This window comes from Colossoma macropomum, unplaced genomic scaffold, assembly GCF_904425465.1.
Source record: "Colossoma macropomum unplaced genomic scaffold, Colossoma_macropomum, whole genome shotgun sequence".
In the NCBI taxonomy this organism is placed as follows: domain Eukaryota; kingdom Metazoa; phylum Chordata; class Actinopteri; order Characiformes; family Serrasalmidae; genus Colossoma; species Colossoma macropomum.
In genome coordinates, this window is record NW_023494796.1 from 2,818,471 (window position 1) to 2,890,559 (window position 72,089).

Consider the following 72,089-nt stretch of genomic DNA (forward strand, 5'->3'; position numbering starts at 1 on the left):
CCACTGATCCAGAGTCCAGTGGCGCCGCTTTACACCCCTCCAGCCGACGCTTGGCATTGCGCATAGTGATCTTAGGCCTGTGTGCAGCTGCTCAGCTCCTGATGCTGAGTTCTTGTGCTGATGTTGCTTCCAGAAGACATTTAAAACTCTTCAGTGATTGATGCAACAAAGAATAGGCATTTTTTGCATGGTCTGTCGCTTCGTGGCTGAGCTGTTGTTGCTCTGGATGCTTCAATTTCACAATAATAGCACTGACTGTTGACTGGGGCAGATCTAGCAGAGCAGAAACATCATGAACTCACTTGTTGCAAAGACAGTGCCATGATCAAAGTCACTGAGCTCTTCATTACAAGCCATTCAACTGCCAATGTTTATCTATGGAGACTGAATGGCTATGTGCTCCCGCTTTACCTGTTACCAACCTGAACGCTACAATTAAGAGGGGTGTCCACATACTTTTGGCCAGATAGTGAATCAGATCACAATTCTTTGAACGATACTTGTTGAATTTAACATAGGAAATAGTTTTTGATTAGTTAGCATGTTTAGCCTAATCGCTAATATCAATTGGAGACTTAGTAAAAGTTCTTAACTAAAGACTTGATAAAGTGACTTCTGAACATCTTGTAGTTTACCTGTCCTAACAGTGTAACACTCTGTGCCTTATTATTTATATTCAAACCATCAGTCTTCAGTCGTGTGTGTTTATTTCTCTCTATCCTCTGATCCGCTTTAATTAAATTACCGCGTTTGTGTTGCATCAGTTCTTCTCGTTCTGAAAGCTCCTTATAACTCTGTCGTTCTCCCTGAAGGAAAAGCAGCTGCTCTCCTTCAGAACTTTTAATTGCTAATACCTTTGCATGCTAATTAGCCTGGTTATGCGTTCTTACCTCTGTTATTTTCCCCGTTCGGCCTGCGTAGGACACTTCCTCATCATCAAGCCCAGCAACCCAAAACTCCTTGTTGGTTCCGCTCCATTATGTTTTCTAACAAGCATGCCATGCTAGCACTTAACCTGCTGTTAGCTCTGGCCCTCGCCTCAACATGGGTCAACAGAAACGAGACACTCATTCAGAAGGGAACACTGGCCAAAGTGCTTCTCACTAACGGGGTTTATTTCATTTTTATCAAGACTTACATTTGAATTTTCACTGTTAGCTTTATGCTAAAGCTCTGCGAATGAAGGGGATATTTCACTGACTCCGGACTACAGTGCTTAGCAACACACTGATCATGTATTATTCATGTTTACAACTGAAATTTATGGCATTTTTATTTCAAAAGATGCATATTTTTATGTGTATGTTTAATAATTGATTGATTGCCCTATTAATCTGTAAGGTTTGTTTAATTTAGTGACCTTGACCTTGGAAAACAATAATACTATAATACAAACAACACTGTTATGTTCTAAATGTTCTTCATGACCATGAAGGAATATAGCAGTGTGTGTGTGTATGTGTGTGTGTGTGTGTGTTTGTGTGTGTGTGTGTGTTGGGGAAATTGAGCTCCTTACATAAAATGAACTGCAAAAGTCATTTATTTAATTTTCAGTCAAAAATGAAATTAAGTAAAAGTTGTTCACTTTCAGGTCAGAACAAAAAGACATAATTAACAGAAAATAACACAGAAGCCTTAATAACTAAATATTATGGCATTCTTTCAGTATTTAGTGCGTCCACTCTTTTATTACAGCTTCCATTCTCTCAGGTCAACTCGAAATTCTAATGATCTCTTTCCACACCTCCAAAGTTCAGTCTTAGAAGTTGGTTGTATTGTCTGCCTTCACCATCCAAGTCATCCATTGACAGTATATGTAAACAGGATTCAGTCATCCAGTGTTTCCAGTGGGGACCAGGTGAGGTCCATCATGTCACTTCCTGATCAGGTTCTCGTGGGTAGCGAGAACCTGTGAGACTCCACAGACACCTTAATGATGCAAATCTTCAGCACAGTACTGTCTGTAGAAGCTGCCCAACAAATTACTGTGAACGTGTTGAAGGGAACATAAATCATCACAGTCATTCAGAAAGACACATTCAATCCTTTCATTTTCGCCCCATAGCGCCTGCTTTGACCGAAGGTCGTATGACACTGTGGGTGCTGCCTAGAAGCCGTCTTCACATATGAAATCGCAGATGTTCTTCCATTGTGTTCGGTCATGGGTTGCACGTTCCTGGGCCTCTTCCAGTGAGATTCCTGACAGTGCCAGATTGATGATTTGGTCGAGCCTTCCATATGTTTTTGGTGTCCGTGGTTGTATCTTCCAGGTGCTCGGTTACAGTCTCGAAAGTGCTCAATAAGGCAGGCGGAAATCGTATCTCGGACACGACAGACGTGTCCAAACCGTCGGAGACGGCGTTTGCGGATTTTGATCAAGATGGTTGCCTGTTCACAGCATCATTGACGGATGGCTTCCTTAGGAATTCAGTCCATCAGCGACACACCAAGGATCCGACGAAGGCAGCGCGTATGGAATACCTCGAATTTTCACAGATCTGCTTCCAGAATGGTCCAAGATTCCGCACCATAAAGCAGGATCGGTATGACAATTATCGGTATATTCGCATCTTGGTGGTGAGTGATGGTGGAGGACACAGGGCACTTTCACCAAATAATATTTTAGGTAACCATTAGTTGTTTGTGTAAAATATACTGTAGAATTAGACAAGAGAACAGAACACTGCCTAAACTAAATTAACAAATAATAATAATAATAAGTTAGACTTATAAATCCTATCGTGGATAAACATTTATTTTGAAGCTATGAAGTGAAGGTCAGACCTGTGGATCCAGTGACAGACAGTCCAGTCTCTCTAGAAGAGGACAGGGTCATAAGATGATCCTATGTTTGGACTGAAGTCAGCCTGATGTGAATGGTAGTGAATGGAGAGTGTCTCTTGAATGGTCCTCTTGTGCCTAAGCAGCCTAATTCTGGGGACATGCTTAGGAAGGATGCCGAGGCCCTGACCAATTGGATTTACCGTTACCTTTTTGTGAGAGCTCCCCTCACTGACCTGGAAGTGATCACAGTGGCTGCCACCCTCACTCTCCCCTCCCCGTGACTTCACTCGACTGCACGCTCTACTTTTCACTACATCATGCAACTGAATTAAAACTCGATCACTTTTCCAGGTGCGATGTGGCCAAATAGAGTTTTACTTTAATCATCGTTGTGCTAAGTTCGCTTCTCAGCAGATCGTGGGGAAACTTTAATAAATCCGTGCCCTTCAATTGACTCCTAAAGCGATGAAACCGAAACCTTCCCTGAACGAGCAGAGCGAGCGAGACAGACAGAAAGACAGAGAGAGAGAAACCAATCTGTTTTTTTTTCGTTTGTTGGACTCATTGAGCTGACGTAAGTTTCTTATCTCTAAAAAGCCAGTCTGGAGACATTAGCGGACCTTGAGAGATGCTAGCAGTGCAGCAGGCGTGCGACTCCGGCGTGCCTATGCATAATCAATGAGAGCACCACTCCAGCGCGTGAGGCGTATGAGAGGCCTGCCAGGGATAACACACACACACACACACACACACACACACACACACACACACACACTTCACTCAGAAATGTACGGCAGTCCAATTTCCCAAAGCTTCCCACAGGATATAAGCATCTCACAGTGGAGTTCTTTGGAAACCAGGAATGTGACATTAATTGTGTAGTAAGAAAAGTGGCAGCAAATTTGCTCAAGATTACACCAAGAAATCTGTCAATCAATTCAATCATCCATTGAAGAAAGCTCTCATTACCTTCATGCATTGGCACACGTCTAAATTAGAGGGCAGCGTTCTAGATATCCCTTATAATTCAGTCGTTCAAATCAGGGCCACCAGAACCACGAGGGCAAGTGGGCATTTGACCCAACACACTTCAAAGAACTGGGGCAGATGAGTGGCAGAACATATCCCGAACAGTAAGGCCTTAAAAGTGTTACAGTAAAGCCTTAAAACGGTCGATGGTCCACACCAAACAAGAGAATGGTCAATAGTCAAAGGTCCATACCAAATGAGAGAATGGCCAATAGTCAAAGGTCCAGACCAAATGAGAGAATGGCCAATAGTCAAAGGTCCAGACCAAATGAGAGAATGGTCAATAGTCAAAGGTCCAGACCAAATGAGAGAATGGCCAATAGTCAAAGGTCCACACTATTTCTAGATGAGCAATAAAATAATTTTGGTACATTTTTGGCCAATCACCAGAGTCCTGATTGGTTAAATTCAAATTAAAACAATAATAAACAAGCAGAGGTCAGTTGTCATGCCAACAGCTGAGGTGACCGTGATTGGTCAGTGAGTTTTGTCGCCAGTGAAAGTTCGTAAAAATGAACAGCGGGTGAATAAAATCATGTCACACATTCAAAGAACCATGTTTGGTGTGCAAGATACCGTCAGTTACACATGTGCTTGAAATAATTTACTGTTGTCCAAATAAATCGCTTTTGGTGTGTAAAGGACTTTGTTACTCTTAAGGTCTATGGATGGTGGAGCCAGGCCGACTTTTCCAGCATGTCCAGATTGTGAGTCCCCTGACAGCAACGCGTCTGTATTAAGAATATGTTTGTAGAACTTCGTCTGATAAAACTCTCTTAAAGAAAAAGTGTGTGTTCCGCTGTAAACACGCTGGCGCAAAATGGCTGCTGCTTTACATGTTTTTTTCGTTTGTTTCGTATTGTTTGTGTGGGTGTTCTGATGTTTCCCTGCTGGCTGAGGAGTGTACCATCATTCCACTGAGAGGGCGGCTTCTGGGACGGGCTGTTTGGGTGATGCTACATCACAGCTATGATGCAGCCTGGACCAGCTGCTTGCGTGATGCTGTACTGTGGCTACGAGGCTGCCGGAACCGGGGACCTGATAGACCGACTACTTGGTTGACGCTGCACTGCAGCTGTGGGGCTGCCTGGACTGGTAGTGTTCGGCTGCATGAGCAGTGCTACGCTGCAGCTAGGAGGCCTCTGCCTAAGCGACAGTACATGACAGCTACGTGGCTGTCAGGGCTGGCCGCCTGGGTGTCGCTGCACTGCAGCTATGAGGCTGCCTGGACTGGTGGTGTCCGGCTGTAGGAAAATACTCCCCCTTTGTGTCTAAAGAATTTTCAGCCTTCAAGCCTTCTTGGTCTGGCTGCCTGTGTGATGCACCATGGGTGTGGAGTGAGACTTTCCCCGCGGCTAAAGACTTTTTCCAGGCTAGCTAAATGACTCTATACTGTGGTCACTGTAATTATCCCCTCGCCTGCTGTTGGGACTGTGGAGGTGTTTACCGCAAAATCTGACCAAAATCTTGTTAACATTCACTAAATATTACAAACAAATCCCGTTTCCATAGCCTACATCGACAACTATAGGTGGTCATTTAGCTACTGAATGAGTTTGGGACTATTTGGATTATCAACAAGCAAAAAAGAACAAAAAAAACCAAACAACTTCTAAGACTGAACTTTGGAAGTGTGGAAGGATGGAAAGATACTGTGTCTGTTCAGGTTTCATTAGAGAACTGTGGATTGTTTCAGATCTGAAGCAAGAGTGGAGCTTAATTTAAGTGCTGTTTATCTGATGGGGGCAGTTTTGGTGTCTACCAGGTCTTCCAGGTGGTTGTTAGGAGCCACATTTTCTCTGGACCTTTTAATCATTTTTGAACTGTTTTAGATTTTTTCCACTTTAACTTGCTCCTTCCTTTCCGAGCGGTTTATCTTCTATCTGATCTCCTCTGAAACATCTTCTGAAAGTGCCTCATGGTCGTCGTCACACCAGTTCTTCAGGCAGTTAAACAAATACAGGGTGGTCTCTGACTTTTGCACGTCTTCACTCACCGACAGTCAATTTTCCTGTTCCTGTTCAATCCTAACGGAGGGACTGACCTGGTTTTGAGAGCTTTGCCTCAGAATCGGTTTCAGAAAACACATCAAAGAACTTTCCGGAAACATTAGAATGCATCTTTCAAACACACCAACGCTCCCGCTGGCGGAGAGGACGAGCGCAGAAAAGCCCCTCGCAGCAGCTCGACAGCTCCACTGAACACCTCAAACAGCCAGGCAGCTCTGTCCTCCTCGGCTGAGAGGACGAGATGAGAGATACTCGGAGTGTCCTTCTGTCTCACACACACACACACACATACACAGTGTGTGTGTGAGTGTGTGTAATTGTGTGTGTGTGTGTGTGTGAGTGTGAGTGTGTGTGAGTGTGTGAGTGTGTGTGAGTGTGTATGTGCATGTGTGTAATTGTGTGTGTGTGTGTGTGTGAGTGTGAGTGTGTGTGAGTGTGTGTGTGGGGGGGGCGGTGTTCTGGTTGGGCTGTTTAAAGTATGTGAGTGAATATAACCTTAAAAAAGATGGTTCTTCAAGGGTAGAACCGTGAACCATCATGCTTTAAATTGTTCTTTGCATGGTGGAATGGTTCTTCAGACTGATGGAGAATGTGTTGGATATGGTTCTATAGCACCAAAAAAGGTTCTTTTATTGTTATGATATCAAGCATGTAACAATAGCAGAACCCTTTTTGGTGCCATTTAGAACCATTTTCAAAAAGGTTCTACATAGAACCATTTTCAAATAACCATTTAGGTGTTTAATGGTTCTATATGTAGCTCATAGTTCTATATAGAACAATTGACTTTCTTAAGAAGTCTTTCTTAAGAACCCTTGAGAACCATCATTTTTGAAGAGTGTGTCTAAAAGTTTGAACTGTCAAATTACATATTTTGTTGATTTTCTAAGTGAGAATAAGTCCAGCCCATATTGAAATCTGACATATGGCAATATATGAATTTCAAATATAAGACATATATTAGCATTTATGGACATTCCTATCAAATCAGTATAGACTACTGTCCCCACAGTAAAAACAAACAAACTAAAATAAGTACTAAGACCTTAGATATTTACAATGAATCTGCTCTGATCTATTTAAACTCAAGGCTTTAATAGAGACAGTAATAACTTAAATATATACAAAATCATAATTTGTTTTGTTTTTGATTTCTTTAAAGTGATGTTGAAAGTTGTAGATTTATGACCTCAATTTTTAGATAAAAACTTGTCTCATGTTTTCATGTCACTACTGAAACGCAATGACTTTTAGAATGTAGGCGGAGCCTCATTTTAGCCACGCCCCTGCATTTTATAGCAGGAAGTGAGGCTGAATCCCTGTCCCTCGTGGCCACATGGTGAGCAGTTAGATCCCATTGTTTTGAAGTAAATGAGTCCCAAAGTCTGAAGATCACATTAAGAACCGCTGCGTATTTTCTGCAATTAGGTAAACCTGTTTGTGTTTTAATTAAAAAATATTTTTCCATCTCTACCAAACATTAGTGCTGACACTGTGCACTGCTAGATGGCCAAGCATTCATCACTCCAGAGAACACGTTTCCACTGCTCCAGAGTCCAGCGGCGGCACTTTACACCCCTCCAGCCGACACTTGGCACTGCACAAAGTCGTGACTAAGACCAATCACAGTCAGGGGGAGGTCTCAGAATGAATGATGAAGTGACTAGGACCAATCACGTGCAGCGGGAGGTCTCAGTGATTAGGGCCAATCACTTTCAGGGGAGGTCTCAGTGATTTGGACCAATCACGTGCAGAGGGAGGTCTCAGTGATTTGGACCAATCACGTGCAGTGGGAGGTCTCAGTGATTAGGGCCAACCACAATCAGGGGGAGGTCTCAGAATAAATGACGCAGTGACTAGGACCAATCACGTGCAGCGGGAGGTCTCAGTGATTAGGGCCAATCACAATCAGGGGGAGGTCTCAGAATAAATGACGCAGTGACTAGGACCAATCACGTGCAGCGGGAGGTCTCAGTGATTAGGACCAATCACGTTCAGGGGGAGGTCTCAGCGATTAGGACCAATCACGCTCAGGGGGAGGTCTCAGTGATTAGGACCAATCACGCTCAGGGGGAGGTCTCCAGAGGTCTCTCTTGTATTTGAGTCTTCACTGAAGCACCAACACTCCGAAACGGTTCTGAGCAATAAAAGTCTACAAAAAGTGAGTCACCTGTAGTTTGTAATTGCTTGTCACTAAAACTCCTCCCACCTCCCAATAATCCCCGCCCCCTCACAAGGCTCGTCAGAAGTGCTTTGATGAAGCTGGATAATTGAATTTCATTGTTTTGGAAATTCCATGCCCTCGGGGAGTTGTGTTGAAATTGGGGCCGCGGCCCACCCACCTGCCAATTTAGCTGTGAGATTAATAGAGCCCACGCTGCGAAATGAAGGCAGCCACGCCAGGATCTGCAGCCTCGAGCGAGTCAGGTAGGAGTTCTCGCTCACACACTTACCGTCGGATTAACATGCTGTTCTAAATGCTCCACCACTGAGATCCCTGTCTCGGCTCGTGGTGTCCTACCAAACATTAACAGCTCAAACGTATTTCATACACCAGGTGGGTAAACCCTTAAACTTCAGTAGCCACCCAACCTCTTATTATTATTATTATTATTATTATTATTATTATTACAAAGTGCCTCAAATCCTTTCTGACTCCTATCGACCGTGGTGTTTCTCCAGATTGTCTGGCTTCTGATTGTCTCCATCCATCTTTTCCTCTTTCTTTTTACCTTCAACTCCTCCTTGCTTAGTAAGTTGATTGTTTTCAGAATATGTTCAAAATAAGAGCTTCAGTTTGGATATTAAGGCTCTGAGTGAGAGGAGAGGTGTGATTTGCTTGCATCTTTGCCATCCAAGATACTCTCAAAAGTCCTCATCAAGACCAAAGTTCAAAGGCATCTGTATTTTCCTTGCTGGCTTGTTTAAGGTCCAGCTTTACCAGCCACAAAGAACCCCGGAGAAGACCACAGCCTGGACAGTTCTGAAAAACCGCTGCATTTAAAGATCTTTAGAATTCCTTCATGCTGGTTCTGCCGAGTGCCGGTTTGAATCGTATTTCTGGATCCTCATCATCTCTATCAGTGGAAAGGTTAGCAGTCTTTCTTGTTGTCATAACTTTAGGGTCGTTTTCACGCTTGTCCTGAATTCTTCAGTCCACACCCAAGGCCGATTCTGGGCTCGTTTTGGGGAGGGGCTCATTATTGCTGAATTCCTTTCACACACAAGGATTCCATCCGATCCGTGGATCGATTACGCGGTTCCATATGTCACTTTTCCACCCATGGGTTTGCAAAATGGTCAGCACAGCTTTATCCGTTTGCTGATTTTTATCGTTTATCTCGGATATGAACGCTCAAGCTGTGAAGAACTGCGCAACTTGAAAAAGGAAGTGACGCGAGTTGAAGCATCCACGTTACCAGGCCCGGATCATCCAGATGGGTTTTGTGGGCACATGCCCAGGGGTCCAAGCCACTGGGGGCCCCGTGAGAACTTTAATAGCGTTACACACAATCCTGATCCTCTCCACATTTTTCTCATCACTGCTTAGCAGCCGTTAGACTGTCCGTCATTATCTCGGTCAAGCTTTAAGGTTTTTAGCATTGAGCTAAAGTTCCTTTGAATGAATTAGAACCACTGACCAACTGTGTTTTACACACAGAGGAATCAGACCTCCGCATTTAACCCATCTGTGCAGTGAAACACCACATACACACCAGTGAACACTCACACTAGGGGCCCGGAGTGGTGGACAGCCCTATCCACGGTGTCCAGGGAGCAGTTGGTGCCTTGCTCAAGGGCACTTCAGTCACGTCCTGTCAGCTCAGGGGATCGCCAGGGGTCACAAGGCTGGTTCCTTAACCTCCAGCCCACAACTGCCCCCTAAATCTTCACTGCCCCTTGTGAGGATCGAACTCATGACCCTCAGATTATAAGACTGACTCTACTATGCAAGGCCTCCAATGCACTTGCATGCACTAAATTTCCAGAACCAAGTATAAAAACGTCACCCGCATGAAAGCTGAAGGACAAAAGTTGCGTTATCCATGAAGTGATCTGCAAACTGTCATCAGAAGTAAGATATAAATGGAAAAACCATTCTCCACGCCCGCTGTGGCAGTACGCTTCAGCAGTACGCTTCAGCTAGGGTTGGATAGTTGCTAGTTTGGGTTTTCAGTTTGCTGCTTTTTTGTCTTTGTGTACGTTTCAGCTCTCAGATCTTTGTTGTCTTCGTGTTTAAACACGTTGATTTTGATGCTTTATAAGGAAGTGTTGCACTAGTAGTTGTGTTTGTGTTACCTGTTCTCATTAATGAGTGTGTAATCATGTAAACCATTGCTGCCAGCGTGGTGCTTCATAGACCACATGTAACCTACTGTGATATCATAAAAAATTCACTGACCACCCCAACAAGGTAGCCATTTAGGAGCCAACGAAATATTTGTGCCCAGGGGCCGATAACTTGATCGAGCCTGCATGTTACAAAATGAACCAAATACGCAACATCACCCTGCAGACCACAAGACCACCAAGAGTTTACTGGAAGTGAATCCTAGACCAGCGATTTCAGGAGGACCGGAGAACGCCACAGACCGTTTGAATTGGTGGCCTCCATCCATCCTGTGCAGTGATTGTTTTAGCTGATGTTAGACCAGCGAGCCACATCCTCCTCAGTTTTCCTGTTAAATTTAAATTGGAGTCGTCGTTTAGCGATAATGCAGCGGGATCCACAGGAATTTCTTGCCCCACCAGGGCAGATAATATGGTAGTTCACTTTATCCAGAGGTCATGAACATCCCCACATTCCCACACCATGCGCAAAGAAGTTCCCATTGGCCTTTGAACGCGTTTCCGTGGTGTCCAATATAACCTATGACAATATTTAAAATAGTTGATGATTGGGGTTCTTTGATGCATGAAATATATTTCCCCAAACTATTTTTCAGTTCCATTAACAGAGAGTTCCTTTTCCCAGATTTCCCAGACTGAACTGGGAGCTTCTTATTCAATGTTTCAGTGAGATGAGAATATATAGTTGATACAAGACCTTGTGGTGGCGCAATAATGACCCAGCTATAAATCAGATGTGGCTCGAGGCTCGTTCCCCATGGAACTCCATATGCTTTAAGGGCTGAGTGTAACTGTAAATACAGAAAGAAGGAGACTCTCTCTCTCTCTCTCTCTCTCTTCACACTAATCAAGCAGTGATTGCTTATAGACATTCTGTTAAGCAGAGCAGCTTAAAAACCGTCCACCTATGAAAGATCTTGTTGCTTTAATGAAACAATGACTGAAGCTGAAGCAGCCTATCAAAAAACAACTCCAGGACAAAAATATCAGGTCCAGGAACTCGAGTGCTGAGCTTTCTACAGAACTGCAGCAGAACTTCTTAATGTACTGAAGATCTACTGTTTGGGTGGAACTGAAGTTTGTTAAGCTCTCAATCTCTTTTTGGATCCCTTTGTCTAAAATACAACACTAAAGCTCCAGAGTGACACAGCTGTGAGTAACAGTAAAGCAGTCCGGGAGCTGAACTCACACAACCTAATACAACTGAGCCCAAAGAACAATAAGGAGCTAAATATAAATGACTAATATGGAACTCAGCATAAGCAGAGTGACAAACTGACGTTTCCCCCAGTCTTAGATCTGACTTAGGCCCAGTCCCATTTCTGATTTTCACCCTGTCCCCTTGTTTTTGAGTGTCACAAGGGGTAGTGGTTGAAATCTTCCCTCTGAAATGGGACCCTCAAATAAAAAGAGCATCACTTCATTAACAGCTACCAGCGCTGCTCTGTAGGCGACCCTGCCAGTCTGCAGTGACAGCAGAGGAGGGTAAAGTTCAGCTCCTCACTGCTGGGCTTTAGTTACATTTAGGGCATCATATGATCTTCAAAGAGGGGGGCAATTATTTATTATCACCCACCCCTAATTCTTCAGTGATATGAAGCTGAAGTCAGATATTCACCAGATTCTCATTCTAATACTCCCGTTCCACCTTAAATGGTGCAGCAGTTACATTCTGGTGCTTCAGGCGTCAGAACTGCTGGACTATTTAAGGTGGAACGGGAAAGTTAGCTAGCTAGCTACCGAGACATTAGCATACTATTAGCGATTTTTTATGCTTGTTATGAAGAAAACGACCAAAATACACTGAAATGACATTAAACTAAGATAATACAGTGGTTATTATATTTTTAACAGAGAAAATTCTCACATTTGTGTGTTTCTTTGGTCTCTTTTTCTCAATCTCGCTGTTTTTTTCATTTTTTCTCAAAACTCTCTGTTTGGAGTCTCTGAAAAACCTCAGTTTGGAGGGTCATGTAGCCCCAACACTTCACCCTCCCCCTCTATCTCAACAGGAACCAGGACACCCTACACCTAAACATGAGTGTCAAAAAATGGGTAAAATGGGCCTTTGTCTTTGTTTTTTCCTTTCCTGTTCTCACTGTCCCTGGTGTCTCATACCCTTTCATCATTCCCCTCACCTGTGTCTCGTCTGTTACGCTACACTGTAATGGTGCACAGGTGTTTCTTGTTTTGTTTTGCCTGTGTTTATACAGCTGATTTGGTGGGCTTTTCTGTTACAGGCCCTGTTTCGTGTTCCACTGGTAGATGCTAAGTTCCTCCGCTCTGCCCAGTGGTTTTCTTTCACTGTAGCACCTCACTCTCTCACTCTCTCTGTTTATTTCTCAGTCTAGTTCTTTTGTTTTGAACGCTCTTGTGGATTGGATTTCACCACAGACTCACACTTCCATCCTGTTATCATGTCTGTATGCTTAAAAGTATTTGAAAATACACAGAGAACAACTAATCTTACTTGAGTGTAGTTGCATGCAAAAGTTTGGGCACTCTGGTGAAATAACCATTATTGTTTTTTTTTAAATGAAAAAATTCGCTGTTGTTACATTGCTAACAGTGTCATTGAGTGTGTTTACAGGCACTTACTAATCCGATCATAATCCGATTTCTGCAGTTATCTGATTAGTCAAATGGTCATGTAAACACCGCACTCCGATCTAGAAATCTGATGAAGAAATCTGATAAAGAGGCTGGATTTTAGCTCAGTAATCAGATTTCCCAGCGCTGTGAACTCTTACTCTGATTTCTTTCACATTTCTCAGTCTGAGCATGTGCGAAAACAGACGGCGGCACCGGAAATAAACGAGCAGCAAAACACTTTTGGAGCGACGCTGAAACCGACTACATGCTTTACGAAATGAAGGATTTAAATATTCTCCATCTTCTAGATGATGATTGATCATATTTTCAGGTAAAGTGACTCGATGTGTAAAAAAAAGCCGCGGTATGAAGTTTGAGTTTTACGTTACGTTTATGTCGCGTCGTCTTCTGTGAGTTTATTGGCTGGTTGTAAAGCAGAAATCTGATTACTGTCTGACTCATGTAGACCTGGAGTTTCACATTATCTGATTACTGAAGTGCATTGACAAAACATGTTGATCGGATTACTGACAAAATCTGATTATCTGCGGTTACCAGATTATTAAGTGCTCACGGTTAGTTGGAGATGTGTCTGTGTTGTGTTGGGTTGTAGGTTAGACATTTGTGTGTCTAACGTAAGGACGAATCAGATGGCTCAACTGACCTGCCTGCTATCCCACTGCATTCACTACTGCTGGGCTGGAGGTTTTCCTTTGCTGCCTGTTCAGTAAAAGAGCTTTTGCCTGTAAGTGAAGTTTTTCTTGGCTCTTTTTCTGCGCCGACGCCACAATATTCATCTTTCAGCAAATTCTCCCGTAATCACAAATGTGAGCAAGATTGTACAGCACCAAGTTCACTCAGTGGTTCAGTTTCACCTTTTACTCTTTTTTTTTTTTTTTAATGGTTGGAGATTTTCCACTGAAGTTTTCAGTTCAATCCATGAGGAAAGAAGTGCAGTCCGCAGTGGAAAAAGGCGTGTTCCACTGTTTAAACGTGGCCTGAAACAGGAATAGTTCTTACCGACTTCTAGGCACACTTAATTTCTTGACCTTTTGACTTATTATGTCAAAATAATGACTAATTTCCAGAAAATCTTTGTCAATAATAATAAATTTAAGTAAATTAAATAATAAATAATAAGAAAATGATTTATTAATTTAAAATGAAAAAGTTAAACCTTCACACAAGTTCAATACCATAAAAATGTGTTCATTCAACCTAAGTTGATGCTAAAATTCCCAGTAAGTGTCAGAGCTCTCACGCTGTCACTCACTGTGGCTGTCAGAGAGACCAAATCTCATTTTGAGACCAAATAAAAACGTTTGTCCCCCCGATATGTCTGTCCTCTGCAGCTGTTTGGTCCAGCACTGACCACAAATGTACATTTTCCAGACATGTTTGTGTTTCTAGCTTTCTTTCTTCTCCTACAGCTGAATGATTCGCACACATGGCCTCCTACATTCATGTTTTCAGGCGTTTCATTGAGAAAGTTGCAACATGTTTATGAACGAAGTTGCGCCACTGAGGTAAACTGCTGCCCCCCTGTGGCTGATACCACTGACTGCACCCTCCCACAGTTACCTTACCTCCTTTATTTCACTCTAAGAGTGACTCACCAGCATGAAACGGTGCATTAAGTTTTGCTTTTACAGGTTTTTTCCATGGTTTGACCACATTGTTTTAAAAGGGCCTAAATCTCCTGCTTAAGTCCAGCAAAACAGTTTTTATAAAAATGATAAATAAGTGCTCCAGCAGTAAAAGATATTAGAGTCTTCGTTTGTCTGTATCCTTTCAGTTGATTATATGCACTGTTTCAGCCTCAGGCCAGGGGTGTAACTTTGATCTTATAGGACCCCCTTAAAAAATGACACTGTAATTTCTTTGTTTTCTTGTTACTGGTAGGTTTCGACCAAGTTAGCACTCTAATCTAGTCTAATGGTTGAAGCTCACTGGGCCCACATCCTAAATGTTTCTTTTATTTTGTTTCTCTGAGGTGCAATTTTGAGATTTGTGCAGCTTTATAAACCAAAAATAGTCATCATTCATTTTTTAACACAACCATTTTCCAACCTTTCTTTATCCAGGCTGTGTTTATTAATGTGCTTTTAAGACTGATTATATGTAAATGAGCTCTGTTCTGATTTGTCCAGTGTGGTGCCTCATTCCAAAAAGCAGTCCAGCCAGAAACACTGCTGATAACTTCAGTGTGAGTCAGTGTTTGTAAGAAATTAAACTAATAACTTTTAAATTTAATTCAATTTAATTTTGTAAGTTTACAGAGTTTTACCATCATCGGGAACGCCCCCCCCCCTTGCTGTTAGACTCTGATATTTGGGGTTTTTACAGATTTTATTTATTTTTATTTTATTTATTTTTATTTATTATTATTTATTTATTTTTATTTATTTGTTTATTTAATTTTTGTAGGCATACGCTGTGGGTGTAAAATTGCACAAGTCATAATATAAGAGCTCCTGTAAAGACATCAGGTGGTCCAGCCACCAGGGCCCCTGCCATGCAGTAGGCCCCAGTGCAGTTGACCCCATTCACTGTTAGTAGCTTCACCACTGACTCTGTTGAAAACAAGCTAACTGGCTAACATTATAGGCACATTGACTTCTGAGTGTACTAATAGCAGCTGTGCTTGACTATAGACACATCTGAGCAAAAGTCAATGTGCCCCTATATATATATATATATATATATATATATATATAATTAACCCCCTTCCACCCAGTTCCTCCATATTCTGGGGTAACTCCAACCTTCTGCGATAACAATTTAATCTCCTTCCATCAGAGGCGCCTCAGAAGTGCCAGTCGAGGCTCAAAGTCTTTCCCCCTGGAGCTTTTTATTTCAGTCTTCCGGTAACAGTTTCAGACTTTAGCTCCCACTCTGGAGGACACAGACGGGTGGTCTTGTTTTCTTCGCCGCTGCCAATTTGTTGGCCGTAACTGGGTAACAGTGGCAGATCCGGAGCCTCAGTCAGAGCGGATCAAGGGGAGGCACAGGAGGAGAGGTTCTAATTAACCGCGGCCCTGGGGGGAGGCACTGAGTCTGCCTCGGCCGCTTAAAGCGATACTTCCTCAGAAAAAACTAAAATCAGTTTTCCTCGTAACTCAGATGGAGCTGATCAGCCGAGACGTTTGCTTCTTTAGTTTTGCACAGCAGCTGCTTTCTAAGATATGCAGTGGTATCCCAGGTGGTTGCTAGGCCTTTGCTATGGGTATCATAATTGATTGCTAAGTGTTACTAGGCTATGCAATGGTATCTCAGGTGGTTGGTAAGGTGTTTCACAGCCATTGCTATGGTATCCCAGGTGGTTCCTAAGGTGTTGCAGGGCTATGCAATGGTATCCCAGGTGGTTCCTAAGGTGTTGCAGGGCTATCAATGGTATCCCAGGTGGTTGCTAAGGTGTTTCACGGCCATTGCTATGGTATCCCAGGTGGTCGCTTAGCTGTTTCTAGGCCATTGCTATGGGATCCCAAGTGGTTGCTAGGCCTTTGCTCCTGTTACCCAAGTGGTTGCTAAGGTGTTACCAGGCCTTTGCTGTGGTAACCCAGGTGGTTGCTAAGGTGTTCCTAAGATATGCAATGATATCCCATGTGCTTTCTTATCCTAGATGGCTGCTAAAGTTTTGCTAGCCCTTTGCTATGGCATTCCAGGTGGTTGCTAAAGTGTTGCTAGGCTGCTGCAGTGGTGTCCAAGATTTGAGTATTTTTATAACTACTGAGCACCTGAAATGTACACCCTCAACAGATTCCAAAACCTATATACAAGTGTGGTGAGCAGAAACGCATCTCAGATATCACAACACATTGAATGAGGCAGATGGGCTACAACAGCAGAACAGCACGTCAGTTTCCACTTCTGTCAGACATACAGTGGCTGCAGTGGACACAGGCTCACCAAAACTGGACAGTTGTAGACTGAAAGACGTAATCATGCTATTTCAATCTCGATTTCTGCTGAGGATCACAGATGGTGAGGTCAGAATCTGCCGCCAATAGCATGAATCCATGGACTCCACCTGCCTTGTGTCAGCAGTCCAGGCTGATGGAGGTGGTGTAATGGTGTCACAGGCTCTGAATCCAGTAGAACCCTTTTGGGATTTGGTAGAACTGGAGATTCACAGCATCAAAGTGCTGCTGAAAAATCTGCAGGAACTGCATGATGTGATCCAGTCAACATGGACCAGAATCCCAAAGCAGTGTTTCCAACATCTTGTGGAATCCACGGCACGAAGAACTGAGGCTGTTTCCAGAGCAAAGGGAGGAACTGCCCTGTATTAGTGTAGTGTCCCTCTGTGAGTGTACAGTCAAAAGTTTGAACACCCCCTTCTATTGTACCAGAAGAACTTTCTTTGGTGCTGTGCAGAAGAATTTTCAAGAACGCTCCATGTAGAATGATATACAACACATTCTCCATCAGTGGAGTCACAGAAACATGAGGGCAAAATCATTAGAAGAAACAGAAAGAAGAGAAGGAACGAGGGCTGGATGGAGCGACTGTGGTTCTGGTGAGAGACAGAGATTCAGATGGACAGAAAGAGAAAAAGAGGAAGATGGAGGAGAGGAAGAGAACAGACGCCTGAAGTGAAGTGAAAGTCATTAGGAGTGGACTTGCTGGTGGTTTGCTGTCTCGTGTCTCGTGTCGGCTCCAGAAATAGCTGCCACGTGGATGGAGCTCCACGTGTCCCGTCATTAGGCATGGTGGAAGTGGGAGATGGACCACCTCCATTCTCTGCCTAGCAGCCATTCAGAACAATGACACGAACGAGGAAAACAGTCATTAGCGGCTTGCTAGTCCTATCAGCTCCCCCCACGTCCAATAAACCTCTGATGTTTTTCCTCGAAATCCCAGACAGCACACGATCAAATCTAATCAGGTTCCGGTTGATTCTGATTTGATCTACTGAGAAAGTCATTTCAGCTCGTGACTAAACTCACGGCTTCCAATCAGGAAGTGAAACCAAATCTGGTTTGAGTTCTATTTTTGTCATGTAGATGTAGCTGTGGAGCTATTTTGAAGCACAGACTCAACACAGTGAGAAACAGATACAGGAGAACAGACTGACTGATATTTTTAATTCAAACTTTTGAATAAAATCAGACTTTTATAGAATCATTCAAAGAAAAGAGTCCCATTCACTGTCAGTGGGTCATTCTGCCATTGCAGTAATTAAACTGGAAAATCAGTTCGAAATACGAATTTCAGATCTAAATTGGAAAATTAGTTTGAAATACAAATTACAAAACTAAATTGGAAAATTTGTTCAAAATAAGATTTACAAAACTAAATTGGAAAATTTGTTCAAAATAAGATTTACAAAACTAAACTATAAAATTAGCTCAAAATAAGATTTACAAAATTTAATTGGAAAATTAGCACAAATTGAGAATTATGAAACTGAACTGGAAAACTAGCTTAAAATAAGTAATTAACACATTGAATTGGAAAATTAGCTAAAATAACAATTAAAAAACTAAGCTGGAAAATTACCTTCAGACACGGGTGGAATGGGAAAACTAGAACAAGAAGCTGCGAATAGGAAGCCGACTTCAGCTCCGTCCTTCTTACTGTGTTTTGGGGGGTTTATTTTATTGTTATGTGTATTAAGATCAGAAGTGATTCACACAGTGATGGATTTGCTGATGTGTCTGATTGTGTTTCTCGCGCTAAACTCGGTTTTTACCGTCAGGTGCAGACTGAATACTTTCCTGCTGGTCTGGACGGCTAATTATCATGATCAGTCTGAGGATTATAACTAAACAGATGTGGTGAAAATCGGTTGTGGCTGATTTAATCCTGAGACTCTTCATCAGATAGAGAACAATAGACAACACAGCACCCAGGTATGGATATCTATGGTTGCAATGGTGAAATCTGAGCTTCAGGTCAGATTGAGCTTTAAATTGTCATGCAAAGAGTTCAAGTCATTCACTGAATAACAGAGACCACTGATAGCTGAAGCAAAGGAAAGTGCTGAATATAGATGGAAAACCAGGTAAGATAAGTTTACTATAGGTATGTTTTCTTTAAGGGTAACTCCCGTCTCTGATTGAGGCAAACTGAGGAAATAAAATGAGTTGTGCTGTAAACAGCTGTAGATCTAGGTCTGCGTATGGTAACTGTGGTCTGTCAGTATGACAGTGTCCAGGTTTTTTGTCAGATCCTGTTGGTCCTACATGGAACACAAGCGCTAACAAACAGCTACAAAGTTCTCAATTTGAAGAAAAAGGCAGAAAAGACCAGTTTTCTCTGATAAAATGTTTCTACCAAGGAAAGTTAAAGGGCTAAAAATCTACACAATTCGGTGAGCTCCTGCTGCCTCATTCAGATTAGCAGCTAATTAGCAAACACTTCAGTGGCTAATTCAGGCGACCCTGCTAGAAAAACCAGCATATGTTGTTTTTGGATGCTGGTATGCTGGTCAACCAGCATGACCATGCTGGGTGACCAGCTGAACCAGCACCAGGCCAGCTTTGAGCAGCTTAGACCAGCACGCTAAGCAACGCTGTGCTGCTTTTTTTCAGCAGGGATGTTAGCAGAGACAATACAAAACTGGCAACTCTAGAACTTCTAGAACCTTCCTCATCTACAGTTTCACATTTTCAGAGGTGAGAAACGGTAGCGTCCATTAAACGTCCCTTAAGTTCATATCTGTATATTGCCGCCCGGCCCTCCTCTCCTCCGTTAGCCCAAGCGATCATCCAGACCTCGTCAGTAACTCACTGCTCAGCCGACACAGTTGGGCCGTATTCATTTTTCACTGTATAATGGCGGCTAATGGCCCTAAACTAGCCATGCTGTCTTTATCAGCGAGGGTCATTACCGTCCGAGCATTCGTTACGGTGCCGCTCTGACGTCTCTGACCTATAAACTGAGCAGTTGCATATTTTTAACATCTCTCTGTGTAACGTGGTGTTATAAGCGTGTGTGGAGGGTAAAGCCTGCACTGGCGGCACTTTCCATCAATAAAGTTCAGTTTGTCTTATTACCTTTTTAAAAGCAATAAAGTGACGACTGGTGGGTTTTTATTTCTGTGAAAAATGAAAGGGTCTGTAATTTAGTAATAAAGTTATTAAAATTAGCATTTAAATGATCACAGAAACACCCAAAACCTTTAATATGGTGATTTTGGACTGTCCCTCCTCACGGACATCACACTTCTCTATGAAATATAGTCATTCAAATTTTCCGATAACACAAATTACAGTGTTAAGTGGTTCATTTCCAAGCAATTTAATGTGAAATAAATTATTTCCCCTGTATTTAACAAAAAAGTTATTTTAACCTGTTTCACACATTTTATGAGCTACTCTGTTACCTAAACCTGTTCCTGTCCATAAAAAAGGAGCATTACATTTATTTCATATTATTTATTATGAGTAAATACATCTTTAAAAATTAAATATTCTTTTTTTCTAACAATAGAGCTAAAAACTGAGAGAATAGAATGATAACAGAATAGAAATAGATAATTTTTTTATTGTTTTTTTTTTATTTATTCCATTTATTCTATTCCAAAAACATGGAATATTCCATTTATTTCTGTATATGATATATACAGAAATTTACATAATCTTGTTTTCTGCAGAATGACCATCAGACAGGTCAGTATTTTCATTCTATTCTCTCAATTAACAACTGATTTGGCCGCATAAGTAAAGCTTGAGCATTTAATCCTGTTATCAAAATTATTGTTAGAAAAAAATATATATTTATTTTTTGATTAATGAAAACTGTATTGTTATTACTAGTTAGCATGCAACATGTGCACCCAGTAAAGCTAACCACTCCTAAATGCTGCTTATTTTAGGCTAATTTCACAACCCTGTTACTCAATTTTTTAATATTTAATTATTTCTAAAAAAAAGTACAAAAATTCAATGAGCCTGGTTCGAAACAAAAATTTCAAACAAAACATTTTGATTAAAACTGTTTTGTTCCTTAATATCAACTTGATAGGGAATATGATCTGTGATCAACCCTGTTACTCAGTCATTTTTGGTCTTAAAAACTTTTAAAATTTTAGTTAGTTTACCAGAAGTGTCAGTTTGGTAACGAGAGTCATTGGGTACAATTACTAATAATTTTTTTTTGTTTTGTTTAGAGAGAAAATAACTCGCTTTGAAGTAATGCATATAAAATGTATGGAAAACACAACAAATCTTTGGGTTTTTATTATTCATTTGAAAATGCTTTAGCATCCGGACTCTTTTAATACGGAGCAATGCTGCTGTAATACATGCAGAATGTGGTTTTACATTGTCTTGCTGAAATAATCAAGGCCTTCCCTGAAAAAGACGTCGTCTGGATGGCAGCATATGTTGCCAAAACATGTATATATCGTTCAGCATTAATGGTGTCTTCACAGATGAGCACATCACCCATGCCATGTGCACTAATAACAAGCACAGTGTCCATGACTTCCAAAAAGAATTTCAAATGTTGATTCGTCGGACCACAGGACACTTTTCCACTTCCCCTCAGTCCATTTTAAATGAGCTCAGGCCCAGAGAAGGTGGCAGCGTTTCCAGATCCTGTTTATATTTGGTTTCTTCTTTGTGTTTTAGATATTTAACTTGTATTTTGTGGATGCAGTGATGAACTGTTTTCACAGACAGTGGTTTTGGAAGTGTTCCAGAGCCCATGCAGTGATTTTCCATCTTTACTGAAAGCCTCAGCCTCTCTGTGATGCTCTTTTTATACCCTATCATATTACTGACCTGTTGCCAATTATCCTAACTAGTTGTTCCACAAGTTGTATTTTTATCATAACACAACTGTATCACTCATTTGTTGTCTTGTCTCCACTTTTTTGAGACATGTTACTGGCATCAAATTCAGAATGAGCATATATTTTTCAAAAAAACAGTAAAATTCCTCAGTTTCACATTTGATATGTTGTTTTTGCACCATTTTCAATTTAATATAGGGTTTAAATGATTTGCACATCACTGTATTCTCTTTTTATATACATTTTCCATATAAAAAAATGTATATGTTGTCAAGATCTTCCAACAGAAAATTATTTAATCGTCCATTGTTTCTATGTAGATATAGCCTAGTGTGCTCTGCGATTGGCTAGGCCTTCAGGAGCTGAACTGGAGGCCTTACATGTTAGATTAACTAGCAACGTACGTAGGAACTGCCAGTGTAATCAACCAGTCATGTTTTGATTTAAAACAGGAACAACTCTGGACCTTCTGGAAGTCCTGAAAACAAAAAATGTTCATGTGCACCAATGTTAGCTTAGCGCTAACATACATATTATTATAGAAGCGGTGGGTTTTCTTCTTTTTCAACCAAGTTTTTTTTAATGGCTGTAATAGTCATAGTTCACCTCTATAAAAAAAAAAATATATATATATATATATATATATATATATATAGAGAGAGAGAGAGAGAGAGAGAGTGAGATTCTTCTTTAGCTTCTGCACCAGGTTTGCTACTTGCTACACATGTGCCTTAGCAGATATGCAACCAGAAAGCAATAAACATCACAATCACACTGGATATGAAGATTTAATGTGTCACATCATGTACAGTGACGTATCATATCAGTTATTTTTCAACATCTTGCCATAATTAGCAATGCTAACTATGTGAGTTAGCGCTAGCGTTGTCTCCTCTGCAGGGTGATCCAGATGCCTTGCTCTGGTCTGAGGACGAGCTCCCCCACAGGTCTCAGCTCCTCCCTCTTCTGACATGCCACGATGTTGAAGTAGCGCAGGATGGAGGCCAGAATCACCTTCTCCTCCATCATCGCGAAGCGCTGACCTACAACAACAGAGAGAGCAGCGATCCTGTCAGCCTGAGAGGCACCACGGTAGTGATTTCACTGCTTCAGGGTCTGAAGGGCTGTGTCCTAATCCTCCCAGGTATGTCCGAGGACTGTCGTTCGTGAGAGTTTGTGACCATCTGGGCACAACCGTGACATATTACGGGCTAAATGTGGTGGGAACATAGACTTATTAGGGTGGGAACGAACCTAGAGTGAGTCATTTAGATGAGTCCAACATCGTGAAAGCGGAGCTCAAAGGAGTGACCAGTACTTGTAAACACTGTCCAATGGTCAGCAGGCCTGTCGCTAGCACATGAATGTAATGCAAGTTAGCATGGCTGAAGGAACTGATATGCTATGCCAGGTGTTTTTTCATTGTACTAATGCGGTGTCTGACTGTTGCTATGGTATCACAGGTGGTTGCTAAGGCATTATTATAGCATCCCAGGTGGTTGCTAAGGTGTTGCTATGGTATCCCAGGTGGTTGCTAAGGTGTTGTTAGATCACTGATATGCTATGCCAGGTGTTTTTTCAATGTACTAATGTGTTGTTAGGCTGTTGCTATGGTATCACAGGTGGTTGCTAAGGCATTATAATAGCATCCCGAATGGTTGCTAAGGTGCTGCTATGCTGTCCCCGGTGGTTGCTATGGTGTTGCTATGGCATCCCAGATGGTAAGGTGTTGCTATGGGATCTCAGGTGGTTGCTGAGGTGCTGCTATGATATCCCAGGTGGTTGCTAAGGCGCTGCTATGGTATCCCAGGTGGTTGCTAAGGTGTTGTTAGACCACTGATATGCTATGCCAGGTGTTTTTTCAATGTACTAATGTGTTGTTAGGCTGTTGCTATGGTATCACAGGTGGTTGCTAAGGCATTATTATAACATCCCAAATGGTTGCTAAGGTGCTGCTATGCTGTCCCCGGTGGTTGCTATGGTATTGCTATGGCATTCCAGATGGTAAGGTGTGCTATGGGTGGTTGCTGAGGTGCTGCTATGATATCCCAGGTGGTTGCTAAGGTGTTGTTAGACTACTGATATGCTATCCCAGGTGTTTTTTTCACTGTACACTCCATTGGAATCAATGTCATCTTCCATTATCTCAATAAACTGACTGAGAGACAGAAGATCAGAGAGGAGAGCGACTGACCGATGCAGTTGCGCAGTCCGGCGGAGAACGGGATGTAGCTGTATGGGTGTCTGCCTGCGGTGTTCTCAGGAAAAAAGCGCTCAGGCCGGAACTCCTCAGGTTCAGGGAAGTACCGGGGGTCCCGGTGCAGAGCGTAGGGCATGATGATGGCATTAGTTCCTTTGGGCACCTTATACCCCCCTACATACAAACACGCGGTCAGCAACACGGCCTCATAGTCTTTACACATTAATATGAATGAATGAACAATCGGGTTCAGTGGTGATCTTGAGGCTGTGGTGATCACAGCTTGACGCAGCTAATAAATGACTGTAAATAAATAGTCACAGTGTATTATTGATCATTTAAATATTGACGTTAAATACTGTAAAAAGCCTGCTGGTGTTTAGTTCACGAGAGCTGAATTATTTGAACGAGTGATTTTACTGTAAACAGTAGCGTATAACGTTACTGACCGATGTGTGTGTCCTCACAGATGCTGCGGGCGAAGAAGGGAACCGAAGGGAAGAGCCGCAGCGCCTCTTTAATCACGCACTCCAGATATCGCAGCTTCTTCAGATCCTCTGTGTTGATTGGACGCTCAGACTCACCTGCAAGTGATCCAGTAAACACCAGTAAATATTCACTAACTACTGCAAACTATTCAGCATCTGCGATAAGGTACTCACTAAGCTATTAAGTATTCAGTACCTGCTATGAATTATTGAGTATCCTCTATGAATTATTCAGTAGCCACTATAAATTATTCACTAATTACTTTAAATGATATAGTAATTACTATAATTTATTCAGTAACTGCTATAATTTATTCATTATTTTTAAATTATTCAGCAACTGATATAAATTATTCAGTAACTGCTATAAATTATTCAGTAACTGCTATGAATTATTCAGTAACTGCTATGAATTATTGAGTATCTACTATGAATTATTCAGTAGCCACTATAAATTATTCACTAATTACTTTAAATGATACAGTAATTACTGTAATTTATTCAGTAACTGCTATAATTTATTCATTATTTTAAATTATTCAGCAACTGATATAAATTATTCAGTAACTGATATAAATTGTGTTGCAAACCACTATAAGTTTTTTAGCACCTACTATAATTTACACACCTACACAGTCATAAAAACTACAGCTATAACTACAAGCAGCCATCAAACATATAACATGTATATATCACAGTTCATGTCCTGTTACAGTGGATGTAATTCAGTGATATCAGAAACTGTTTATTATATAAATATACAGTGTAGTGCTGCAGTCCCCTCACACTGTACTCAGACCGGTTTAGATAAAAGACTGTAACTGTACTGAATTTGCTCACCAAACACTTCAAACAGCTCCTGCTGAACTTTCCTCTGCACGTCTGGATGTGAGCCCAGCAGGTGAACGGCCCAGTTCATAGCGGCGGCCGTGGTGTCATGTCCCTGCAACGAGGGGCCGCCAAATACATTTAGATAAAACACACTGAAGTGCTGACTGAGCAGTTTAACGACATTATCTTTCAGGATTTTAGTGCTGAAGCAAACCTTAAACTTGAGCTGATGTGTTATAGTCCATAGCACACATGCTATGAAATGACCAAAAAGTGACCAAAAAGTGTGAAAAAAACAGCTTCTGTTTTAGATTCTAATGTAGTGAAATTAAATTTGTTTTCTTTGAGTTCTGTCACTGTATTACGGTCAATGATTACGGTGTCCGCCAAGCTCTGCTGCTTATTTACCCCTTGTAATCACTGCTTTGCTAACACTGCTATCTGCTAGTGCCTCGAGCCTTCAATTTGTTGTTAGCACACCAACGTTCGACATTGAAGCTCCAGTTGCAGCGAAAAGATGTACTTGGAGGAGGCGTAAAATTGATATGGTGTTTTTTGGCCTTTTCTGCCCAAAACAAATTAAAAAACGGTCATGAGTGGTTTTATAATGCTTTTTTAGTACAAAAGCTGAAATGGACGGTGTCAAAATGTCAAAGTAAATGTCTACTTCAGTGCTAGAGTCATCAGAGGTCGGATATAAAGTCCATAAACACTGTTTCTGCCCGTCATGGCAGTTTGCTTTAGCCTAGTATGCTTCAGTTTGGGGTTTTTGTGTTGCTTTTATTGTTTTTGTTCATCTCGGCTTCGTCTTAACGCTGTTATGTTGTCTTCACTGGGTCGTTGTTTTTGCTTTACAGTGAAAGGGGTTGCACTGCACTTCTGTCAGGAATGGGCTGCAGCCTGATGTAATGCTGGGCTATAGCCTGATTATCTAGGACAACTAACTCTCTACTGGAAACTGCTATGCAGTCAATATCAGAATTTTCGTAAATACGAGTTTCTGCACTAAAAGTAATTACAAATTAAAATAACCACAAGTCTGGAAACAGTTTTGAGTTTCCAATGTGTTACTGACCTTTAACCCTTTAATCATGGCAGAAAAAAGGATGGTTTCACTGGTCAGTGGAAGTCTATATTTTCCTAGAAGCGACATTTGCAGCTGCAGCTGTTGCATCATTTACTTTTTTACAATAGAGTAAGACACCAAAATAGATCAGGCTAGCTAACTAGTTAACATTAGAGTCACACTGTGTCCTAAACCACATCGACAAACCTGCACAGACCTGGATGTGGTTTGAGGGAAGTTTGGATGTACAGGGTGATTCAAAAAGATTGATCCGATTTCAAAATGATTAATTTCACTTGTAAATCATTACAGATCAGTGCAGTGAACTGTAAATGGTTTAAATGAGCATAAAGTTTATTATGTAATTGTACAAGGTCTCAGTATGAACCTCCTCCAGCTGTACAGACATCATCAACACCATAGTCAGATTCATCCCATACTGGATTGAGCATGTCGGGTGTCGCTGCACTCACGGCTCTTTCAGTGTGATTTCGGAGATCATCCAGTGTTGTGGAACCAACGACGAACGCTCTGAGCTGTTGGAGCTTCACTGACCACGAAAATCACACTGCACAGTTATGACGGATTCACTCTTATTGAAGTGGAGAACGCAGAACGCTTTCTGCTCAGGGGTCTCATCTCCTCTCAGACTGAAGGGAGCCATCTTCCACTGACCGTCAGAAACTCTATGACCCCCTCTTACAATTGGATTGTGATTGGTTCCTAGACGCCTCACGGTTGTACAAATAAAGCGTTTTGAAATCAGATGAATCTTTTTGAATCATCCCTGTATTTACAGGAAATATTTGGGTGACTATTGACTTCCAGTGTTAGCAGTGTTAGCAGTGTTAGCCACGAGGCTCCGGTTCTAAACTAAAGAAGCAAAATTTGGGGTCACACTATTTTGATGATCCCCTATAGATGATCTGCTGATACCTAAATTATTAAACAAACTTTCTGGTGAGAGTCGATTATCAACATCATGATCAGGGTGAGGTTCAGGAGTGGGTGTCGGTTTTGGGCTGACGTTGAGTTTAGGGTTTGATTTAACAGAATCCATCACGATCAGCATCAAGTTCAGTTTCCTTTAATAGATATTTTAGTTGATGTGGTTAATGTGGTTAAAAAGTGGACCATCAAAATAGGTGTTACCTAATTTGGACTCCAACTGTGTCCTGGCCGATTGACCACATCTGTGTTATGTTGTAAATTGTATAAACTAGATCTCTTGCCAAACTGTTCTATTAAACGCTTTGTAATTACGACTTTGTGTGTGGCAAAAAGGACCATCTGGGAACATAAGAAGGCAGCATTAGTCTTGGGTGTACGCGTGTTTCGAAGATACTGATCCCAGATCAGCTGCACTCTGACCTCAAACATGAAGGTGTCCACTTCCTCCTGGATGTCTCGGTGGCTGAGGTTGTTCCCGTCCTCGTCCTGCGCCTTCAGCAGCATGTCCAGGAACGCCCGCCTCTTCTTCATGCCCTGATCCGATTCGCTGTCCGACTCGATGTAAGAAATGTACTCTGACCGCTCGTGAATCACCTGCATATCCATCAAACAAAGTGACCAATGACCTCAATGACCTGCGTTACACTGTCTATTTTATTTGATTATTTTGCTTATATTACTTATTTTTATTAACACAGCGCTGTGTAAAATAAACTAGAGACACTTACGCTTTCAGTGAAGGAGTGCAGGATCTTGAGGCTGCGGTCATGCTCTCTGCCCTCCCCGAAGTAGTTGTACACAAAGTCCGGCCAGTACCACGGCATCCGCTGGCGCCTGGTGATGATGTCACTCATCCTGGACCAATCAGAGACGGGGAGTTTCACACTGCTTTCACAGTTGTTATTATTAGAAACACCCACCATGTATGTCCACCCCCTGGCCAAGTTATTAGAGAGAAGGCAGGTGTTTCTAATAAAGTGGCCAGTGAGTTGAAGTACAAGGTGGGTGTTTCTAATAAAGTGGCCAGTGAGTGAAAGTACAAGGCGGGTGTTTCTAATAAAGTGGCCAGTGAGTGAAAGTACAAGGCGGGTGTTTCTAATAAAGTGGCCAGTGAGTGGAAGTACAAGGCGGGTGTTTCTAATAAAGTGGCCAGTGAGTGAAAGTACAGGCTGGGTGTTTCTAATAAAGTGGCCAGTGAGTGAAAGTACAGGCTGGGTGTTTCTAATAAAGTGGCCAGTGTGTTTATATGCCTTTTACTGTGCTACATTTTCTGCTGAATCACATGCATTTTAATCTCATGATGATTTTGCTCATGACCTCATGAGTGGGGGGGGGGTTTTGGCGCAGGGACAGGATTGTGAAACATGTCTCTAAAACACACACATGCCCTTGCGTATGCACACACACACACACACACACACACACACACACACACACACACACACACACACACACACACACACACACACTCACACACACACACACTGCTCTGAACGTCTGCACGAATCAATACTCCAGACTCAGAAGCACTTAGACAAATGTGTTCACTCTCTCTGTTCCTTATCCATCTTTTATTCATCCCTTTATCCACTTATTCATTCATCGTCCTTTTCATCCCTTCTGGTGTGACTTTGCTCTTTGACCACTTACCGATACACACTGCGCACATATTCGGAGTCGTAGTTGCTCTGGGCGTAGATTTTCTTCCCCATGGCTGTTTCTGTAACACCCAGACAGTCATGATGTTATAATATTAGACAGTATAATATAATAATACCATAATATTAATTAACAACAGTGTGTTTTGGTGCTGCAACTCAAATTCAGTTTAGTTTTAAAAGTTCTATCCTCACTTACAGCTTTTGTAAAGAATGCAAAGGCATTAAAAGCAGACCAGTGCAGCCTGTGGTGTATCTGTAACCATACACAGTGTGGAGCGTTAAAGGGGTAAAACGTGGTCTGGTACTAAAGATGACACGATAGAAGTAATGCTGTAATGGAACAAGGTACTATTTTCAGTACAGACTGAGCCATAAAACTGCCCAATATCAGGTTTAGCTCAGTTTTGTCAGTTTTTCCAGATCAGTATTAATGTTGTTTTGTTCCAGCCAGTCTGTAAAGCATCTTACAGCCCATTTAGTTTGGCGAATGGTGTTGGGTTCATTTCTGGCTGATTCCAGGTTGTTCAGCTGTTCTTCTGTCACAGCTGCCGACTGAAAAGCTGCTCAGTGGTGATGACAGTTTGGGAATTTAGTGTCGTCTCATCTTCAGAGTCTGACCAAATCGGCTGTCGGTCAAATGTGATCCTAAAAGTGTCCATTTTCTGTTTGTGGCAAAGTAAGAAGTAAAAACGTTCAAATGGCTTTAGCGTCTCCTACAGCTGTCAGAGTCGTTTGGCGTCTCAGCGGAGTGATGCAGTGTTTGTGATAAAGACGTGATGTTATGGTGAAATAACAGCACAGTTAGAACGCTGCTCAACCAATCAGCTCGCGTGGCGGAACTGTTGTATAAATATATATATATGATTTTTAAAAGATTTGTCAACACTGAAGATTTATCAGCCGCCCTCTACCCCATTTACTCTGGTCAGTTCGGGTCACAGGATTCCTGCTGACCAGATATCACTTCAGCAGTGGAACCATTGTTTCACACACACACACACACACACACACACAAACACGTACACACACACACACACACACACACACACACACACACCGCAGATGATGTCCAGGGCGCAGAGGGTGATGTAGTTGAAGCAGTTGAAGGGGTCTTTGCCCACCTTCTTCTCCAGCTTCTCTATCAGGACCTCCGCCTGCTCATTCATCACCTCCAGGAACTCAGTCAGGATGGAGAAATGAAAGGTGGGGGTCAGCAGCTTCCGCCTGCGCCGCCATTTATCACCTGTACTGAGAGAGAGAGAGACAGAGAGAGAGAGAGAGAGAGAGAGACAGAGAGAGAGTCAGAGGGAGAGAGAGAGAGACAGAGAAGAACACAGAGAGAGAGCGAGAGAGTCAGAAAGAGAGAGAGAGAGACAGAGTAGAGAGAGACACAGAGAGAGAGAGCGAGAGAGACAGAGAGAGAGAGAGTAGAGAGAGACAGAGTAGAGAGAGACACAGAGAGAGAGAGCGAGAGAGACAGAGAGAGAGAGAGAGTAGAGAGAGAGAGAGAGAGAGATTCTCTGTTATTCTACATTTTCATTTAATCTCTGACTAAACAGTTTAATCCATTAAGATCGATTTTAATTTTACGTTTTGCACTTTCATTGTTTTTTTCTGACCATTAAACCATTAAGTGTTATATGTCCCCTGATTCAGCACAACCTCAGCTCATAAAACCTCACTGAATCAGTTTTTCTACACACTGTATTCATGAATTAGCCCATTAAACCACAGTAACACAAAAAATGAGTTTAATGTTTTACAGTTACAGTATAAAAAAATACGTTAAACGGTAAAAAAAAGTACCAAAAAATCCACAAAACCCTTTGAACTAAAATACGTCATTTGAAGTTTTTACTTTTTTTGTTTTCAGGCCCTTTTTTTTCTGCGCAGTGTCGTTTTTATGGGATGCTTCTAATATATGAAGGCAGCTACTGTCCAGAAGAGTCTCACCCAGCTAGTAGCTACGAGAAGGTAAGAGAGAGACATAAGACCAGCATTGAGACGAATGGACTTTAGTGTTTATAATCAGACCAGCTGGTTTCCTGATACGTTTAATCTGCAACAGAAAACTGAAACACTGAAAAGTCTGGAAGTTTCTCATTCGCCAGCTTCTCATTCAGATTTTCCCAGTCCACCTTAAATGGTGCCTGAGGTGCCAGTATGTAACTGCTGCACCATTTAAGGTGGACTGTGAAGGTTGGAACATGAAGCTGGTGAGTGAGAAGCGACTTCAGCCTTGTGAAAAATCAGACATTAAGAGACATTTTACAGGAAACTGCTCTAATGTTGAGGAAAGTTTCCTGTCGGAGATGCGAGAAAAGCAGCTATAGCAGGGGAAAAAATGCATCTCTGTATCTCAGACTACTGAGCAGCTGGTTTCAAAGGATTAACTACATTTCCCAGCATCCTGTTCTGGTTTAAAGTGACAGAAAATCAAATTTACACATTTTTCCCCATTTTTACTCATTTTAACCCAAAGGTAGTTAATCAGCCAAGTTTCCTTCTTTACACACTAGAAGCTTATAGCCCCTGTTAGCATCGCTGAAACTGCACACCTGAACCACCGTACGTAATATTGCAGTGCAACAGGGTCATTTTAATGGCCGTAATATTGCAGTGCAACAGGGTCTTTTTAACGGCCGTAATATTGCAGTGCAACAGGGTCTTTTTAACGGCCATAATATTGCAGTGCAACAGGGTCTTTTTAACGGCCGTAATATTGCAGTGCAACAGGGTCTTTTTAACGGCCGTAATATTGCAATGCAACAGGGTCTTTTTAACGGCCGTGATATTGCAGTGCAGCAAGGCCATTTTAACGGCCATAATATTGCAGTGCAGCAAGGCCATTTTAACGGCCGTAATATTGCAGTGCAACAGGGTCATTTTAACGGCTGTAATATTGCAGTGCAACAGGGTCTTTTTAACGGCCGTAATATTGCAGTGCAACAGGGTCTTTTTAACGGCCGTAATATTGCAGTGCAACAGGGTCATTTTAACGGCCGTAATATTGCAGTGCAACAGGGTCTTTTTAACGGCCGTAATATTGCAGTGCAACAGGGTCTTTTTAACGGCCGTAATATTGCAGTGCAACAGGGTCATTTTAACGTCCGTAATATTGCAGTGCAACAGGGTCATTTTAACGTCCGTAATATTGCAGTGCAGCAAGGCCATTTTAATGGCCATAATATTGCAGTGCAACAGGGTCTTTTTAACGGCCGTAATATTGCATTGCAACAGGGTCATTATAACGGCCGTAATATTGCAGTGCAGCAAGGCCATTTTAACGGCCGTAATGTAATGTGGCAGTAATTTATTACTTTGTAATGTAACAAGCCTCTTTCATTGATAGTAACGTTGCACTGTTATAATTACTTATAATGGCAATAATGTTGATTTAACAAGTTACTTTAATATCAGTGATGTTGTAGTGTATCACGGCTGTTCAATGGCAATAATGTTGTAATGTTCCAATATAACAAGTTACTTTGAAGAGAAATGATGTTGTGATGTAACAAGGTAGATTTTATAACAGTAACGTTATCAGCTGCTTTAATGTTGTAATGCAAGTTTCTTTAATATCAATATTATTGTAGCATAACAGGTTATTTCTAATGACAACATTGTTGTAAAAAGGCCAGTAACACTGTAATGTAAAGATGCGGTGATGTAACAGTTTACTTTAAGTGGCCGTAACTTGTTATATTGTAGAGTTACAAGGTCATTTTAATGGCAGTACTGTCGTAATGTAACGAGCTACTGTAAATGCCAGTATCTTGTCACACTGTACTGTAACACGATAGTTTTAATGGCAGTAACAATGAAATATAGTGAATTCTAATGCAGTAACATAGCAACATTCTGGGGGGGGTGAAAAATTTTGTTTACAACAAATTATCCCTTTTAATAACCTTTGCTTTTTCAGCGAAGTAGTTCAGTCATTTGTTGTAGGACAAGTATTGATTAGTTTGTGTTTTTTAATTTTTCCTTATACCTGGTCAGCAGTCCAGTGCCTAGCCATGGGTGCAGGAACTTATAGGCATAGGCCTTATCCATGTGGACGGGGTTGTTCAGAACCGTCTGAGAGAGAGAGAGACAGAGAGAGAGACAGACAGAGAGCAGGTTATATGTTAACCACATTAAGCTGTGCTCTCACCCCTGAAGGTGAGACGAGTCGTGTCGCTGTACATTTTCAAACTGTCAGTCTTAATACTGAGTGTAACTGAAGCCACTAACTCTGATTAGTGTACCATACAGTATAACTAATCCAGCTGAGGTTATCATAATCCATATAGTCTGGCCATTACAGCCGTTCAGGTTACATAACAGACACGTATAAGGTGCGTAATAAGGGCCTGGATGTTTACATAACTGATTGTTTTATTGCGGGTTTGTCCGAGACGCTGAGTGAAAGGTGCAGGTTCTCTATCTGAGACAGAGTCGCGTCTGTGTTTGTGCCCCAATGCTGAACCTTGCTCTGTTATATCTGTACAGGAGCTCAAGGCCTGTAAACACTAGACCTGAGAGTGATGTGTGTGTATATATAGATCATATATCATTATAAATAAATAAATAAATAAATAAATATAGCTCCATTATTATTACTGATGTTAAGCGCCCAGAGCTCCACTGACCATACAGCCTCACTCAGAGTGAAATGGTCAGTGGAGCTGATGAAATGGACAGTGAGTGTAGAAACAAGGAGGTGTTTTAATGTTATGTCTTGTTGGTATATGTGATGTCCCCACCTGATACGGTCCACCTATGAAGACTACGCTGGAAAACAGCCCATTTTGAATAGACTGATTTGTGATGTCACAAAAACCAGTAATGGGAAAACACATCATATTGCACTGTTAAGAGTCCTTGGGCAAGACTCCTAATGCTACAGTCCCCTGTAAAGGGATTAGCCCCGCCCATTCATGCTGAAGTTATAAGGAGTGTTTCAGCCTGGACTTTTGAATGAGACACAATACGGGGCAGCCAATCAGGACAGAACTCATTTACATATGCCAGTCTTAAAGACACAGTAACCAAAACAGTTCACAGTCTGTTTAATGCTAAGGGTTGGAAAATAGTTGAAATATGAATCATTTTTGAAATATTACCATTTTTTATTTACATTTTCTCTTATATTTTCTGTCGTTCCATTTTATGGTCTTGTTAGTCAGTGGTAGAGGTTACTAAGGTGGAATAAGGTGGATTCCTCTCAGCCAATCACATGCATGCCTGGCTCTAATTGTGGAGTTATTCTGTAAGCGCTATGAAACTAAGCTATGTAGTTGATGAACTGTCCCAGTTTCTCTGGGCTATAAAGCAGTGAAGGCGAATACCTCAATGGTTTCCGCATGGTAGAGGATGAGGAACGGTATTGGTCCAACCCACACTTTCAGCAGAGGGGTGTTCTGAAACTCCTTGGTGTAGCCGACCAGCTGACAGAAGAAGTCTGAGACACAGATTTGTAACCACTGCGTTGATTTCTTTTCCATTTAAACTGCAAAAGTCTGTAGTTATGCTTGTTCTTTCACTGTATGTCACTGCTGTCGGGACAAAGCCTCGTATCTCCATTTTCGACGTTTTTCATTTTTTGACATAATCTGAAAACGCCTGTTGGTCTTTACATTGTGTGTAAATTTCATGATGAATGGACCAAAAGAAATGACCCAGAATGACTTGGAAAGACGCCTGGTTCCATTGACTTACATTAAAAATAAAGTATGTTTTTCCTCCTCCTGTAAAGTTAGCATTTTGGAGATACAAGGTTTTGTTCCGACAGCAGCGATATTAACGTTTATCATACATAACTGTCCAAAGGCCAGTTTCCCAGACCCAGATTAGGCCTAAACCTACTAAAAGAGATTGCTCAAATGGTAGTTCACCATTGGCACTGTTATTTAGCCTATGACTACACTTAATGCACATCTGGGAAACCAGCCCAAAATGCAGTTACATAAATACATAATCAATTACATAGTTATATATATATAATAATGTCTGATTTACCAAAAAATGCCAAAAATGTTTAAGCTTTCTATTCTAATAAATGATGTAGACACAACAAAACATTTTCATCTCAAACAGTAATGAAATATCTGCTCTTCTTCCTACAAACACAACTTGTATGAATTGAAATCCTGAATTTTGTGTACTGGAGATGTTTATGCCATGGTGGACCTGGGAGGCTTCATGCTGAAGCTAACGGTTCCTCAGGTTCCCTCGGACTAGTTTGTTTCTCACAATGGGATAAATTGGTCCCCTTCCAGCTTTGCAGTAATTCAGATCTACTATTTCTGCTCCGTCAGGCAAGGAAACGTTTCTAATTGTTGATTCTACTCTATACCAGGTGACGCCTGACCTCTTACCTCCTGCATTGGACTTGAACTGCAGCGCGTTGCCCAGCAGTGGATATGGGACTCCGATGCCTGGGATGGGTTTCAGCTCTTTCCAGCTGTGCAGGTAGCCGCTCAGCAGCTGGTAGGTCAGCCAGGTGAGCAGCAGGATGCAGGCAGCCGCGCCCACAAAGCCCACAGTGTAGGCGCCCAAAATTAGCCCCATCTTTCTGCAGTGATGCAGCAGAACCACTGCGTTGCTTTATTTTGCCCCGAAGACTCCGCCCTCTGTGCTATGATTGGGCAAACTAATGTCCTGCCTCTTGCTGGAATTAGCCAGTAGTTCACACGGACAAACCGTTCACTGCACTACTGGCTATTCTGTCTCTAAAACAACCATCTCTAAACAAATGAAAACAAAAGCACTACTAGCCAATCACATCACAGGAGGGAGTGTACAGTTGGCCAATCCTAGTGTAGAGGAGGTGACGCAGCACTAACCAATCCCAGTGCAGAAAGTTCCATAGCCAAGTGCACTGAACTTGACCCACACATGACCTGTACAAGCACCCTTACAATACTTCTGTTATGTAATGGTCGTATATTTGTCTACCTTTGACCTGTGGGCTCTTATCTATAACCTACAGAACCACCCTGGGTCTATTAATCACCACTGTGTGAAAGGTAGCAGTGAAAACTGAACCTGCCCCCAAACAGCCACATTCCGTTTGGAGTGTCTACCCTGCTTAAATGTTGCAGTGCTGAACAATCAGCTACAGTGTTCAGTTAACTCTTGCAGTGTTGGATTAACACTGACAGTGTTCAATTAACTCTTGCAGTGTTGGATTAACACAGACAGTATTAGATTAACTCTTGCCGTGTTGGGTTAACATCTACAGTGTTAAATTCACACCTACAGTGTTGAATTAACGCATAATAATTAAATTAACACACACAGCACTGAAATCACTCTTGCAGTGTTGGGCCAACACCTCCAGTTTTGAATTAATTTTTGCAGCATTGAATTAACATCTACAGTGTTGAATTAACTCTTGCAGTTTTGGATTTACACCTACAGTGTTGAAATAACTTGAAGTATTGGTTTAACACCTACAGTGCTAAATCCACACCTACAGTGTTCAGTTAACTCTTACAATGATGACATTAACACATACAGTGCTGAAATAACTCTTGCAGTGTTGGATTAAGGCCTACAGTGCTGAAATAACTCTTGCAGTGTTGGATTAAGGCCTACAGTGCTGAAATAACTCTTGCGGTGTTGGATTAAGGCCTATAGTGTTGAATTAACTCTTGCGGTGTTGAATTAAGGCCTATAGTGTTGAATTAACTCTTGCGGTGTTGAATTAAGGCCTATAGTGCTGAATTAACTCTTGCGGTGTTGAATTAAGGCCTATAGTGCTGAATTAACTCTTGCGGTGTTGAATTAAGGCCTATAGTGCTGAATTAACTCTTGCGGTGTTGGATTAAGGCCTATAGTGCTGAATTAACTCTTGCGGTGTTGGATTAAGGCCTATAGTGCTGAATTAACTCTTGCGGTGTTGGATTAAGGCCTATAGTGCTGAATTAACTCTTGCGGTGTTGGATTAAGGCCTATAGTGCTGAATTAACTCTTGCGGTGTTGGATTAAGGCCTATAGTGCTGAATTAACTCTTGCGGTGTTGGATTAAGGCCTATAGTGCTGAATTAACTCTTGCGGTGTTGGATTAAGGCCTATAGTGCTGAATTAACTCTTGCGGTGTTGGATTAAGGCCTATAGTGCTGAATTAACTCTTGCGGTGTTGGATTAAGGCCTATAGTGCTGAATTAACTCTTGCAGTGTTGGATTAATACCTACAGTGTTGACTTAATTCTTGCAATGTTGAATTGACCACACAAGCCCCCACACAAGTACATCATATTATTGGCTACCTTTGACCTGTGGGCTCTTATCAGTAAACCTATGGAGCCACTCATGGGTCTATTAATCACCACTGCATGAAAGATGGCAGTAAAAAAGAAAGTGTCCTCATACAGTTGCATTCTGGGTTTTATGTAAATGAGTGTTAGTACTGAATGAATTCTGATATTCCATGAATTATTAAGGTGTTGGATTACCAGCTACAGTGTTGACTTTATACCTACAGTGTTAAATGAAGTCCTGTAGCGTTTTATTAACACCTACAGTGTTGAATCAACGATTGCAGTGTTAAATTAACAACTCTTAGTGTTGCTGGATTCAGGGCTGCAACAAATGACTAATTTGATAGTCGATTAATCGATCGATTACTGAAACGAATAATCGATTGTTTGGATCATTACATTACCAAATAACTTTTATGTAGCTATTAACTTTTAAATTTAGCTTGAGGCTGTTTTATTTACTAACAATGAAGACAATAAAGATGAATACCTTTTAAAAAAATCACCGTTTTAATGAATTTTCCTGCCAAGACAGAAGATTAAAAAATTAAACTCCAATGTGTTTTTCCTGTCAAAATTTATTACCAAGGATGTGCAAAGTAGCAGCAAGAAAACAGAACAAAACCAAATCAGTTTTCCTTTAATCAGATGAATAAAAGTCAATCTAAATCTAAACGTTAACTGTAAACAGTGCAGTCTGTGCTCTGTGCTCTGCTGTCTGTCCAAACTCTGCTGAAACTAAACTCTACAGTCTCAGGTCTTTACTGAACCGGAGGGACGTCAGCGTCTCTGGGCTCCTGTGAGAGGCCTGATCTCCTCTGAGAGCGGACACTCCGCTGTAGAGGAGACGCTCTGATGGAGGGGAAACTGGAGAATGTTTGTGGAAAGCTTCTTTATGAACAGTTAAATATGAACGGTTTTAGTCTAAACGCTTCATTTCAGCGGTCACCCTTCGTCCAGCTGCCCTGTGTGTCCGCTGAGAACTACCTCCTGAAACCGTTAGCGAGTGGGGCCAAGCGTTCGCGGAGAGCAGAGACCTGTTTGCAGTCGCTCTCCCATGTTCGGCGAATCTGAACGCACCGGCAGCCTCGATATCTGGAAAGTGAACAGAGTCACTGTGATTAACAGTTTCTTGCTCCTCTGTTCCAACTCCGTTACCGATTCCAGAGAAAATGCATTTCGGAATAGAAGAAGTTCCAGCTCAGCTCAGAGCATGAAGTAGGACGGAATTTAGCATTAGCTATCTAGCTCACTAGCACAACTATCGCCGCGTCCCAAACCACACACTTCTGTACTTCACACACTGCACTAATGAGTGCACCTCTCATGGTATATGCGCTATTGTTACACACTATTTAGTGAGCTAGTATGCGGTTTGGGACGCGGCGTATCTTACCGAGCTGAATCTTCTTCATCCAGTGAGCCGAGTTTCCTCTTCAGACGCTCCAGCGTGGGGGAGGAGCTCCCATAGCCAGCTAAGGCTTTACAGACAGCACAGCTACAACCTTTTCACTGAGTTTAGCTCCACACCTTTAGGATTCTGTTCTCGAGGCTGCCGTCGCGCTGCTGCTAACTCTCCAGTGAGCGGTAATGTCAGAACGTTCCTAGTGAGTGTGAGAAAGACGTGTAATGACGTCACCAACTAATCGACTACTAAATTAGTTGCCAACTAATTTGGTCGTCAATTTTAGTCGACTAAGTCAAATAATCGTTGCACCCCTAGTTGGATTAGCAGCACTCTGTGGTGTTGAAGTAACACCTAAAGTGTTGAATGAACTCTTACAGTGTTATATTAACACCTACAGTGTTTATTTAATACCTACAGTGTTGAATGAACTCTTACAGTGTTATATTAACACCTACAGTGTTTATTTAATACCTACAATGTTGAATGAACTCTTACAGTGTTGGATTAACACCTACAGTGTTTATTTAATACCTACAGTGTTGAATGAACTCTCAGTGTTATATTAACACCTAGTGTTTATTTAATACCCAGTGTTGAATGAACTCTTACAATGTTGGATTAATACCTACAGTGTTTATTTAATACCTAGTGTTGGATGAACTCTGTGTTGTATTAACACCTACAGTGTCTAATACCTACAGTGTTGAATGAACTCTTAGTGTTGTATTAACACCTGCAGTGTTTATTTAATACCTAGTGTTAAATGAACTCTTAGTGTTGTATTAACACCTACAGTGTTTATTTAAAACCTAGTGTTCAATGAACTCTTAGTGTTGTATTAACACCTACAGTGTTTATTTAAAACCTAGTGTTGAATGAACTCTTAGTGTTGTATTAACACCTACAGTGTTTATTTAATACCTACAGTGTTGAATGAACTCTTACAGTGTTAATACCTACAGTGTTTATTTAATACCTACAGTGTTGAATGAACTCTGGCAGTGTTGGATTGACACCTACAGTGTTTATTTAATACCTACAGTGTTGAATGAACTCTGGCAGTGTTGGATTGACACCTACAGTGTTGGCTTAATTCTTGCAATGTTGAACTGACGATGCCCCCACATGACTGCTTCATATTATTGGCTACCTTTGACCTGTGGGCTCTTATCAGTGAACCTATGGAGACACTGGGTCTATTAAATGCAAAAGACAGCTGTAAAAAAATGAAAGTGTCCTCAAACAGCCACATTTCTAATTTTAATTAACTACTGTTTAAATGTTAGTGTTGAATGAATTCTGCGGTACTGCATTAACTCTTGTGGTGTTGGATTAACACCTGCAGTGTTGAATTAGCTCTTGTGGTGTTGGATTAACACCTGCAGTGTTGAATTAACTCTTGTGATGTTGGATTAACACCTGCAGTGTTGAATTAACTCTTGTGGTGTTGGATTAACACCTGCAGTGTTGAATAAACCCTTGTAGTGTTGCGTTTGCACATACAGTGTTGAATTAACTCTTGTAGGGTTGGATTAACAACTCTTAGTGTTGTTGGATTAGCATCGCTCTGTAGTGTTAAAATAACTCCTACAGTGTTTATTTAACACCTACATTGTTGAATGAACTCTTGCAGTGTTGGATTAACACCTACAGTGTTGAATGAACTCTTGCAGTGTTGGATTAACACCTACAGTGTTGAATGAACTCTTGCAGTGTTGAACTGACAATTCAATCCCTCACATGACTGCTTCATATTATTGGCTACTTATTGCTTCGACCTGTGGGCTCTTATCTGTAAACCTATGGAGCCACTCATGGGTCTATTAATCACCACTGTGCAAAAGACAAAAAAATGAAAAAATGAAAGTGTCCTCATTCAGTCGCATTCTGAGTTTTAATTGAATTCCCTGTTTAAATGTTAGTGTTGAATGAATTCTGCAGTACTGCATTAACTCCTGTGTTGGATTAACACCTACACTGCTGAATTAACTCTTGCAGTGTTGGACTGACACCTGCAGCGTTTATTTGATACCTACAGTGTTGAATTAAATGTTCCAAAGCTGAATTGACCATACAAGCCCCCAACTACTTCATATTATTGACCAACTTATTTGTAGACCTATAGAACGAACCATGTGTCTGTTAATTATCACTATACAAGAGATAGCAGCAAAAAAAAGTGTCCTCATACAGTTACATTCCTAGTTTTAAGTGAATAACCTGTTTAAATGTTTGAGTTGAATTAATTCTATGGTATTGCATTAACTGGTGTTGGATTAACACCTACAGTGTTCAGTTAACTCTTGCAGCATTGGATTAAGACCTATAGTGTTAAATTAACTCTTACAGTGTTGGATTAAGGCCTATAGTGTTAAATTAACTCTTACAGTGTTGGATTAAGACCTATAGTGTTAAATTAACTCTTACAGTGTTGGATTAAGGCCCATAGTGTTAAATTAACTCTTACAGTGTTGGATTAACTGCTCTTAGTTTTATTATATTAAGAAATATGTAGTGTTGAATTAATACATATAGGGCAAAATTAACTCTTGCAGGGTGGATTAACACCCACAGTGTTGGATTAATTCTTGCAATGTTGAATTGACCACACAAGCCCCCACACAACTACACCATATTATTGGCTACCTTTGACCTGTGGGCTCTTATCTGTAAACCTATGGAGCCACTCATGGGTCTATTAATCACCACTGTGCAAAAGATGGCAGTGAAAATAGAAAGTGTCCTCATTCAGTCGCATTCTGAGTTTTATGTGAATGAGTGCTAGTGTTGAATGTAATCTATGATACTGCATTAATTTATGGTGCTGGATTAACACCTACAGTGTTTATTTAATGCCTACAGTGTTGAATCAACTCTTGCAGTGTTGGAATAACAACAATCTATAGTGTTAACACCTATAGTGCTAAATTAACTCTTTCAGGATTAACACATACAGTGTTTGTTTAACGCTTGCAGTGTTGGGTTAAAAAGTGTAGTGTTGAATTAACGCTTGCATTGTTGGATCGACATATACAGTGCTAAATTATCTCTTGCATTGTGGGATTAACACCTACAGTGTCGAATGAACTCTTGCAGTGTTGGATTAACAGCTCTTAGTGTCGTTGGATTAACAACACTGTACAGCGTTGCATTAACACCTATGGTGCTAAATTAATTTGCAGTGTTGGATTAACACTGGCAGTGTTGAAATAACTCTTACAATGTTGGATTAACACCTACAGTGCTAGATTAACTGCTATAACATTGCATTAGAATGCTACAGTTTTCCAGTAACTGTTACAGGGTTGGATTAACACTTACAATGTCCAATGTCAGCTCCTACAGCACTGGTTTAATACCTGGCGCTGAAGACCTAAAATGTATGTAAAAATCCAGTGGAAGCCCAAATGACCACTGTACCCAGATGTTCATTCAACACAGTGGGTTTCAGTTCCACAGTGGAGGGCTGGCTGTGACGGATATTAGCCACAGTGGAAATTTACTGTAGTTACAGAAGAGCACATTTCAAAGAGCAGCAGATTTACTGTACAAACTGAATAAAACCCAAAGTCAGTTTAGGAAACAATGGAGTTACATTACACAAGTTTGCCATTCGGGAGACAAGATGATTGTAAAAAAGTTAAATTATTTCAGAGAATTGACTGAAGTTGAGGGCCATAATCGAAGTGCATCATCTGTAGGAAATGTTTAGTCTGAAAATGTGGGTGCAGATGTCAGTGAGCTGTAAATCAGATTAGTTCATCAAATTAAGCATTTTTTATATTTTTTTCTGTATTTCTTGAACTTATTAACAGGCTTTTTTGCATTTTATCAAAAAAAAAAAAGTTAACTCATCCACAAAACACCACTAGATGGCAGTATAGCACAACTAACAAAGCCTGAGCAATGGAAATGACAGTCATCTTTAAGGCTTCTGAAATATCAGCAAAGATTATTTACACACAGTATTAACATCATATCATCAGTGTAAACACGATACGGAGAAAAGTACAACATTTAAGCTTCTATAGTGCAAATTAATCATGCTTAGTTCAGAAATGATGCAGAACTGCTTCCAGTAAAATGGAGAACCGTTCCATTGTGGTGAGTAAAGAACGCAGATGATCAAGTTTCCATAGTTACCAGTATGTATACAGTTCAGTGGGGCTGTAACAGTTCATTTACTGAACTTGATTACACTCAAAATCATCAACTGAAATTGACCCTTCAATGAATAAACAGTGATTAGTTGGCAGTTTGCATTACGATAATGCATATTTTAAGCTCTCCTATGGCCACTGATCCCTTTTATAAAGAGCAAGATGGACACCGCTATGGAAAACACACGGGAAAATAAAAAAATACTTAAATAAATAATTTTTGGAAATGTTTCAACACCGCAATGTTTGGGTGCCACACGTTTGCATATGATATCAAAATATCAGGCTAATATAAGCTTATTTTACCCCAGAAATCAGGCGGAATGGTGGCTATTTCAGCGGAATGATCCTGCACCTCCAATCATTCAGTTGTGGATAATTTGAGACTTTTTTCATAGCTTGTATTAATATTGTTTAAAAACATTTCTTTCTTATTTTTAAGCCAATTATTTCTGTCAAAGTGCCATCGCCAGCCCACTACAGACCACTGGCTCCCTCTCCTTGATCACCAGAGGGTCCAAGTGGTTGAAAAACCCTGCCATACACTTCACCCTGCTTATCCCAGCCACATGAGGGCGCTACAAAGCAATAAACTGCTTTTACTGAGAAAAAGACAACGTGCAAATCAAACAAAGAAAGCTGGAGAAGCAAACTAACTTTAAGACTGAACTTTGGAGGTGTGGAAAAATATCCCTCCCAAAAAGAATGGAAGCTGTAATAAAGGCAAAGAGTGAACAGACTAAATGCTGAAACAATGGGATGTTATGTTTAGTTGTTGAGGTGCTGAGTAATTTATGTGTTTTCTGCTTTTTACTGACACTTAACAATGAATACCTTGACTGGAAATTAAATAAAATAAGTGCTCAGTTCTCTAGATTTGAGCTCATATCGGGTAATATTGACGAAGACCATGTCATCCTCTGAGCACCAAGTAGTGCAAAATATGCATTGTAGAACCATCAGCATTTCTTTACCTACAACTCTGTATTCCGACTAAGTGTGAAACACCTAGTTTTATGAAGAAAATGAAAAAATTAATATGAACAGATCGACAGATTGGCCTTTTAAGTGCACTTAGAAATGTAACCCCACCCTCAGAACATGCAGGTCTTTTATCACTGCAGAAAGAACACTGTTAGCATATTCCCTGTTTTGTCAATACAAGCAACAACTCACTGATTTAGCTGATTCTCTCGCAAGCCAGCAAACAGTGAGGTTGGTAGATCACTCTGTAACTCACTAGTAACTCAAAAACCCTTAACCATGCTAGCCACGCAACTGCCAAGGAGGGGTTTCAGTCACTAAAGGCAACCGTACGGCCTGCTAACAGGCTTTAGCCGACCCTGTTGCTGGAGTTTAATGCTATCATCAGTTTCTGGTGGAATGCGACAATGCGTTCCTTCTGCAAGGGCCAGTGGACAATGCAGCGTGACTTTAGCATGCTTCGCCGTATCAGGAGAGACCGGCTCAGGCGATAGTCAGTGACGTCCTGAAGGAAAATTAGGACCAGGGAGTCTCGACTGTCTTCCATCAGCTGGTGCAGTGCATGGTGGGCTTTAAACCTAAGGAATGAGCAAGAGACAGGAGGTAAGCTTTGAGCCAATACCACTGACAAAGTGAAAGTAATTCATAATTAGCATCCTGTGTGCCGCATTATTACACTGTTACAAGAAAGATCTACTTGCTTGAGTAATCTGCTAAAGTGAATGTCTGTTTTGGTGAATATACAAGGAAGGAACATCTCTAGAGGAAGTGGACCTAAAGGAAGTGGCTACTGGCTTGTGGTCAAATTTGATCTGACGTCTTTCGGTTCTGCTCTTTCACTTTCCATGAAAATGTCATGCGGCGCTTGTGGTATTCTTAGACTTACTGTCTGCACCAGGGATCCTCCAAAAGTGCCTCTGTGACAACAAAAATGATCTTCCTTGACCTCCTTATGTTGTCAACAATGGTCTCCACCATGGAATAGCCTGGCACTGCATTGCGATCTTCCAAGAAAAAGCTCAGATTATCACCCTCTAAGGGAAGCAAGCTTCGTTCCACCCAGGCTTTGTCATCAGGAGCATGGATAACATAGGCATCATGTTCATATCTGTCTTCCGATAACCTTTTATATCTAGAGCCCTTCATACCTAGGGTGCGATTAATTAGGATGTTCCAGTAGAACTGAATCCTCCAGCCCTGAAAGTGTACCAGGAAGGCTATAACCATCAGACCAAGTACCAGAGTGCTGCTGAGCACATACAAGGCTTGGAAGAGAGTCAGGTTCTTGCAGGAGTCTGTCTCAAAGTATATCACAGAGCGGTTGAAGTAAGCCGGCGGAGTGTTGCAGATATAACCTTGTGCACGCACAGGGACGCTGGTGTTGGTGGTGTTAAGCCACTCGGAGAACCACTGGATGCTGTCACAGGTGCAGTCGAAGGGGTTGTGCTCCATGTGAAGCTCAGTCAGGTTGGACAGCGGCACGCCGAATGTCTCCATGGGCACCGACGTCAAAAGGTTCTTCTGCATCCGTAGGTAGCGCAAGGACTGCAAGTCATCAAATATGGAGCTCTGCAGGAAGTTCAGAAGATTCCCGCTAAGACTGAGTTCCTTTAGCTGGAAAAGGCCTCGCAAGGCTCTGAGTGGAATCTCATCCAGACCGTTATAATCCAGCTCTAGAACAGAGAGATTCTGAGTGTCCCTGAGGAACAGCACTGGACCCCCAGGGTAAGCGTTCTTCCACACTCTAGCCAGGTTGTTGTGCTGCATTCTCAACACCTTGAGATTGTGCAGTCCTTCCAGCAAGCCTCTGTTGATGTTTGCAATGTTATTATTGCTGAGATCCAGCACTGTGAGGTTGGTCAGCGGTCTGAATGGAGACGGTTCCATGTCTAGAGTTCCAGTCAATGCACGATTTAATGTTAGTATCCTCAACGTGGGCACATAGATGAAGGATGTGGGGGTTAAGCTGATCTTCTGCTGGTTGGAAGACAAGTAAATTTCCTCCACACTGTTGAGGCCCTGGAACTCCCCCCCAATTAGTTCCTGTGAGATAAAGTTGTACCTGAGCACAAGAGTGGTGAGGTTTCCAAGGCTTGAGAAAGCTCCACGTTCTAGCTTTGTGATCCCCGTTCCTGTCAGATTGAGCATCTGGAAGAACGGAGATCCATGCAAGGATGCAAAGGTGGTGTTGTCGACGGTCTTCAAACCTGTTTTGCTCCAGCTCAGGTCCAACTTTCTCAAAGATGGAAGTCCATAAAACATATTCTCACCGATCCTGCTAAAGGAAGTTTCCTTCATGAACAGATATTCCAGTTTGACCAGCGGCTGAAAAGAGAAGTCGTCTATTGTCGGGTAGTGAGACGTCTTGGTTTTAACAAGTGCCTTTTGTAAGTTGAGTTTGATCAGACTTTTCAGTCCTATGAAGGTACCTTTGGTCAGACTCTTTATATTGTTGTTCTCTAAAGAAAGGGACTCCAGCAGAGGAAGCCACTGAAAGGAGCCCTCAGCGATTCCGGCTATTTTGTTGTTGGAGAGGTCCAGTATGGTGAGGTTAGTCCTGGCCAAGCCTTGGAAGGTGCTGTTTATGAGCGTAGTTTGCTGAGTGTTGCGGAGCGAGAGGTTTCTCAAAGGCATGTCTGACAGCTCTTTGCACAGTTTGGTAAGGAACTGAGGGCTGAGGTTGCAGCCGTCCAACACCAGGTCTCGGAGTCCAGCGATGGGCTTGAAGCAGCCACTTTCCACCTGGAATGGTAAAAGAAACACTAGATTAGGGCTATGATAGGCCTGAATGCCTGATCCAGATTGTGTCTTAAGGTCATCTAGAGCTAGCCTTTTCCATATTCCATGTAAGAAACTTAAAAAGAGCCGTGAAGATTTTTATTACTGAATTTATAAAACAACTAAATACTTCACTTTTTACATACGCTCTTATTTTTCCTTATTTTTAAAAGCATGTTACTTTTGCACTATATTAATTGTCCTTTTATGAATTTTGGTCATGGTTTTTTCTTCTTTGTATGCCTTTAATTTATTTGATGTATTTTTTTTCCCTGTTGTTTTTTCACCTTGTACTGTAAAGTGCTTTGAGCAGCATTTTAAATATATGAAAGATGCTATATAAATAAAATGTATTATTATTATTTGTAGTGCAATTATACTATTTATGCATAGCAAAATATAATTACTCTGAAATACAACTAACCAATATTAAACAATAATAATACATTATTACTGTAAAATAAAACAGATTAAGAATATTTTAAAAGATTATACATAGTAATTACAAAAATAGGCATTGAATCTGTTGAATCTATTTCCGTAGACATTTTACTAACCAATTATTTGATTTATTCAGTCTATAGATTACATCAATATATATTGATTTACTTCACTGTACATTATACTAAGCAAGCAAGGATTTGATCTATTGGATCTACATTTTATATGGAGCAAGAATCTGAGCTACTGGATGTATTTCCTTACGTATTATTCTGACCAATGGTTTGATCTACTTGGAATCTATTTCAGTTTACACTGTACCCACCAATAATTTCATCTATTGGATCAAATTTATTATACAATATACCAACCAATGATTTAGGCTACTGGATCTGTTTCATTATACACTCCTTATGCACTTTATTAGGAACACCAGTGCACCCACTCATTCATCCATTTATCTAATCGCCAGTCATGTGGCTGCAGCGTAGTGCATATAATCATGCAGATATGGGCAGCAGCTTCAGGTAATGTTCACATCCACCATCAGAATGGAGAAAAATATGATCTTAGTGTTTTTGACTGTGGCATGACTGTTGGTGCCAGACGGGCTGGTTTGAGAATTTCTATACCTCCTGGGATTAGAGACACAACAGTCTCTAAAGCCACTCAGAATGGAGGAATAAAGAAAAAACATCCAATGAGCAGCTGTTCTGTTGATGAGAGAGGTCAGTGGAGAATGGCCAGACTGGTTCTAGCTGACAGGAAGGCTAAGATAACTCAGATAACTACTCTACAATTGTGGTGAGCAGAAAAGCTTCTCAGAGTACACAGCACACCGAGCTTTGGGGTGGATGGGCTACAACAGCAGAAGACCACGCCAGGTTCCACTTCTGTCAGCCACGAACAAAAAGCTGAGGCTACAGTGGACAGAGGCTCACCAACACTGGACAGCTGAAGACTGAAAAACATAGCCTGGTCTAATGAATTGGGATTTCTGCTGAGGCTCACAGACGGTAGGGCCAGAATTTGGCACCAACAGCATGAATCCATGGACCCAACCTGCCTTGTGTCAGGCTGGTGGAGGTGGTGTAATGGGGTGGGGATGTTTTCTTGGCACACTTTGGGCCGTTAATACCGATCAATCATCGCTTGATTACCACAGTCTGTTAGTGTGTTACTCCTGACCATGTTCATCCCTTCATGGCCACAGTTTACCATCTTCTAATGGCTACTTCCAGCATGATGATGCACCATGTCACACAGCAGAAGTAGCTCAAACTGGTTTCATGAACATGACAGAGAGTTCAGTGTTCTTCAGTGGCATTTACAGACACTGGAATGAATCCAATAGAACTCCTTTAGGATGTGGTAGAACTGGAGAATTACTGCATGAAAGTGCAGCTGAAAAATCTGCAGGAATTGTATGACGATCACGTCAACATGGCCCAGAAAGTTTCCAACATCTTGTGGAATCAATGCCACAAAGAACTTAAGCTGTTTTGAGAGCAAAGGGAGGAACTACCCAGTATCAGTATAGGGTTCCTAATAAAGTGCTCGTTAACTGTATATGATACTAACCAATGATTCGATCTACAGCTGGTCATTAAAAAACTGTCCATTACATTCTGGTTCCATGGACTCTGTCATATTCACCCAGAGCAGCTCAGTAAAACCCAATAAAGATAAAGTGAACAACTAAAACCTTCTGTAGATTTAATATGATACATTTAAATATAGTTTCAAAGGTCTCTTCAATCTGAAGTTCAAGCTCAAACCGGGTCACTGGAGCAGCCTTTCTCCTGGACTGATCAGAGGTGCGGTCAACCTTTATGGCAGGATATATAACTCTTTTATTGAACTCTTCAGTCCAAATGGTGCCCAGTAACACCTGCTATCACTGGAGTAAAGGCAAATATTATCTTTAATGTCCAAACGTGCATGTTTAGATTACAGCAGAAAAGCTGGTGATGGTCCATGTTATGGTAATAAGTACAAGTATCCAGTTCCTTTTCAGTGTGCTCTCCCGGTTCCCCTTTAGATGACGTTGAGAAATCAAAGTGCTACTAGCACGAGCAATAATGAATCATCTGCCCATGAGAAAAATATTATACCATAAACATTTCCTCTATTTCTGCATATTAGTCAGGTCTAAACGGTTTCAGGTCCTCAATCAAGATGTAATAAGACAAGGAGAACATGAAGAAACACAAAACATAGTTTAACTGGTCAGTACATTTATTAAAGTAAAATATGTTTTGTCACATCCATGTGAAAAAGTAACTGCCCTCTAAACTTAATAACTGGTTGTGCCACCTGTTGCCACAGTAAGATATTCTCATAGGGGAATGCTGTGTTGGCTTCACGCCAGATGTAATTCCACAATCCAAAAAAAATCCAAGATCAGTCCACAAAACAAAACAGCTCTGGCAAATGTGAGACGAGCCTTTGTGTTAGCAGTGGTTTTCACCTTAAAACTCCTCCAAAACGACCTGAGGAAAGGAGACGCCATTCTTCCCACTCTCTATCTAATCATGAACACTGATCTGATCTGATGCATGCCAGGCCTGCAGTTCCTCGCTGTGCTACTGGAGGAATTTTGGCACACACTGGCCTCTTCAAGAAAATTCAGCACTGCACCAAATTTTCCCCATTTGGAGATAATGGCTCTTACTGTGGTTCGCTGGAGTCCCAGAGCCTTTGAAATGGGTTTGTAACCCTTTAAAGCAGGGGGAATGCAACGGGGCCTAAACCTGACCAAACCTGACGGGAGCAGTCGGGTCCCGTCGGGTTCAGACAAACATTTCAAGCTTTACTTACAATAAACTAAGACTGAAGGCTAAAATTTATGGAAGCTAATTATTTTGTGTAACTGGTTACAGCTCAGCTTTTCATTATGGCAAATTATGTTTTTGCATATCGGTTTTATTTCAGTTTAATATCTTTTTTGCACTAAATATTTATTGCTACTGTGTTTTTTTTTCATATTTACATGTAGCGTGCTGATGCACTCACTCAAACAAACACCCACGAATAACAGGTCAAATATAATAATCATTAACTGTGTGTGACTTCCTTTCAGAGTCGAGGTTGAAAGTACTAAAGGTACTATGAAATAAACTGATCTGTCAACTTCAAGCTTTATAGTCATGGCCATATTACAGGGGGATCCCACAAAGTTTTCAAAGTTTCTGCATAATTAAATGGTTAAGATGTAAAAAAGTCACTCAGAGTGGTTTGATGTAAAATAATCCATTCTAGAGAAACTTACCAAGTCACAGTGGTGGTGAGAGGAACCAGACCTGAAGAGCTTAAAGCCCCTAAAAGCTCCATCACAGACTGTTAGTACACTAAATGCTAACAGATGCACTGTTTTACAACAGTTTTATGAAGGTTTTGGCATAAAATATTCATTTTTTAAACCCGTTTATGCCAGAGAGAAACACAGTGCATTCCGAGGCCAAACAGTCCCCAAAGGAAACTTATTACTGCAGGTTTATTAGCAGTATGTAGGTTCAGTGGTGGGTTTGGATGGTAAATAAAATGGCTATATATCGTATATTGTATATATTGTATATAGCGTATATGTATATTGTATTGCAGACATGGCGACGCCTGTAAACAAACGTGTCTACAATGAACAATTTCACATCAAACCACTCTGAATTACTTTTTTAACATCTCAAAGACTGAATCATGCAGAAATTCTGAAAAACATTTCTCTTCAAAGTACATGTATTTACGGAAAAGATCTGGGTGACTATTGACTTCTAGTGTTAGCGATATTCACCCTCACGGCTCCAGCTCTAAACTAAAAAAGCTAAATTTTAATTCCAGTCTTGATCGACCAAGTCTGGGTTTGTGGCTGTGTAAACTCTTTTAAGACTGTTGTATGTAAATGACCTCAGTTCTGATTGGCTACCCTGTGCTGTCATTCAGAAAGCAGCCCAGGAGGACGGATATGGAGCTATGAGGCGGTTCTCCTCCAGACACACGTGCTACAACCCTATTCCTCAAACCTCGGCAGGTTCTGGGTTAGTGAAAGTGGAACGGGGGAGGACCAGCTGTGTTCTTACCTTCTTCAGAGGCAGAGAGGAAAGCCCCAGCACCCGAAACGACGAGGAGCTGCTGAGAAAAGAGAAGTCGTCCCTCTTCAGGGTTGTGAAGTCGTTCCCAGACAGGATGAGGGTCACCAGGCCGGGCAGCTGGGGCCGAGAGCCCAGGCTAGCGGAGGTCAGCTTGTTACGGGAAACGTCCAACCATGTCAGGTTCTGCCCAAATACAGCAAAGAGAGGAGATCAGAGGAATGACAAGGGATTTTGGCCAAAATTCAAATTTACACAGATTTCCCTTTACTCCCAGGGAGTGAGCAGATATCGGTCTGCTGGCTTGATAAGATCAGCACCCTGCTGACCATGTGCCACTGCGGGCCCACGTCGGACCACCTGGATTACTGTCCTGCACACTAACTGGCTTTAATATATATATATACTCACAATACAAATAACTGAGAGAGAGAACATAATGACCGTGCTCACTCTCACAAAGATGGTTCTTCAAGAGTTCTTTACAAATGTAAAAAATAAGGAAATTGGTTCTATATACAACCATAACCACTCAAAGAACCCTTTGCGTGATGAAATCATTCTTCAGCTTGACGGAGAATGTGCTGTGGTTCTATACAGCACCAGAAAGGGTTCTTCTGTTGTCAGTGTGTCAGGCTTCCCTGATAGCAAGGCGATAGTGGACCACTGCTGGCCCGCTGATGGTCCACTGGCGTTTTGTTCAGGGTTCTCCGATGTTTAAGCAGAGTATTAGACGAAATTCCCCTGATCATCACTCGTTTTCCACTCACAGTCCAGTTTACCGATTCATCCTTCGTTCCTTTCTTTAGTTCTACTTTGTAAATTAGTTTAGTAAATAACTTCAATCCAGCTCAGCTTCAGCAACGTTTACAGGAAAATCATTTTATATCAGGTCATTATTTTATTCTCACTCAGCTGTTTGTAATATTTGTCTTATTTTCTAAAATAAAAGTCCCTGTGCATTTAAAATCTGTTTGAGGAGATTAAAACTAGTTAAAGCTTGTGTGCAGGACAGTAATCTGGGTGGTCCGAGGGGGGACCAGCAGTGGCAAACAGTCAGTGGGATGCCGACCTTATCAAGCCAGCGGACCAATATGTGCTCGCTATCTGGGTTGTTACAACAGAAGAACCTTGGTGCTACATAGAACCCTTTGCAAAAAGGTTCTATATAAAACATTCTACAGCACATTCTGTATCAATCTGAAGAACCATTTAATCATGCAAAGAACCTTAATGCATTCAATCTGCATTGTCAAAGCGTTCTTCAGTTTGCTTTCAGTGTGTTTTATATGGTTCTATATAGAACCTTTTCTATATAGCACCAAAAAAGGTTCTTCTATTGTTACAGGCTTAACATCGTAACAATGGAATAACCCTTTTATGTGCTCTACAGAACCCTTTTTAAAAAAGTTCTATATAGAACCATCTACAGCACAATCTGAAGAACCTTTTCATGATGCAAGGAACCCTTTCATGATGCAAAGTGTTCTTTGAGTGTTCATGGGTTTTTAGAGAACCATGTTCTTTACTAAAGAACCCTTGAAGAACCATCTTTTTTAGGGGTGTTGTTATGCAAAATTTCAGCGTAACGTAAAGATGTTTGATACAATCTGAAAAACAAAAAATATTATATAGTGCAGCTTTAAAGGTGCAGTGTGTAAGATTGAGTGCCATCTAGTGGTGAGGTTGCAGATTGACCCTCTCTCGCTTTCGCTTGCGCTCAATAATAAGTCTGATCCTCCGTTTAGTCAATTTGGGTTCTCAAACTTCTCACAACACAAACCAGTGAGCAGCACCAGCAACAACCACTGGTTCTTCTTCTTTCTGCGTCGTCCAACCGGAGCTACAGCGCCACCAAATTCAAGCTGCTTCAACGTAAAAACACGAAAGGCGCCCTCTAGAGTCAGTGTTTGGTTTGTCTGTTCTGAGCAAGTGGAGAAACATGGCGGCGGCAGCCTCTGTTGAGGAGGAGCCGCTCGCTATGTAGATATGAAGGGCTCATTCTAAGATAACGAAAACATAATGATTCATAGTTACATAGGTGATTATACACCAATGAGAACATGGTTTATTCTGTACTCCATTGCTGCTAATAGAGCCCACTAAATTTTACATACTGCACCTTTAATGTTTTATTTTATAAAGTTCACTGTTTTTGTAAATATATGTTCATTCAGAAATTGAACTAAAACTCCATTGCTGCTCATAGAGCCCACTAAATTTTACATACGGCACCTTTAATGTTTTATTTTATAAAGTTCACTGTTTTTGTAAATATATGTTCATTCAGAAATTGAACTAAAACTCCATTGCTGCTCATAGAGCCCACTAAATTTTATATACTGTACCTTTAATGTTTTATTTTATAAAGTTCAGTGTTTTTGCAAATATATGTTCATTCAGAAATTTAACTAAAAACTCCATTGCTGCTATTAGAGCCCACTAAATTTTACACACTGTACCTTTAATGTTTTTGCAAATACATGTTCATTCAGAAATTGAACTGAAAATCTATCCATTATAAATAAATATGATTGAGCTGGATTAAACAATGCTCAGACATTTAATCAGCCATTTGTTATTGAACAGTATTGGAATTATAGCCAATCTGAACAAAGCAGATGAAGTGAAAGCATAAATTTCAACTGAGCCGTGAGCTGCAGTAACCGGTTTACCCAGCCGTTAGGCAGCACCGCTCACTACAGCAGAGCCGGTTCAGAACGTAAGGGTAAATGCTTTGCTGTTGGCGTTTGTGTCTACATTGATAGGAGTCGATAATCCTGACGTGTCTTAACTGGCTTTATTAACACCGCGGCTCCACCCAGTGATTCACACCAATCCAGTAATGTAGGTCAACGGTGTTTGTATCACACACAGAGCTGAAGTCTGCTGGACTCTGTAGAAAATAACCAGTAAACATCATAACAGGAGTCACCGCAACGAGAGCCGAGCCTGAAAACGCAGCGATGAATCAATAAAACATTATTCATTAACAATAATGCACATTTAGACCGATTTCGTTTGAAGTTTTGTGATGGGAGGGATCCTCATGAAAGGCTAATGTCGCTAACACTAGAAGTCAATAGTCACCCAAATCTTTCCCATAAATACATCCCCCGAAATCAGCATCCAGCTCTTCGTTAATGTTGTGTAGACTTGTCAATGTGGTTTAGTGCTCAATACGACTCACTGTAAACTAGTCTAATGAGAGAGAACGTCCCCTCAGATGGTTCCAGTCATCCTAGACCAGGGGTCACCAGGTCCATCCATGTGGCTGGAGGGTCTCAGTTTTGGTTGCAAATAAAAGTGTTAAATTCTTAAAACACCCAATGGAAAATTATCCAATCAAGATTCACTTCTTCGGTGTATCTGGGTAGAAACGGCCAAGGAGGCTCTACCGTTGGTTAGGACTTCAGGAGCTGGACTGAGGGTCTAACGTGTCAGACTAACCACTTACACAGTTAGGAAGACGCTGTGAAACCAACCAATCATGCTTTGATGTTTTTAGTCAGTGGGAGCAGATTTGAAAAAAAGGTTTCTATAAATATTCTGGAAGTTCTAGATACGTCACTGACTGGGAATACGAGCTGTATTTCAGTTGTTAGAAACAGAGGAAACAGCAGCAGCTCTATGGACTCTTTACTGGAGGAGTCACTGTAAAACTGATACAACAGTACAAGGCAAAATACACGTTAACGTCTTTTACACGCTTCAGCTTTTAGCTTAGAGCTAACACAGTATTAGAATCCCCATAGCAGAAATGAGCATTTTCATAGTTTTTGACCTAGTTTTGACATTTATGGCTCAAACTGAAGGCCTGGCTCCAATAATTACAGTTCAACACTTCGCTTACTCGCTAAAGAAGAAGTCTAGCCGTTCACTCACAGCACAAACCAGCAGGACTATTGTAGGTCAGTCTTAGTCGCCTCTCTGCTTAATCTCAGAGACAAATAAAGGTTAGAAATGGCCGGGTCTAAGGATGAACTAAGGTTCTAGATACACAAACCCACAGAAAACAGAATAAGTGGACGTTAATTTAAAGCAGGAGAAATATAGGCTACTGGCCCTTTAAGCTCTGGGTCAAGTTCAGCGAGCCGCTGCTCAGTGCTGGACAGCTGAGCGTCCAGCTCCTGCGTGTGCACACGTGACAGGACCTACCTTCATGACTGAGAAAGGCTCGCCGCGGAGCTTCAGCCGGTTGTCCGAAAGGTCGAGGTGGGTCAGGCTCGAGCAGTTCCTCAGGTCGCTCTCGGTCAGCTGGTGGACCTCGTTGCGCTGGACGCTGAGGCGCCGCAGGCGGGGCAGCGAGTCACACGGTCCCCGTCCCAGCGTCGTAATGGAGTTATAGCTCACGTCCAGGTGCTCCAAACCCGGGTAGCGTCCCAGGGCCGCGGGGTCCAGGGCGGTCAGCCGGTTATGGGACATGTCCAGGGAGCTGATGTTCCGGGGAAGGTCTGGAGGTACATTGTTCAGCTTCAGGTGGCTGCAGTCGGCCCTGCGCCGCTCCACCGTACATGCGGTCTTGTGCGGAGACGCGCTGCCTGGATACGGACGGAGGATTCCCACGCAAAGGAGCAGCGAGAGGGCGGAGCTTCGCAGGACCATGCTGTGACATCACAAAGAGATCAGATCTTCATGAGAAAGTGGGTAAAACCCCTTTTATATGTATTTATTACATGGTTTAATTAAGCATCTTATTAAAATAACTGTAATTAACGTTAACACTCATTAAAGGGCCCATATCAGAGAAAACCAGCCTTCTCTGTGTTAAATAGGAGTTTGATCCATCTAAACATGGTTAAAGTTTAAAAACTTCCCGGTCCGTGAGGTTAGGCTGCAAAGACCGCCTGTTCTATTCACTGTTTTGTGACGTCACAAAAACCAACACATTTACATACATCCGCCTGTGGAGCCTACAGGAGTTTAACTCCTCTACTCGCTAGGGCTGAACCTGCTTTTTTCACGAGACACAATACAGGTCAGCCAATCAGAACTGAGCTCATTTGCATGTGTCCATCTTAAAGGGGAATTCCACCATTTTTACAATTCAGTCCTTAAGTTGTAATCAGAGTGATTCAGAGTGGTTTGGTGTGAAATGGTCCAGATGTCTTTACAGTGGTGGTGATAGGAACCAGGGGTCGCCATGACTACAACACAAATATAGACATTTTATTTACTATCCAGAACCACCAGTGAACCTACACGAGTCTTCTGAGTCTATATGGAATGTTGATGATGGAAAATAGTGGAAAATCTGAAATAATACGTTTTCTCTGGGGACTATTTTGCCTCACAGCGCCCTGCATGTATCCCTCCACCATGAATGGAGTTTAAGTTCTCTAAACTATCATAAAACAGTGTCTCAGTCATCAGGCAGTGAATTCATAACCATTTCATGTAGTAACTTTCTGTGAGGGAGCTTTTAGAGGTGGACGTCTGGTTCCTATCACCACCACTGTGAACAGCTCTGACTCAGTCAGTTTCTCTAGAACAGAGCGTTTCACTCCAAACCACTCTGAACTGCTCTGTTTACATCTTAACCACTTAATTATGTGGAATTTCTAAAAAACAGTGGAGTTGTCCTTTGAAGGAAGAGTAAGAGAAAGAGCCCGTTCAATTCTGTGGATGGAAAATGGTCAAAAAAGAGGAACGGCTTTGCTTTCTAATGGGAACTGACTTCCAAGAGACCACCAGGTTCCTTTAGAGTACCATTAGGAAACCATTAAGTCCATTTAGAATCAGCCGCTGGTCACCCTGTTAAACCATTAGAATCCATTACATTGTGATATCAACCCATTAAAAAGCTAAAACACATCACGAAACCACGAAGAAGCACCAGAAACACTTATTTTCTGTGGGTTTTTATCAGCAGAGTGGATTAAAAACTACTATGAACGCAGTAAAAGCGCATACTGGCTCTTTAACGCCTTCACAGCCCCTTAGTGTTATAATGCAGCAGCGGGCAGAAATAAAGTAGCTCGGGTTTCAGCGCAGCTGTTTCTACACACTGAGCCACGCTCGATTCCTATCATATCCAGTTTATACGCCACAGCTATGACGCATTATAGCTGAAAGCGTCGCGCTGAGCGCACTTACTCGAATCTGGACGGATCCCGTGTCTCACCTGCAGCAAATCCCCCGAGAGATGTGTCGAAAGGGCGGCTCTGCTCGTCTCCTGGGCTCAGCGCGGTCGCCGCGGCGCCTCTGACGTCACCGCAAACACAAACAGACAGCGCTCGGGCTCAAATGAGCTGTGTTCGGGAAAGGGGGAATGGGGGGTCGCTGGGGGGGGTTGGAGACCCTTACAGAGCTCACATATCATCTCTAAACTCAGACCTAATCTCTAAACTCCACACCGAGCAGATCAGACAGGAAAACGCCGAGTTAGCTTCGTTTCCTTCAGCCGCTTGTTGGAATTTTCCGGTCCACCTTAAATGGCCCGAGGCGCCACAGTGTAACTGCTGCACCGTTTAAGGTGGGACGGAAAATGCCAACAAGCACCTGGCAAATGGGAAGCTAAGCTAGGCTTCGTTTGTATGTAAGCATTTCCAGGGAATCTCGCTGCTTGTGAACGTCCTCCGCGTTTGTTTACGGTTCCAGCGGTCGCCTCAAACTGGTTTCCAGTTTCTTTTCCTCCTTGGCCAGTTCCTCATTCCCACGGAGGAGGACACGGCCTCGGTGAAACGGCCTACACGCTCCACGGCTGCACCCCAGAGTCGTTTGAGCTCAACATGAATGAACTGAAACGCCTTATTGCAGAACTAGGCTGTGTTAAAGGGGAACTCCGCCAAATTTTCAAAATTTCTACATTGGTGGTGATGGGAACTCCACAACGCGACTATATCTGTTATTATTATTATTATTATTATGTACACGTGTCTTAGTTTATTATATGTAGTGGATAAATCTGGAAAAAAGGTTTTTCTTTAGGGTCTATTTCGCCTCAGGACACCCTGCAAACGCTTCTCTGCCATTAATGGACCTTAAAAAGTCTCACAGTTATCGTATCATAATAATCTTTTACACATAACATCAGTGAATTCATAACCATTTACTGTAGGAACTTTCTGTGAGGGAGCTTTTAGAGGGGGACGTCTGGTTCCTATCACCACCACTGTGAACAGCTCTGACTCAGTAAGTTTATCTAGAACAGAGCGTTTCACACCAAACCGCTCTGATTGGCTCTATTTACGTCATAACGATGTAGTTATACAGAAATTTTGAAAAAGTGGTGAACTACCCCTTTCATCCATTCCCTGCATTTAGTGTGGTATTAGAGTTCGTTTGTTTTTTGTTTTTGTTTTGTTTTGTGTTACATGTCATTTTCATACTTTCATTCATAATCGAACCTGGATTTTGAAAGTCAATTGAAAGGGCAACTCCACTGATTTTTCAAAATTAGATTTTTAAAAGGAAATAAAAAAATGAATATGGACGTTAGCTCGAATTTTGAACCCTGATCGCTCTCACTTAATATATTCGAATATTAATATGTTTGTTTCAAACAGCCACTGACCAGCAGAGGACGCTAAAGGACTCTAAGTGAAGCACAGGGCGACTCCACCAAAATATAGGAACTTAAAAAGGTTGGCATTTCTTCATTAACAGCTTGTCCTGGTGTGATGTGTTTAGGGGGTCCTGGTTCTGTAATGAAGAACACAGAGGACTCAGAATGTCTTCCTGCTCTACAGAGAACAAACTCTAACATGGCGTCTTCTGCACAGTTCAGTGCACCGTTACTGTTTATTCACAACAGGGGCATAACACAACACGGCCTGTACAGAAGTTACGGCACCCTCTATTTTCATGATTTATTTTTCTCCAATGTGTTAAACACACATTTAAGATGGCTCTTCAAGGGTTCTCTAAGAAAGACAGTGGTTCTAGATAGAACCGTGAACACTAAAGGAACCAATTTCATGCCTAAATGCTTCTCTGCATGGTGAAGTGGTTCTTTAGACTGATGAAGAATATGTGTTATGGTTCTATATAGCACTAAAAAGGGTTCTGCTATTGTTGCAATGTCAAACGTGCAACAACAGAAGAACCCTTTTTAGTGTTCTATAGAACCATATACAGCACATTCTCCATCGACCTGGAGAACCATTTCACCATGCAGAGAACCATTTAGGCATGAAATTGGTTCTATATAGAATTTATGTTTCTAAATGGAACCTTTGCCTTTACTAAAGAACCCTTGAAGAACCATCTTTTCAAAGAGTGTGTATATATATTTCTTTTCTATGTACAGTACAGCGCAGATGTTGTAGAAACCAAGAAAAAAATCTGTTTTTTTACAATTTGATGTAAAAAAAATGATAAAATTATAATTAAAATAATAATAATAATAAAATATTAAACAATTATATTTTGATATTTATTGGCTCAGAAAAATGACAACAAATGCATATTAATAGTACAGTAAGCAGTGGTCAGATTATATATATATATAATTTTTGTTAATCATTAAGTGCAGAAAACCAGATTTTATCAGTAATCTGATCAACGTGTTTACATGCACTTGACTAATCAAAGTGAAACTCCAAGTCTACATGAGTCAGACAGTAATCAGATTTCTGCTTTACAACAAGCCAATAAACTCACAGAATGCGACGTAAACGTAAAGTAAAGCTCAAACTTTACGTTGTGGCTTTTTTAAACAAACATCGCGCTTTACCTGAAAATATGAACAAACATCATCTAGAAGATGAAGAACAATTAAATCCTTTATTTCGTTTTTGGTTTCAGCGTCGCTCCAACAGTGTTTTGCTGCATCTCACGCCGACTCAGCTCACTTATTTCCGGTGCCGCCGTCTGATCTCGCGCATGCTCAGACTGAGAAATGTGAAAGAAATCAGAGTAAGAGTTCACAGCGCTGAGAAACCTGATTACTGAGCTAAAATCCAGCTTCTTTATCAGATTTCTTAATCAGATTTCTAGATCTGATTATGGTGTTTACATGACCATTTGAATAATCAGATCACTGCAGAAATCTGATTATGATCTGATTATTGAGAGCATGTAAACACACTCATTATTGTTAATCATCGCAGACGAGCCCTGTAACCATCAGAGTGCTGTCCACTGTGTGTTCCTGATGAGTTTCAGTGTTTTAGTGAATGAGGATGTTCATGTGATCCAACCAAGCTCAGTGTTTTTGGTCAGAACAGTGCAGGACACTCTCACATCACTGACTGACCACTGACTGACCACTGTGATTATAACAAACTGCAGTAGGAATTAGAGAAATGCAGTCACAGAGCAGTTTTCTGTTTATATCACACAGCTGTGGTTCAGCTTTGGGCTACACTACGGCTTACAGTCGCTTTGGCTACGAGTTCTGACCACAGAACGTCCCAGGAAACACACACACACACACACACACACACACACACACACACACACACCTTTCAAGGTCTTGTGTGCTGTCACCTAGCAACCGCAGCAGGAAGTGAGAAAGGAATGGCACCTGGAGTTTGATGAGTCACTTTCGAGCGGTTGCGGTGGCGCTCGCTGCGTGTGGGTGAGTGGGCCGGCTGATGGGCGTCGCTCTCAGCAGTTCCTGAGATTTTACTGAAGCGCTTTACGTCATCAAAGGGCAGCTTGAGTTGAGTTACACAAGAGAAGGTGGAGAAGCTGTGAGCGCCTGTTTTGTGCTAAAGCTGCACAGTATGGATCAAATACTGGTACTGAGATTATATTGATCTGTATTACAACTGTAATATGCCCTGAGGAGCCCTCAGGGCCTTCTGCACCTTCACAGATGACCTAACGATTTCATTCTGCCCTTCTTATGAAATACAGTCATGCTTGTTGTATTTATAATCTGTTGTGGTTAAACTCCATATGTGTTGGTCGGAAACGATTTTTAATTATTGAACCCGATGAAAAACTGTCTAATCAGGATTTTTTGTCTGTGCTTTCTCAGTAGATACAGCCAAGCAGGCTCTCCCCTTGGTTAGGACCTCAGGAGCTGAACTAAAGGCCTGATCAGAGTAACCCAAACACAATTAAGAACTGACAGTAGAATAAACCAATCACAGTTTGATTTACAGTGGGACCAGTTTCATGAGAAAAAACATACAGGAGAGTAAATGTTACACCAGCCAGGTTACATTTTATACCAGCCAATAAAAGAGTTGCGTGTTACATCAGCCAATAGAAGAGTTACGTGTTACACCAGCCAATAGAAGAGTTACGTGTTACACCAGCCAATAAAAGAGTTGCGTGTTACACCAGCCAATAAGAGTTGTGTTACACCAGCCAATAAAAGAGTTACGTGTTACACCAGCCAATAGAAGAGTTACGTGTTACACCAGCCAATAAAAGAGTTGCGTGTTACACCAGCCAATAAAAGAGTTACGTGTTACACCAGCCAATAGAAGAGTTACGTGTTACACCAGCCAATAAAAGAGTTGCGTGTTACACCAGCCAATAAAAGGGTTACGTGTTACACCAGCCAATAGAAGAGTTACGTGTTACACCAGCCAATAGAAGAGTTGCGTGTTACACCAGCCAATAGAAGAGTTACGTGTTACGTGTTACACCAGCCAATAGAAGAGTTACGTGTTACACCAGCCAATAGAAGAGTTACGTGTTACACCAGCCAATAAAAGAGTTGCGTGTTACACCAGCCAATAAGAGTTGTGTTACACCAGCCAATAAAAGAGTTACGTGTTACACCAGCCAATAGAAGAGTTACGTGTTACACCAGCCAATAAAAGAGTTGCGTGTTACACCAGCCAATAAAAGAGTTACGTGTTACACCAGCCAATAGAAGAGTTGCGTGTTACACCAGCCAATAAAAGAGTTACGTGTTACACCAGCCAATAGAAGAGTTACGTGTTACACCAGCCAATAAAAGAGTTGCGTGTTACACCAGCCAATAAAAGAGTTGCGTGTTACACCAGCCAATAAAAGAGTTACGTGTTACACCAGCCAATAGAAGAGTTACGTGTTACACCAGCCAATAAAAGAGTTCCGTGTTACACCAGCCAATAAAAGAGTTGCGTGTTACACCAGCCAATAAAAGAGTTGCGTGTTACACCAGCCAATAAAAGAGTTACGTGTTACACCAGCCAATAGAAGAGTTACGTGTTACACCAGCCAATAAAAGAGTTCCGTGTTACACCAGCCAATAAAAGAGTTGCGTGTTACACCAGCCAATAGAAGAGTTACGTGTTACACCAGCCAATAGAAGAGTTACGTGTTACACCAGCCAATAGAAGAGTTACGTGTTACGTGTTACACCAGCCAATAGAAGAGTTATGTGTTACACCAGCCAATAGAAGAGTTACGTGTTACACCAGCCAATAGAAGAGTTACGTGTTACACCAGCCAATAGAAGAGTTACATGTTATTTCAGCCAATAAAAATGATCCAGATTGCTTTCTTAACAGGTTAAGGACGTTTTTTCCCGTTTGTGTAAACAGTGCAGTGTAAAATCAGTGTACGTGGTCAGGGACTGTTCATTTGCTCAGAATAATAAACTAATATCACAATAAACTCCAATAACATTACTACAGTGAGTGGTGATCTGAAGTGTCGGTGTGTTTGTTCAACTGTGTCAATTTCTGTCCTCCAGGAATCCCAGCATTAATTTATCATCACACACATCATCATGTTGAAGCTTTTTCCTCTAACCTGCTCCCGAAATATCAGTTACTTTGGTGAAGAAAAGAAGTTCTTCTTATTTTTCCCACATTTATGTTTGTTTGCATTTCTTCTAGTGATGTAATGACTTCACAAAGAAAAGCCCCCTTCTGGACCAGACAGACCCCCTAATGGAGCCCTGAGTGATGTGCTGAGGTGCTGAAGCCGTTAGTGCAGTACAGCGTACAGAGTCAGCTGTTCTGTGTTCCTGTCTGTGGAAGTGGAGGATGTTTCCACTCTCCTCTCCAGCCCAGGGCAGCGTTAGCAGGCCGGTGCAGAGTTCACACTCTCTGCTAGCGCTGCAGGTCATTCATCACCGCGCTGCGCTCCAGCGCGGCCGAGTGTGGAGGCCGTATGATGATGCATGTAGCGGCAGCGCTGTTAGAGTCACCGAGCCATTACGGAGGCTCTATTAGCCGCCTTAGCGTTTAAATAAAAGCCAGAGAAAGAGCAGCACTCACCTGTGTGGACGTGTATCTGTGGGGGTGTGTTAGAGACGGAGCCTCACTCTCTTCCAGTACACACACTGAAACCACCAGTACCAGCCAATAACAGCCCAACATTGCCTCTGTTAAACCTGCTGAGCTCAGAGGCTCCCAAACTGGCAGCACAGCCATCTGTGACTGAGAGTCTGTTAGCTATGAGCGTAATTCATACTGATCAATTCATACTGATCACTGATCAATTCATACTGATCAATTCATACTGATCACTGATCAATTCATACTGATCACTGATTAAGTTATACTGATTAATTCATACTGATTACTGATTAATTCATACTGATCACTGATTAATTTATACTGATTACTGATTAATTCATATATTAATTCATACTGATTACTGATTAATTCATACTGATTACTGATTAATTTATACTGATTACTGATTAATTCATATATTAATTCATACTGATTACTGATTAATTCATACTGATTACTGATTAATTTATACTGATTACTGATTAATTCATATATTAATTCATACTGATTACTGATTAATTCATACTGATTACTGATTAATTCATATATTAATTCATACTGATTACTGATTAATTCATACTGATTACTGATTAATTCATATATTAATTCATACTGATTACTGATTAATTCATATATTAATTCATACTGATTACTGATTAATTCATACTGATTACTGATTAATTTATACTGTTTACTGATTAACTCATAGTAGCTCAGTAGAAGTTACTGAGCAATTAATAGTAGTTATTTAGTAATTTATAGTGTGTCCTGTAAGGTTTCAGCGGTTACTGAATAATTTACAGTAGTTACTTAATCATTTATACCAGATACTGAATAAACTATAGTATTTATCAAATAGTTTTTAGTAGTTATTAAATAATTTATAGCTATAACTGAATAATTTAGAATAGTTACTAAATAATTCATACTGGATGATGTATAATTTATAGTAGTTATTGAATTATTTATACTAGTTTCTAAATTATTAATAGCTGTTATTGAATAATTCATAATAGATACTGAATAATTCATACTGGATACTGTATAACGTATGTATAACACACCCACACACAGCTAAATAAACACATTAAACACACAGCCCAACACTGCCCTCTCCTCACTGCATCTCTCTCTCTGATCCACAGCTCTGCTATTGTTCCTCTCCTTTTCATCTCTCCTTTTGTTCCTGTACAGTGGTGTACAGTAGCCATGACCCTGAGTTGACCCCTAGCTGGCAGATGGTGACCTCACCCATCACTCTCAGACGGTCAGTGAGAAGTCACGCTGTAACTCTGCAGCCTTAAACGTTTTTATTTACCATAATGTCCATTTTATTGCACTGAGGCTGGAATAACTCGCTCGGTGTTCTCAGGCTGGTTTATACAGTTTAGCTGTGTAACAAACAGTAATGTAGTTTCACCACACAGACACCTAGGAAGGTAACCGGCCAGCTAACAAGCTAAACGCCCAAACACTGTTATTAATGGATCAGCAGGTTCGCCATAAACCAGGATATATACCACCAGAACACAGGACATCGGAACATAGGACCCTGGAAACATAGGACCCTAGGAACATTGGACATTTGGAACACAGGACCCTGGAAACATAGGACCCTAGGAACATTGGACCCTGGAAAATAGGACCCTAGGAACATTGGACATTTGGAACACAGGACCCTGGAAAATAGGACCCTAGGAACATTGGACATTTGGAACATAGGACCCTGGAAAAATAGGGTCCTAGGAACATTGGACATTTGGAACATAGGACCCTAGGCACATAAGATAATTGGAACATAGGACCCTTGTAGCATAAAATCCTGGAGAAATAGGGTTCCAGGAATATTGGACCCTAGTAACATATTTGGAACATGGGACCCTGGAAAAATAGGGCTCTAGGAACATTGGATATTTGGAACATAAGACCCTAGGAACATAGGACCCTATAACAATAGAATATTTGGAACATAGGACCGTGGAAAAATGGGGTCCTAGGTACATTGGGCATTTGGAATATAGGACCTTGGAAACATAAGACTGTAGGAACATATGACATTTGGTGCTCAAAGCCCCGGTGAAAATAGGGTTCTAGGAACATAGGAAAATAGAATGTTGGGAACGTAAGAACCTGTAAACGTAGAACCCTGGAAAGATCATCATCTAATGTTTTTTTCCATCCCTCCTTTTACGCTTTTCGCCGGTGCGTTTCCTCCATCTGTCGTCACTTTTCTCTCCCCTCTAGTTGGGTTTTGGATGGTGTGCTGGACGTGGTGCTTCCTTTCTCTCAGTCAGATCCTCCCATCAGGAATCGTTCCCTGTTTTGTTTGATTTCAGTCTGGCATCTCCAGCCGTTTGGTCCGAAGCATTGTTCTGTACAGTCTACAACCGACCAATCACGACCCTCCCGTGAACCACGTGACAAAGAAAACAAAAACAATTGCTGATCCAGTGGCTTCAAAGGAATTTCAGCAGCATCTGTTTTTCACAATCTGATAGGAATAGCTGAGAGGCAGACGGCATGAAGGCGGAGTGATGAGTAACTGGCCTATATATCAGCCCTGTTTGGCCTAATGAGGGGTTTGGGGTTTATATGGTGATGCGTCCTGCAGTGGGAACCCAGCTTACACAACGGCTCTGGATTCTTCATCTTTTTTCCAATTCTTCTATCCACATCCCTCACTTAGCTAGTTAATGTGGTTTTATATACAGTTTTTCCAGCTAAAACAGACTTTAAGAGAAAAATTAGTCATTTTTTAGCATCAGGAAAGCAGGAAACATATATTAAACCAAAAATACGCAAAGTATAACATCAAATCGGTATTTTATACGTCCACTCTATACTCTTTTACACTCAACTGCCACTTTAACTCTTCCAACCTTCCAATCTTAACTCACCTTAGCGGCTAGGCTAGGCTGGGCTAGCCACAGTGAACTAATCAACTAGCCATGCTAACTATTTTTATGGGATGTTTGAATATAACATATAAAACAGGTGTAGATTTGTGATGTAGTGCCTCTCTTTTTGTTGATTTTTAGCCATGTAGCCTTTAGCATGCTAACTAGCCAGCTAGCAGAGTGTACTCCCTGCTGAAAAAACCCATAAAGAAACCATTAAATGTTTCTGTTGGTTCCTGATGGTTTTGTAATGGGTTTCTGGGAAAGTTCTGCTACTGAAGTCAATAGGTATGTTCAGTCTGGCCCTCGTCCCTCCAAGGACTCACCTGATTAACTTCACCTGAGCTAGTAAAGTAACGGAACGGCCCTTAAGATGGAGCCAGGGACCCCTGAGGGGAAATGATGAGGTCAAGTGGATGGGGGGTACTAAAATGGGGTTTTACAAGAAACAGAGAATGTATCAAAAGATACAGAAAAATGGGAGTCATAACAACCATGCAAGACCTGCAACCAACTTCTAAGACTGAACTTTCCCTGCTGAAACAACAGCATAGACCATGCTGGTCTAAGCTGGTCTGAGCTGGTTTATGTTGGACTGGTCTTAGTTTAGCTGGTCACCCAACATGGTCATGCTGGTTGACCTGCATACCAGCATCCAAAATGCAACATATGCTGTTCTTTTAGCATGTTTGGAATAAAAATCCCTAAGGATTTCTTTAAAAACCTATAAGTCCCCCAAAAGGACTGCAAACTGTAATGAAGACAAAGAGTGGACATGTTCCTTATTTAGCTGTGTTTTTTCTGGTAAATATGTTTTCTGGTTTTTCCTGTAGCTGTAAAATGAATAACTTGTACATATATATAAATGTTATATATTATATAATTAATAACTTGGCCATTTTGACTGGTAAACAAATGAAATGACACTGACTTTTGCCCAGTACTGTATTTCTCTATGTAGCTCAGCCTTTTAGGTTGTAGAAGTGGAACTATCCATTTTATAAATTGCATTATATTGTTTCTGGGTCTTGGACTGGGTTCCAGTATCTGCTGTAAGCGCAGAGGAAACTGCATTACGCTCAACAAAGACTGCAGCAGAGGTGTAGAGAATATTACTCTAGAGAGGAGGAGGAAGAGAGAGGGATGAAAAATGAGTGTGCTGGGTAAAGAAGAAGGAAATTTGGATGGATGGAGGAATCAGCACCCAGCACAGAAGACCAACAGAGGCATGAGCAGTAAGAAAAGTGTACATACAGCCTCTGTGTGAACCAGTTTAAGAGAAGGTAAGGGATCTTAGGGGTGTAGCAATTGGCTTACATTGAACTCTATGGTCTATGCTGCTCTGGTGCTGGTTTAGCTCGTCACCCAGCATGGTCATGCTGGTTGACCAGGATACCAGCACCCAAAACACATCACATTCTGATTTAGCTATGCTGGTCTAAGTTCTTTCTGGGACTAATTTAGTTTAATTCCACCAGCTAGCTGGGTATCTACCTATCATACGGTGCTACGAAGCCAAGACAGTTAAGTTGTGTCAAACTGATGCTAAATGCAACATCACTGGATGGCTCAACACGCTTGGAGGAGAACACTAACTGCTAATTCTGTTATGTCAACTAACAACTAACAGGCTAGCATCTTGAGGTATTAGGTATTCTGACAAAGGTAAGTTGTGCTAGAGTTTCTCAGTAGGTTTAATGGGATTTTGATCACCATTCTGTAAAGCTTGTCCAACTTCGCAGGAGTAGGAAAGAACGCATTAGTGGGCGGAGCCTGATTACACTGTTAGGATATATTTGGGTGCCATTTCTCATTCCAATCAAGCTAACATTAGCCTGGTGACACATTTGCAATTGTCATTTCCAGCCTACCAAGTTTCGATTAGCTACAACACAGTCCAGCTTAGTAATGTAGCATTTTTTAACCCAATTTTTCTTCCAATTTTATGTCATGACCAACTTTTTCCTCTAGTTTTTCCAGTATTGTCTAATTCTGCCGCTTACGCAATGCCATTGGACAACTCAGGACTCTTGGAGGAGAGCGCTAACTGCTAACTTTATGTGAGCTAGTTATGGGGGAAAAGGACGGTCAACCAATCAGACATCCAATCCACCAAAAGAGAGAAAAGCCCTTATCAAATTAATAATGTAGGTATTTTAAATATAGAGTTATTATTACAGGATTTTTATTGCTGTTCTGTAAAACTTGGTAAAAACGTTGGTAAAGCATGGTCACACTGTAGATTCGGGTGTCATTTTTTGTTGTAATCAGGCTAACATTAGCATGGTGGCTAATTAATCATCGTCATTACCTTAACCTAACTTAGTCTAACTTCATAGGATTGTTGTTCATTTTTACCGTTTTTGTTTAGTTTTTGCTATATGATGCTACGTAAAGGCTAACATATACTTCCTCCAAGACATCTGTTCAAACGGGCACTACTGGACAGCTCAACACGCTTGGAGGAGAACACTAAGGCTAAAAATATTCTTTAGTACGCAAACGCAGATGTGTAGTGCAATGTAGACACAGTTCTGCAAGTCGTTGCATTCTAAAATGTGTCACAATGCAGTTCAACAGTGTTACAATAGGGGGCGCTATATAACGACAATCATTTGCTTGCGTGAACATTTATGTGTTACATCTTCTCCTCTTCGTTCTAACAGACCAAAGAAATCAGCTGATTTTCTTCCACCCTTTTACATATTTATAAGCAGTGGATGTTGGAATGACTGTAGCTCCCATTCTTATTTGTCCTCTATCGCCCTCTTGAGTACCGAGGACCAAGCGTTTGCAATACGTTGGTGTCATTTGTGTTCATGTATTTGCACTGAGAGCTCTTCTAGCCTGACTGCCAATTCTGCCATGTCGGCTAACAGATGCCTGCATTGGCTAGCATTGCGCTGAGTGATGGGAGTGGAAGGACCACCTTACCCACCCAGAGAGAGACTGAGGTCAGTTACGCTCCCAGATGTGGATATGGGCCACTTCTGGAAAACGTGGCACGCCCTCATTAAAACCTGCTTATTTGGTCCACATGTCTTAAACAGATCTGGGCCACGTGTGACAGTTGTCACATTTTTTGCTTAATGGTAATTCCCACCCCATCCACTAAGTGGCAGTACTGTGGAAGGAGAGCAATTTACAAGCCAAAGGGGGGTCCATGAGGTAGCATGGTGGGCTAGTGGAAATGGTTCGCTCCATGACCCTTGTTTGAGGAACCTGTAGGTTCGTACGCTCAGCGTACGTTTGTTGTCGTTTCATTGTAAGAATCTTCAGCCAGTCTTTGTGTTTGTTGTATTCATGTGGAGTTTTGTGCTGTTTTCTTCTTTTTCTTCTCCTTTGTTTTTGTTTTTGTTCTTTTCTCTCATTGCTCACCTTTCCAACAACGGGTATTTATCGCATGGACCCTGAGGATAAACTCAACACGCAGTTCGCTTGGACGAAGCTTTCATCTCTACATTTGGCTCACATCGACTCAGAACGGGGACCACTGCACTTCGGACTTTCCCTCAACTTCACGGTACGCAGGATTCATAGACTGGACCGGGACAGAGAACAGAGTCAAAGGGCAGTTACCCCAGTGAGAGCTGTCCAATTCTTTTCCTTTTAAGGACTCAAAGACTGAATGAACTTGTGGAACGATACTGAGAATGTTTTTTTGTTGTTGTTTTGATGCACTTGGGTACAGTAAACAGGTTAAAACACTCCTAGTGGATGGTAAACCCCCTTTTTTAAAATAAAAAATTCTGATAACGTGTTTACAAAGCCGTAACCGTTACATGGTAGAGATATGGCAGTATGCTGGTCTGTTGGCAGTATACTGGTCTAGTCCAAGACCCAGTCCCATTTCTAATTTAGCCCTACCCCTTGTTTACGAGTGTCACCTTGCCTGTTGGAACCGAGTTACTCCCTCTGAAATGGGACCCTCAAATAAAAAGAGCATCACTTCATTAACAGCTACCAGCGCTGCTCTGTAGGCGACCCTGCCAGTCTGCAGTGACAGCAGAGGAGGGTAAAGTTCAGCTCCTCACTGCTGGGCTTTAGTTACATTTAGGGAATCATATGATCTTCAAAGAGGGGGGCAATTATTTATTATCACCACCACTAATTCTTCAGTGATATGAAGCTGAAGTCAGATATTCACCAGATTCTCATTCTAATTCTCCCGTTCCACCTTAAATGGTGCAGCAGTTACGTTCTGGAGCTTCAGGCGTCAGAACTGCTGGATTATTTTAACAGGAAAGTTAGCCAGTTACCAAGACATCAGCATACGTCTATCGATTTTTAATGCTTGTTAAGAAGAAAACAACCATAATACACTTAAGCGACATTAAACTAAGATAATATGATGGTTATCGTAATTTTTAACAGAGAAAATTCTCACATTTGTGTGTTTCTCTGGTCTCTTGTTCTCCATCTCGCTGGTTTTTCTTTTTTTCTCATATCACTCTGTTTGGGTCTCTGAAAAACCTCTGTTTGGAGGGTCATGTAGCCCCAACACTTAACCCTCCCCCTCTATCTCAACAGGAACCAGGACACCCTACCCCTAGACGTGAACGTACGAATGGAGGGGTAGGGCTGAGTGGTAGGGGCGAGGGGTGAAACTGGACTGAGCCCAAAGCAACCTGCCTCAATAATACAAACACTACAGGTATCCTAGTTTGCAGTTTGAATCAGATTTGGTTCGAAGTGATTCGTGGCTGACTTGTGGTCATTGTACACTGGATACGAAATTAACGTTCTAGCATTCATATTCGAACCCCTCTGCGTCATTCCACAGTGGTACGTAGGCCAGATGAAAATGTGAAGTGTGGCCCAGAACTGGGCCATCACTCGTTTGCTGTCTGGGCTCGAACACCCGTGGCATCAATGTCCTAACAGTAGCACCAACGTTTGGACAGTTCCACAGTTCAGAAGCTCTGTAAGGCGGCATTTTAGTGTCTCAACAATACAGTAGCGACTCTCAAAGTCCTATTACGCTCTGTCAACGTTGTCCGATTCCGCATGTGGGTGACGCATGGATTAGCTGCGTTTGGGAACAGCTTAGGCTGCTAGTTTTACAGTTTCATAGTTGTTGTGTTTTTAGTGTTTGTTAGAGCTCCTTTTCCTGCTGTAGCCTAAACTACTGCAGCAGCGTGACGGACGTTGTTTGGAGGTCATCTTACCGCAGCATGTGAGAGAGAGAGAGAGAGAGAGAGAGAGAGAGAGCCTGTCAGTGACTGTGTGGAATCCCTGGTGTCAAGATGAAGCATTGTTATCAGATGTATTGCCGGTTTCAATGGAGGACACTTTCGTTTTTCCAGTGTTGGCCGTTAAGTGATGGAGTATAAAGGGAAATGGCCTATTTGGAACTGCCTTTAGCCTTTACAGCTAATTAAATAAGTGCAGTGTGGGTAATCAATCACCTGCTGAAAATGCCATTAGAATAGAGTCCAGTGGACTGGTGGATGTCACTGTATTAGATATGGGCTATAAAGCTGAGATTGTTTATAATTGGTGAGGTCATAAGGGGGGGTTGGTCATAAGAGGGGGTGTGAACAATGGGTTTTTCCTCATCGGAGGCTGCGGGAGGAACCGTTTGCTGACTCAGCCCCACCTCATACACACACACACACACACACTCACACACTCACACATACACACTCACACACACACTCACACACACACTCACAAGGGCCCCCTGGGGTGATGGAGCATCAATACTAGAGTACAGTCATCAGAGCAGCAGCACAGTTCAGCACAGTAGAGCCCCAAACAGACCACAGCTGCACTATAGACACAGAATCTGAGAATACTGGTTGTATTTATGACGTACTTTATTTTTATGTGCCTTCCAATACACAAAGCTCAAGTTGGGACAGTGTGTGAAACACAAATAAAAACAGAAAGCGGTAAGTAAATCCACGTCAGTATGTATTTAATCAGTAGACGAAAGTGGGGGGAGATTTAAGACCCAGATCATGTGACATGTTCAAAAAAATGCCTTAAACAGGTGATGCTGAATAAAAGGAGCATCCAGGAATGGCCGAGTCCTTAATAAGCGGAGATGAGTTGAGCAAAAAACGCACTAATAAATAATCCAGCAGTTCAGGAACAACATTCCTCAGTGAGTGATTGCAAGGATTTTAGGTATTTTATCATCTACACCACATTATGTCATCATCAATAGATTCAAGGAATCCACAGAAATCTGTAAAGGAAAAGGCAGAAAGACTGTATGCTTGTGACCTTCGACCCCTCAGATGG

General features: G+C 41.5%; 2 protein-coding genes across 3 annotated transcripts; both read right to left on the reverse strand.

The window, feature by feature from the left end:
• Positions 1-22,276: 22,276 nt before the first annotated feature.
• LOC118816991 (cytochrome P450 4V2) lies at positions 22,277-35,407 on the reverse strand. The gene is made up of 11 exons (XM_036583627.1): positions 35,067-35,407; positions 34,038-34,150; positions 32,699-32,784; positions 29,762-29,952; positions 28,694-28,763; positions 27,772-27,898; positions 27,464-27,637; positions 25,036-25,138; positions 24,157-24,291; positions 23,702-23,881; positions 22,277-22,550 (listed from the first exon to the last, which is right to left on the reverse strand). Exons 1-11 carry the CDS (start codon positions 35,257-35,259, stop codon positions 22,387-22,389), a joined length of 1,536 nt encoding a protein of 511 aa, XP_036439520.1. The 5' UTR covers positions 35,260-35,407; the 3' UTR covers positions 22,277-22,386.
• Positions 35,408-41,884: 6,477 nt separating this feature from the next.
• Positions 41,885-57,492, reverse strand: tlr3 (toll-like receptor 3). 2 transcript variants are annotated; one of them, XM_036583629.1, is made up of 5 exons: positions 56,906-57,492; positions 54,968-55,415; positions 50,801-50,995; positions 44,392-46,247; positions 41,885-44,083 (listed from the first exon to the last, which is right to left on the reverse strand). In XM_036583629.1, exons 2-5 carry the CDS (start codon positions 55,412-55,414, stop codon positions 43,855-43,857), a joined length of 2,727 nt encoding a protein of 908 aa, XP_036439522.1. In that variant the 5' UTR covers position 55,415; positions 56,906-57,492; the 3' UTR covers positions 41,885-43,854. The 2 variants fall into 2 exon arrangements, with proteins under 2 accessions (XP_036439522.1, XP_036439521.1); XM_036583628.1 differs by having other exon boundaries at positions 43,855-44,083; positions 56,934-57,492.
• Between the last annotated feature and the right edge of the window lie 14,597 nt (positions 57,493-72,089).

Excerpts from the sequence above, each read along its gene's own strand:
- tlr3 (XM_036583629.1), bottom strand. The coding sequence starts at position 55,414 with ATGGTCCTGCGAAGCTCCGCCCTCTCGCTGCTCCTTTGCGTGGGAATC. Across the intron at positions 50,996-54,967 it reads AGCCTTTCTCAGTCATGAAG|AACCTGACATGGTTGGACGT; the intron begins GTAGGTCCTGTC and ends GTATTTGGGCAG. Across the intron at positions 46,248-50,800 it reads CCTCTCTGCCTCTGAAGAAG|GTGGAAAGTGGCTGCTTCAA; the intron begins GTAAGAACACAG and ends TTACCATTCCAG.
- LOC118816991 (XM_036583627.1), bottom strand. The coding sequence starts at position 35,259 with ATGGGGCTAATTTTGGGCGCCTACACTGTGGGCTTTGTGGGCGCGGCT. Across the intron at positions 34,151-35,066 it reads GTTCAAGTCCAATGCAGGAG|ACTTCTTCTGTCAGCTGGTC; the intron begins GTAAGAGGTCAG and ends TCTGTGTCTCAG. Across the intron at positions 24,292-25,035 it reads GGAGCTGTTTGAAGTGTTTG|GTGAGTCTGAGCGTCCAATC; the intron begins GTGAGCAAATTC and ends GATCACTTGCAG.